Raw genomic sequence first — 72,089 nt, forward strand, 5'->3', positions numbered from 1 at the left:
CTTCCTGGTTGCAAAGCACCTTCCTAAGGAGGACATACATCAATGTGCAAAATGAACCCAATTTTTAAAATATAATTTTAAGGGGGGAGGCTGTTATATTAAAACTCACAACAAAGAAGACAACCCGAACTAGAGACTAGCAATTGTCTCAGGCTTGTTTGCAATTATATAATCTGCATATTTTCCCTGATTCCAGGCATTCTATTCCTCTTGTACTTCTGTAAGCCTAGAATGGTGGGAAATAATAAAATATTATGCACAACCCACACCCAGCATCAGAAGCTTGCTGCTCTCTATGGGGAGTTTCAACCTAGGTCAGCTTCACCCCACTGTTCTTAGATTCATCTTTCTTCTGCTGGAAAAAGGCAAATTCTTGGTCCTGCCACTCAAAATCTCAAAGAGAAAATATTTAGTCTAATTTTTCTAGTGTGTTTCCTTGATGTCAATCAGGTGTCTGAAACACTAGTGATTGTTTTTACCTCATACTGTGAAGTGAGGTAGCATTTTAATTAGGAAAAAAAAATTGTGCTCACAAGTGATAGTCACAGCTTTTGTCACTGAGCTCAAAATGGATGGAAACCAAGAAGGCATGATTTGTATATCAACGATCGAGACCTTCAAACCTTTGTTTGGAGTTTCACTGGTTAAAAAGGGCTTGCCAACAGTTGCATTATAACTGCTCATGGTCAAAGATAATGTCGAAATATAATTCTAAAATGGTTAGTGACTTTGACATTCTATTTTCACTTTAGGAGGATTTTTACCTGATTGAAGACAGTGGCTGAACAGAAAACAAAACAAAACAAAACAAAATGGGGGCTCAGGTAACTCAGAAGACTGGCAGGTAGATAATAGGGGTCAAGAGAGGTGAACAAGGTATCCTATCCAAGGAAGTGTGTTGGAGGAAGAGGGGCTGGAGAATGGAATTGTGCTTTGGACACAGGTAGAAGCTCTTCTATATGTTTTGTGTCCAATCCCTGAGCTCCATGAAGCAGGCCCATGAATGAGAACAGCAGTCCTGATTGAAGCAGGAGCAAATATGTTAAGCTTCCTGCATATATTTTTATCCTGGACACTTCCCCCAGAGATGTCATGGGCTTTGCTTTCAAGTTAAACTCCCCTTCTTCAGACTTGAGGAAAAATGTGATTCTGGCTCCTTGGCAGACCTATCATTACATTCATTTTCATAGAGCCTTGGGTTAGCAATAGGGGGTTCTTTCCTTTTGAGCTGACCCCAGCGTTGATAGGTGCTGTTTGTGAGAGAATAAGGGGGATTTATCCAAGTGGACAAGGTGGGATGGGGAGTTGGCTCAGAAATGGATTTGGGTAGGTCTTCTACAGGTATCACAGTCTTGTGGAATCAATTGATAAATCAGGCAGTTAATGAGAGATTGAAATATTAACATTGCTTGAAATATTACTGCTGAAATATTATTTTAAGCTGTTATCAGTGCTCTAGCATTCTTACCTACTACTAGCTTCTTTCCTTATTTTTTTTTCTCTAGAGAGAGAGTGAGAGCAGTAGTTGGGGGTATTGCAGAGGGAGAGGGAGAGAATCTTAAGCAGGCTCCATGCTCAGCACAGAGCCCAACACAGAGCTTGATCTCATAACTCTGAAATCATGACCTGAACTGAAATCAAGAGTGGGATGCATAAATGACTAATACACCCAGGTCCCCATTTTTTAGCTTCTTTCGACCAGTGGTGCTGCTCAAACCTTAGAATATCAGTAGTGCTTGGAGATTTAGTAGTCCTTTTGACTCAGAAATTCCACCTACAGTCACTCAGTCCTGGAAGGAACCTGAGAATCTGCATTTCTAATGAGCTCCTGCCATTGTGCTGGCTGAGGGCTACACTATTAGTAGCACTGAGTCAGTCACCTGCTAACTGGTTGTTGGGCCCAGGAGTCCGTGTTTTAACAAGCCTCCAGGTGATACAGATGCTCTCACCAAAGTCTGAGAAGAAGTGCTTTAAATCACATGTTCTCAACCTTAGCTAAACATTGGACCTACCTGATGAATTCCTTAAAGGAGGCCAATGCCTGGTCCCACCCAGCTGGTTCTGTTGAGATTGGATTGGGTAATAACCTGACATGGGGATCAGTTGCAGAACCTTAATGTGATTCTAATGGGCAACAAGGTTGAAAACCATTTCTCAGACCATGCCCTCCCTTCTAGGTTGTAAACGTAGACGGTCTGCAATTTGTTCATTTCAGTGTGTTGCTATGGAAAGGAAGAGATGTATAAAAATTCTAGCAACTGAAAGGAAAAAAGTTTTGCTAGCTTTGTGTGAAGCCAATCCCAGCTTACCTTATATGCTGTAGGGAGTGAGTAAGAAGGGCTCAATTCAAAAGTACTGGAAGTGAGTCAGCCGGAAGAGGTAGAAATTTGGGCAGAAGAGCAAGTTCTATAAATCTGTAGAAGTGAAATCCATTTAGTTACCTCCAAAGGGCCAAATGTGCTATTTAAAATGCTCCAATAGAGCATTCGATTTCACAGCTGTCTGTAGCTTTGAGGCCAAATTATCCTTCCCTAAAGTTAGGAAGCAGAAGTAGGAGTGCTACGCAAAGCCACATGTACTACTGAGATATTAATTAAGCCCAAAAGACTTTACGGACTCCTGTCCAGTCCTCCTAAGTGCGTTCTCCTTTGCCAACTGATGCAAACAGATTTTTCTTGACCTTCTTCACACTTGATCCAGATCTCTAAGGCTGGGTATTATTAACATAAAGGGATGTCAACATTTTAAATTCCAGAGAATAGGTTCCTTCAAAGCAAACCTATATCCTTTTGTTGTTACCCAGGATTTTGAGGTTTATTTCTGTGTTTATTAAACATAAACTGTCTCTTCTAGGAATGTGTTAAACAAAAAATAAGCAAGATTCCTTCTATTTGGGAAATCCAGTTTGAAATTTAGGCAGCAAGCATGGGTACTATGCCAAATTTTAACACTGAATGGAGGATCAGAGGAACTTCATTCTGGTTTTCATCTTATCATATGACCTTGAGAATGTCTTTGAACTCTTCTGAGCCTCAGTTTCTTTACTGTCGAATGGCAATGACATCTCATGTTCCCTTTTGACTTTAATCATTTAAAAGGGTCTTAGGAAATGGGAATCTGGAAAATTCCATGTGATCAAAGTCAACTGCAAATCTGTTACGTTAGTTTTCAGACTTTCAACTGAAACACTAAGGAGATTGTTGCATGTGTGCAGTGACGTAGCTTCAGCTTCAGTGCCATCTCCTCCTTCCGTGATTTCCTGCCGTGTTTTGGCTGTTGTTTTTATTGATATGATTTAAGAAACATAGAAAGCAGGCCATAGTCTTCAACTCATTTCTCTTAGGGTAATAGAAGATAAACTATTTTTCCTGTGATCTGCTTCCAAATCATTCTCACCAGCTGTGCATGTCCTGTTTGGTGAAAGTTATCAGTTGAACTTTTCCCTTCTGTTAGTCTGTACTTAGTCATTCTTCTGAAGGGAAGTTCCATTTACTTTGTTGGTTCCAGGAAAATGCAGCTATGTCAAGGTCTTGTTCTACTTCTTCCTAATTGGAACAGTGGGGGAGGGAGGATGAGCTTCTCTGATTTGCTGGTAAACTGACAAATATTCTCAGAAACCCTGCTCTAGTCCTCCTGAGTAGAGTTATTTTTGCCAAAAGATACAAATAACATCCCTCTTGACTTTGTAACCATTATACTCAGGCTGAAGTTGGGACCGTATTAACATAAAAGGATGTCAAAACTTAAATCACAGTGAAGCATAGATCCAGCCAAACCAAGCACTGGCAATGACAGACTTTAATAGCAACTAAACTAGTACTATGTGGTTGTGTGGGAAGAGTTGCCAATTTTGCCTAAAAATGTATCAAAAGAAAGAAAGGAAAGCAGGGGACAGGCATTGTTCTGGAATTCAAGAGCCCTGGACTTGAGGCTTGATCATTAGTTAACCAGTTATGAGAACTTGAAACAATTTTTTAGTTGCTCCAGATGTGAAATGGGTATAAATCAGTGTATCTTGAACTTTAAAGTGCATTTGAATCTCCTGAGATGTTGGTAAAAAGCAGACTCTGATTCAGTAGGCTTAGGATCCCTCACTTCTAATGTATCCAAGATGATGCCAATGCTCTGAATCTGAGACCACACTCTAGGAAGTGGCCAGTTAATTCTCCTTGAGTTACATGCAAGCTCTGGAAGTATATAAGTAAATAAATAGCTCTTAAACCATTTTGAAGAATCCTATTAAGAATGATGCTGAAGTCCAGATTCCACAAATCATTATATGAATGTGTCATAGTACCTGAGTCGATTCTCTACATTTCATACCCTCATTCACAGGAAAAAGTATCATTCACAGAAGTAAGAGTTTTTGAGGTAATGATCCTTCTGCTTTTCACAAAATATTATTCCCTGCCTATTGGATATCTTCTGCTCTCCCTCCAAAATAACTCAGAAGAAACTTATAGTGAGTCTTGGAAGCTTATTGATTTTGTATGTTAGCCCAGGAATTATGCTTTTTAAGGTTTTTGTGAAATTTATGAAACAAAAGCGATGGGTCTATTGATGTTTTAATTGCCAAACCAGTTATTTTTTTTTTTTTGCTGCTTCTGTTGTAGCATGTGTTTCTAGTTTTTATCCTGAGACTGAATCTATATTCTAGCTAGTGATACAGAATATTAACCGATATTTGCATTCTCCTAATTAGAAATGCTCCATTGACATTCTAACATGAGTTATGTGGACAAATCAAGAAACCTTTGTAGTGTGTCTGATGTGTGTGGGTTAGTTTGCACCCCCCCAAGACACGTTCATAAAATTAAAAAATATGATGGTGAGAATATAAGCATGGGTATGAATGAATTTGGCTTTCCACTGTTTTGTTGTTGTTGTTGTTTTGTTTTGTTTAAACTGGATAGTCTAGCAAGGTTTTAGTGTGTTCCAGCTTTCAGTCAGAAATGTTGTCAGTTAGGACAAGATGCAGCCTACTGGCAGTAGCATCAAAGACAAGCTGCTATTTCTCCTGGGGAAGCCATTTCTGAACTTCATTACCAAAGACTAACATCAGCAGCAAAGTCAAAGATGCAACTTCTTTGCACTATATGCATGAGACACATTCACTTTGATGAAATGGGAAGAGGTGAACTGTGCACAGCTTAGCTTCTATTTTGCATCAGGGGACAAAAAAAGTATGGGGGAGAGTTTCATTTGCAATGAACATCAATGCCTTTCTGGTTCTTTTCTCTTTGAAAAAAATATCTGCTTAGAATAGAAACTTACTGAAGATATATATATAAAAAAACCACCTAACCTCAATGGGGAAAATACAAAAAAATGTTTAGTGTCTTTATTGTCTTCAAATATTATATCATAGTAATCCTCTAAAACTGGAGCTCACATAAATTGTTATATGGTGCCAAATTAATGACAAAGGCAATGTATTCAGAATCATAACACACTGAGTTGAAATCTGACATTGAATCACTTTTCTGCACTGTTAATTTGGATATTCACCAAGGCCCCTACTAGCCCTGCAAATCCTTGATCAATTTTCCAATGATATTTTGGTTTTCTCATGTTTACTTACAAGCTCAAGTTATGTTCACTGATCTTCTTTACTCATCTTTTTATATTTAATGTTTTTCATGACTTGGCCATTTCCCTTTAAAAAGCCCACACAGAGTTACCTATTTGATGTTTGGGCTTTAAAACTCTAATAAAGCTCCAGTGGTCCAGGAGACAGAAGAGAGACTTGAGGAGAGCCTATCTGTCGATAGGCTAAGGCAGTGTTTATCTGCTCCTTCTATCTTGTATTTTGGTGGGTTTGTCTTGTCAAGGAGCTGTAAACTTTGGAGATGAGCTTCAAATTGACCACAGGTAATTGTTTTCTAGGAGCCACTTTTAAATGATTATCCACTGGCTCAGGGAAGTGCTGATGGGAAAAATGAAGTCCAGTGGTATGCTGGGGCAGATGAGACTTCTAAGGCCTTATAATATCAATTGTGTGGGTCTCTGCCCAACTTTTGGCTACAATGAGAATATTTATACCATAGAAATCAGCAAAATGCTACAAACTGGGTTATTTGTTAGAGCCATTTGTTAAGCATTTATGAGCATTACAACTGGATGCTACACATATACAAATACACATAAAAACACACATACCAACAACACCTACATTCGGAATTTGTGAATGTCTTTGTCAAAGCAAAAAGTTGGACTAGAACTTCCCTCTCCCAAATGCCCTTCGATTTTCCCCAATTCACAATGTCCATACAGTTAATCTTTTAAAAATGTGTATAATGTATCATTACTTCATACAATTGTTAAAAGACTACAAATTCATAATACATTTATTCAAATGGATTATGAATGGAAGGAAGGAAAAAATTTCCATGTTTGTATAACCCAAATTATTACAATTAACAATATTATTAGTTTATTACTGTTAGTATAATATTTTCTATATATAGTCCTGTGAAAAGGAAACAATTCCCTTTATCATTACTCTATGATTTAGGTTTCTTCTCAGTTCTCCACTATGATAAATAATACCGTAATGAACAGCTTGATATGATTTAGACAGTAGAAAAAGGCTATAGGATGGAAATATGGAGTGTTATATTTTTGGACCCCATACCCCCTGAATTGTTGGCAAGTTGGAGGAGAAGATGGCGTGAACAGTTTAATCTTGGCCAAGGAAAATTCAGCTGTCTGTTGAGCAGTTTGGAGAACCTGGAGATTTATGGAAGTCCTATAAAATGCTAACTGAATGGCATGTGTGGGTGTGTTGAGATTTGATGCCAGGTGGTTTTGAGAAGAGCTTGCCAAGGCTTAAATCAACCTTATCATCAGGATCAGAGCAGATGCCAGCTATTTCTCTTATGCCCCAATTCTGGACCTGATTGAGGACACCTGTTAGGAATATTTGTCACCTGATGCATATCGAGGCAAGCAGCACATCATAGAGAGTTTGGTAACAGGAAAGGTAGAACCTTTAGTTGTTGGGTGAGGCTGAAAGCTTCTGTTTACCGTTGCTTGCCAAATCTACCTCCAGCTTGCTGGGCGGACAAGTTCCTGAACCTACCAACAGGGAGGCCTACCAAGCCAACTAATCTGGTACACTGTGTTCTCTGATAGCTGTGGCATGAATATATTTGTGTATATCTCCACCTGCTCTGATCACTCAAGTGGAGATTCTGTTGTTGAATGCATCTGGTTTTGAATTTATTGAATTCTTCATTTAATTTGATGCACAAAACATTTAGGGTGCAATAGGTCACTACAAGGCAGAATGCAATGGTTATGTCTCCATTTTGTGAGACTGATTAGTATAATTGAAGAGATAAGACATATTAAAATACTGAAAAAATAAACCCCTTACAACAATATAAGGAGTTATTACATGGGTTACCACTAAGATGGGGGGCAGGGAAAAAAGGATAAATCTGAGTAAGAGATGTGAACAGTGACTTCAGGGGGATAGTAGCATGACTAATGTTTCAGCTTGTGAACACAGAATAAAGGAATTCTAGGGAGAGACAGTTTTGTGGACAAACAAGAAGCTACTAACAATTGCTCATAATTATATTGTGCTTTTTGATAAAGGGCTTTCATGTATTTTATTACATTTAATTAAGGTAGAAGTAGAAAACACCCTGAATTGGCTGAGCATAGACTTGAGGGATAGTGGTGGAAGTGTTTCTATGACAGTCCGTTGTTGCTAGACTATATAGGATGTCTTAATCTGGATTCCTCCAAGAGCCAATCCTAAAATGAAGATTTTAGGTAGTTTATTTGAAAAAATAATCCCAGGAATCAGGATGCAGGTGAGGCAGGAAAGGGGGAACATGCAGATTACCACTAGGGCCAGGACAGAATGAAGTAAGGGAAGCACTTACCTCAGATATAGAATTTAAGAAGTGCCAAACACCTAGTAATTAAAACAGAACAATATTTTAATGAAAAAAATTAAAATATAAAAATTAACTACAAAAAACTTGGATAAAATTTATCAAAATTAAAACAATTTTTTAAAAGTTTATTTATTTTAGAGAGAGAGAAAGAGAGTAGAGTGGGGAGGGGTAAAGGGAGAGGGAGAGAGAGAATATCCAGCAGACTCTCTGCAGAGTAGGGAGCCCTATACTGGGCTCCATCTCATGACCCTGGGATCATGACTTGAGCTGATGTCAAGAGTCAGAGTCTTAACCCACTGAGGCACCTAGGAACTCTGGAAAAAATTATCGAAATTTTATTTTATTTCATTTTATTTTTAAGGATTTTATTTATTCATGAGAGTCACAGAAAGGGATGCAGAGACACAGGCAGAGGGAGAAGCAGGCTCTCTGAAGGGAGCCTGATGCAGGACTCAATCCCCGGATCCTGGGATCACGACCTGAGCCACAGGCAGATGCTCAACCACTGAGCCACCCAGGCATCCCTAAAAATTATCAAAATTATAAATAAAGACAAGTCCTGATAATGCTGTATGGAACCATAATGGAGTCTGGGGCAAAAGGATAAATATGTAAAAATACATTTTTATGTATTTTTAAAATAGCGAATTTTCTTAAGAACATTAACTGAAAAGTATATTGGAAAACTGAAAAGTAGGTGTATTAAAATTCACACAATTACTTTAAATTTAAACATTTTGTTTACATCAAAAACAAATTTTATTATGATTTTACTTTACTGTTAGTGGAAATAAACTTATCAAAAATATTTCCATGAAACAAAAAAACACTTAAAAATTGTAGATAGGAGCATACATACTTCTTTTGCCTCAGTCTCTAGTATGGCTCCATATGGCACTGGTTACCACTGTGGGCTTGATCCCCCCTTGTGAGTCTTTAATAATTGCCCTCCTGAGGAGTTAGAAGGCTGAGATATTTGTCCACCAACTCCTGGCCCTCAATGTCCAGAGGCTCTTTCTGTGGGTGCTAATTCTCTGGCACTCCCAGCATACACCTGGGGTAGATCAAGACCCATGGGAAAGACACTATCACCGAGAGCTATAAAGGGCTTTCATAAGCATTCAAGGACCATAGGCTTTTATAGTGTAAGCCCTATAATAGTGAGAGATGAGAAGATGTTGAACAATTATCAGACCTCTACTTTAGAAATATGTGTTTTCTTAAAATTAAAAACAATCTTTTTGGAGTGGGAAAGGGAGGGGCAGAAGGAGAGGGAGAGAGAGAGAATCTTAAGCAGGCTCCATGCCCAGTGTCCAGCACAGAGTTCAATGCAGGGCTTGGTCTCACAACCCTGAGATTGTGACCTGAGCCAAAATCAAGAGTCAGATGCTTAACCAACTAGAAATATGTTTTTGGATTCACTGTGTATAGTGTGTTGGTAATGAGAGAAGCAGGAAGGCCAATTCAGAGGCAACTGCAATAGTTTGGTTGGCAGATAATATGTGGCTGAGCTAGGAGCATGTCTGTGGGGTCAGAAAGAAAAGAGGCAAGAAGAAAAGTTTCAGAACTTGAAACACTGGGTCCTGACCAGCAAATGGATGTGTCAGGGGAAAAAAGAAGTGAGGGTGTGCAGGTGAGGCTATGGTTTCCCATTCCCATTGTGACTGAGATAATGGTGATTCTGTTTACACAGTTGATAGCTTGAGATAAAGAGCAAACTTGAGAAGAAGAGAGATCTGGATTCGAACATGTTTGGGCTACAAGGATCCAAGGTGGACTTACATATCCATGAACACAAATGATGATTCGGTGGGCCAGGAAATTGCAAGACTCTTTTTGCCTGAATTGATGTTCATGGAAGAACAAGGCATTTGAGGAGAGTGTTTGGGGGACAGAGGGTAGGGGAAGGAGGAAGATGGTAGATCAAGGCTTCTTCAAGTGTACTCTGTGATCCATGAGCTGCTGGTTACCTAACCATAAGATAAACACCGCAAATGTAACATGTGGGAAACTTCATAGCCATTTGACACTGCTGAGGGATTTAAGAGGTGTTTCACTTTTCTAGTAATTCATTTTTATTGTGTTTTGCAGTAATATCAGACAGTGATAGATTGAGATTAAAAATTAAAAAAATAAACAAAACCAACAATTCCTGGGTCCTACTTCTGATGTAATTGGGAAGCACTAATATAAGACAGCATGGTAACTGCCCAGCCTAGACTTATGGAGAAGAGCCACAGAAGAGGCATTCTAAGCAATGTGAGGCACATGAAATGCTGTTTGGGGGTTTTGATGACAAAGCAGAGTTGAAGAGAGACACCCTCACAATGAAAGGCCTAATAGGTGCAAGGCATCTTGGCTTCTGAGAGATGGTGTTAGAGGAGGTTCTCACAGACAGTTTTGGGGGAACTCAATGCTCAGAGCAGGCATTGGCAGCCCCAGCACAGGAGTAGTGGTGTAGAACCACAAGAAGTCTGTTTCTACTACATATGAGCTATGGTTGAAGTCAACAAACCAAATAACTAGAATGATGAAGGAAGCAGCTTCCAAGAGAGTCTGCATGGTGATTGTGGGGGCTACAAAATGAGCTTTATCTTACTTAATGGTGTTAATTACTTTTTTAAAAACACAAATGCTGAGCTCTTTCTATATGGCAAATACTGTTCCTGGGTGCTAGGGATACTGCCATGAGGGAGATGAATGGAGCCCCTGAGAGAGACAGACAAGGGGCATAACATAAACAGAAGTGCAGGAGAACATGCCCTTGAAGGAGCCTGATTTCTCTCCCCTAAGTGTAGTTGGAAGTCACAGGGTTTTGGAAAGTAAAATGCTGTGGTTTCTGTCTTTAATGGTTTATCATCAGCTACCATGAGAAATGGAGGCAAAGGCAGATTGGAAGCAGGGAGGTGAGACAGGAGGCGAGTGTATGGGTTTAGGGGAGTACGGATGGTGGTTTGGTGGTTATAGTTTATGGGTGGTTATAGTTAATGGGTGTAAGTTGTCTCATGTTAACTATTGGCCTTTGGGAATAGTTGTGTTATTGTGCTCATGGGGCATTCAAATTGTGCTATCTTTTAGGCATTTGGAGCTGCTTGTTTAGGGCCAGGAGAACACTAGTGTAAAATCACAAAATTTGGGAAAAAATTGCTTAATTTGGGAACTGTCTCCATCGAGGTGCTGGTTAGAGCTAGGACTCAGGGACAAGAGTAGAGGGTAAAGCGCAGAATCACAAAGAAGCCTGTTGTGGGTTGAACTGTGTCCCCTTCTAAAATAAATGTTGAAGTCCTAGCCTCCAGTGCCTCAGAACAAGACATTATTTATACATAAGTCCATTGCAGATGTGATTAGCTAAGGTGAGGTCATACTGGAGTGAGGTGAGCTCTTATTCCAATATGACTGGTGACTTTATAAGAAGAAGAAACATGTGGACATAGACACACAAAGGGAGAACACCATGTGATGACAGAGGCAGAGACTGGAGTGATCTAGTTGGTGGCCAAGGAACTCCAAGGGTCAGTGGGTACTGCCAAATGCTAGGAAGAGGTAAGGAAAGGTTCTACCCTTGGTCTACCCGTGGTCTCAGGAGAAGTAGGGCCCTGTTGACACTTTGAATACAGGCTTCCCACTTCCAGAAAAGAGAGAGAAATAAATTTCTGTTGTCTTCAGCAACTGGGTCTATGGTACTTCACTCTGGGAGCCTTAGGAAGCTAACGAAAAGATTTACTTTACGAGTCAGTGGAGAGAGAATGAATAAGAACAAGAAGGACTGGTGAAAAATGAAGAAAAAGAAGCTGGAATATTAAATATTGCAGCCCACAAAAATGGAACATTCTAAGACACAAGGGATATGTTCATAAGGGTAGATGAAAAGGGTGGAGCCAAGGCTATGTTCATTGTCTACCTTACAGAGGGCAGGAGAGGGCAGTGGGTGGATGGAGGACAGGCAAGAATGGGGAGCCACTCAGGAAAGTCTCTTTACTGAGACATTTAGGGACAGGAAAAAAAAAAGAGACAGGATGGATATATTATAAAGTAATGGTCAAAAGTGCATTTTTTATTTCTTTGTTTTCTTTATTTTTCCCTTCCCTTCCCTTGCCTTCCCTTGCCTTCCCTTGCCTTCCCTTCCCTTCCCTTACTTTCCCTTCCCTCCCCCCCCCCCTTTTTAGGATAATAAAGGCTTGAACTTGTTGGCTGAGGGCAAATTTATAATGAATAAAACCATAGATAGAAAAATATAAGTGATAAATGACAGAGGCTCTTATAAAACAGGATGAGATAGGATCAACACTAAAGATGTGGAGTGGTTTTAGAGATAAGGCAACTTTGATGGGTAAGAAACCTGGCCTGGTGTTGGGGAGTGGATGGGGGTGAGCCCCAATCCTCCACCAGCCATCTTGGCTTTAGCCAATTACTTAGCTTCTCTGAACCTCAGGCAATCTGTAAAATATAGAGATTAAATGAGATAATGCCATGTCAAATTTATTATGTTTTCTGGCACATGTTGAATTTTTAATAGATTTTAATTTGTATATAAAATTGAGATAATATCTCAAATTGTTGTATATTTTGATATCTTTATTTGTATCTATCTCAAAACAGAGCTTGGTAAATAGAAGGTGCTCAAAAAATTACATTTCTTTCTTACTCTCATCCTTTTATTTTGAGACAAGAAGAGGAAGAGATAATTGGGTATAAATACAGATAAATTCTGAAGTAAGAAAGAAGCTAGGGAGAACAGTGGTTAGATGACTTATCTTCGGTCATGAAGTAGGAATTCAGGTTTCCCACTGAAAAATAAACTGTTACGAGTGAAAAATATTTAGGTCAAACACATGGAATGAAATGGAGAAAAATAAAATCACTACAGAACAATCTAGAGAACCTGTGGAGGCAGAATGACACATATCCATGGGGCATAGATAGAGCTGAATTTATTGGGGGTAGACATCTTCTAGGATGACCCACAGTGATCCACACCTCCTGGCATTCACACTGGCATAATCTCTACATTGTGTGTGGGCTGGGCTCACATATTGACTCCTATCTAGCAAATGAAATACAGAATAAGTGATGCGGTATCACTTCTGAGATTAGGTTATAGAAAGACTGTGGCTTCTATGTGGAATATACACATAATAGAATATTGCTCTGCCATCAAAAAGAAAAAGATCTTGCCATTTGCAACATGAATGGGTCTAAAGGGTACAATGCTAAGTGAAATAAATCAGTCAGAGAAAGAAATACATTATTTCACTCATGTGGAATTTAAGAAATAATTGACAGAGAGACAAAAAGTAGACTCTTAAATACAAAGAACAAACTGGTGGTTGGTGGAAGGGAGATGGGTGGGGATGGGTGAAATAGGTGAAGGGGATGAAGAATACCCTTAACCATGATCATCACTGAGTAATGTATAGAATTGTTGAATCACTGCTACATGAAACTAATATAATATGTACATTAATTATATTGGAATTAAAAAAAAAGAAAAAAGGACATGCCTTCTGTCTTGGCTTACTCTCTCTTTCATCATTTGCCCTGAAAGGAATCCAGGTGCCATATTGTAAGGCAGCCCTGTGGAGATGCACAGATGTGGTAGAAGCGTTCTCTAAGATGAGATGCAGCCCCCGTTGATGGTCTGACTGCACCCTCAGGAGATACTTCGAACCACAGGCACTCAGCTAAGCTACACCCAGATTCCTGACACACAGAAAAGGTAAGATAACATTTGTTGTTTTGAGCAGCTAGGTTTTGAGGTAATTGTTTTTCCTCATTAGATAACTAATATGCACCATTCATTAGTGGGCTGAAATAGAGATATCTTACAAAAATATTTTCCTGGGATTAGGGGTAAGGAAATGGGGACAGAGAGAGGACAACTCCTCCAATGTCATTCAGAAACATAGTGCTTTTTCCTGTATGACTCATCACCTCTTTTATGGTGAAGGGCATTTCTGTAGTAAGGGGGCATTGGTCCTTACTGACATTGTGAAGAATGAGGTTGCTGCTGTCAGATTTCACCCCGCATCTAGGTAAAACCCCCATGATCTACTGAGTGTAATAATCTCAGAGGTCCTGAGGCTGCTGTCCACAGTAAGGGCATCTCATGCTCTGCCACTGGTGGGGACTGCTTCCAGCCTGATGCATCTCCTAGCTGGAGATTTGTTTCCAGATACACATTTTTCTAATTCATTCGTGACTGTAATGTAGGAATCTTTTGGAAATTACACACTGGGATTAAGAGAGAAGGTGTATTTGAAGTCAGTTCATGACTCACCTCTTGCAGAAATAGTCTTCACTGGGGCTGAAGCCCACAAGAGTGTGGACCTTTACTCTGGGATTCTCAAAGACTAGAAAGTATACATTGCATAAACCAGATAAACATGTAGGAAATAGAAGGAAAGGCAAAGTTTTACCTTTACTCTCTCTTCAGTTTGTTTCCAGCTGGGCTTGAATACTAAACTGACCTAGATAGATTAACAGGAGAAAAGCATACATTTTTATTTAATATGAGTTTTACCTAACACTAGGGCCTTCATTAGGAATGGAGAACCAAAGAAATGGTGAGAACTTTAGGTTTTTCTATTAAGTTGAACAAAAAACTCAATTATGAAAAAGTAAACTATGTGGGGAAACTAAAGGAAGGTAAGAATGATTTTAACAAGGTCTTTTTAAATAGAATTCTCTTGGTCTCACCTCTCATCCTTGATAAGAATGTACTTTCCTTTTGGTAGGGGGAGAGCATCTTTCACATGGGAATGTCAACTTCCACTTTTCAGAAAAAGAAGGAAAGTCAAGAGGATTTTTCTAGTATATGCTATTCTTCAAATGCCTTTCACCCCAAATAGTCAATAGAGTAGAGTAGCATATTTTGGGGTGGCATGTTTGAACTCCTTCAAAATGTTACACATTTTGGAACACCGTGGTGGATCAGTTGGTTAAGCGTCTGCCTTCCATTCAGGTCATAATCCCAGGGTCCTGGGATGGAGCCCCACATAGGGCTCCCTGCTCAGCAGGGAGTCTGCTTCTCCCTCTTCCCTTGTGTCTCCCCCTGTTCCTGCCCTCTTTCTTTCAAATAAATAAATAAATAAACAAACAAACAAACAAATAAATAAATATTTTAAAAAATATTGCATATATTGATAAATAATGAATGTGTTGTGGGGTTTGATTTACTATTGGTCTGGCCTGGTGTAAATGTCTATACTGACAGTCATACCAAAGACATAACCCTCTCCCATCTCCATACTTGGCCTTACCTTTCATTTAGGGTCTTGTAGGTGTTATAGAATTCTGAAAAGGGTATTTCCCACATGGAGTAAGTTGAATATTGATTTAGCAAAGTTTCAGGAGCCATTTGCAAATCCAGCTGCTATTGAAGACAGGTCTTCAGTGGGTAATAACTGGAAGAACAATGAGCATATTTCCCTATCAGAGGAAACACACAGTACTTACTGTAATGTATTGGGCTGTTTGCGGAATTTGACTTGTATCCCACACAGACCACAAGGAGGCCACTCAAGAGAGGCTGGGCCATCTCTGGATCCTACCTTGCTCCTTGACTGTGTGGGTTCACCATACTCTGTCTGAACCTTCACTCTCCCTAACTTTTTTTTTCTTAAGATTTTATTTATTCATGAAAGACACAAAGGGAGAGAGAGAGATAGACACAGGAACAGAGGTTGAACAGATACAGGCAGAGGGAGAAGTAGGCTCCATGCAGCGAGACTGACATGGGATTCGATTCCAGGTCTCCAGGATCACACCCTGGGCTGAAGGTGGTGCTAAACTGCTGAGCCACCAGGGCTGCCCATCCCTAACTTTTCTTAAGCTCTGAGAAATCCATACTATTTAAGGAGGAAGGAATACTTTTTCCTAAAGATCTGGCCTCTGCTCTAGGTTTATGAAAATAAATAAATAAGTAAACAAGAATTGGATCTTTAAAATTTTTTGCCATTTTTAAGTTCAAGTGTAATTAATGTTATATAGTGTTATAGTAGTTTCAAATGCACGATATGATTCAGCAACTCTATACATTACTAACTGCTTATCATGATATGTGTACTCTCCATCCCCTTCACCTATTTCACCCATCCCGCCCCCACCCCACCTCTCCTCTGGCAACCACCAATCTGTTCTGTGTATTTTCAAGTCTGTTTTATTTTTTGTTTGTTTGTTTGTTTGTCTCTTTTTTTACTTTGTTCATTTGTTTTGTTTCTTCAATTCCACATATGGATGAAGTCATATGGTATCTGTCTTTCTCTGATTGACTTATTCAAATCTTGTATTTATTTTTTATTTTTTTATTTTTTTAGATTTATACATTTCTGCTGTAACGTCCCTTCCCTGGGGGGTCACAAATGCACCATGATTAGCTGACTGGACAGAGGAGAAAACAAGGGGTAGAAAGAATTAGAAGGAAAAAAAAAGCAATAACATGGCTAATTCTTCAAATGTATTATCTCTCCCCATGTGCATAAGTAAGTTTATGGAATCTAGAAGCTGTTTATGATGCAACCATTTCTATGAACAGTAATTTATAAATAATTCATGTAGTGTTGGATCCTTCAGTTGATAAAGTCCTGCAGATTAGCAGTCCCTGGATAGTCACGGGAGTCAAAATATCACCATTTCTGCACTTCTGGTTTCCAGGGTGCCTCTAGGATTTGCTCAGGTTATAATAATAATAATTGCTGCTATTTGTTGAACAGATGCTATGATAGACCCTGTGCTAAGGACTGCATGTTTTTTTAAATCCATAATCAATATGCCCACCTGAACAAGGTGTTACAAATGAAGAAGCTAAAGCTCACAGAAGTTAAGCAAGTTGTTCAAGATCTCCCAGCCAGAAAGTAGCTGAGACGATGTATAAACTCAAGCCGGTCTGGTTCAGAGATCTTGATCTTCCTATTCTACCACTGTATTACATTGTAGGACCTGAGGCAAGAACTTATGTACCAGTAGTTTGTTTGTGAGGTGATCTGAGAAACAAGGACAGAAGGGCAAGTGGGAGTTAAAAAAAATCTCATTAAAGAGTGATTTTGTTGAGCTCACTGCTATGGACCCCTTGGATTTGTTCCTTTTCAGGGCTTTCTCAACTATTTATAGATGTATCTTAGAATTTTCCACCAAAGAACAAACCTCAGAACATATTAATCCATCAGCCCTCATGCCCCTGTGTTTGAGAGCTCTCCCTGGGGCACCATGAGCCCTGTACTTCTAGGCAGTACAGTCATGCCTGAGGAGCAGACTGTTACTTGATTTTAGAACATCAGAGAAACTTCAGAATAGAAAGGGGAAGACTCAGAGGACATACTGAGATGAGACTTGGTGGATATGAAGTAACTCAAAGCCTGTGAGGACCTGCCTGCTGCAGCCACAACTGGGATCAGAGGTAAGGCTGAGAGGGTATGAGCTGGGTCACCTAGCACATCTGATAGAACCATACTCTCCCAGATTCAGCCCTTCCAGGCCACACCAACATGTGATCCTTGAGACGTATTGGCTTTGGAAAGGTGGCAAAGCTTGAACATGCCCAGTCACACCCAAGTGACAAATCACTCCACCAAATTAAGCACAGGGAGGGGGGGCATAGTGAAATACATAGATAAAATTGGTTTTCTTCCTCATTGAAACAGCAGATGGATCAGAGATACCAGAGTTTGTTGTTGCAGTAGTTGTCACTTTCCAATGGGCAATAGGTGGCTGGAAGAATTTGGTTAAAGCATTCTCCTTTTCAAGATATATAATATAAAAAGCAACTTCTGATGACCAGTAGGGTGCTGTTATGGGACAGGATGGAAAAGGATACAGCTTTGAGGCAAGAACTATGAAGGGCTAAAATTTTAGCCACTTGCAAGCTAATGAGATAGCAAGCTAATGAGTTGCACTTTTATGGATGCTGCCAGAATACAGAATATAGATAGTACTTTATTACTGAGGACACAGCAAGCAGCATGAGTAATAGCACATTTGTTTCAGTTCTCCTGACCCTCAAGTCCAACAGGGGTTACACAGATGCCCAAATAGATCTCTGTACGTACAGTAGTTTGAATTATAGGAGAAAACTCTTAAAGAACCTGAATTGCAAATTGGGCAGGTATCCCCTCCTTTGCTCTCAGGAGGCATTATCTAATTTACCCTTAATAGTAAGGATGCCTGCCCTTTCCTCTAGAAGGAGATACTAAAGCTATGTCCCAAGGATGTAAGCAAACCTGTCCTCAACTTCAGAGGAAGACCCTATCTTTGTCTTCCAAGGCTGCTCAGTGTACAAACATCTTTGAAAAGATAAGCTGAAACAAAGAGCATTTGGTGCCTCACTCATAATATGTGTGGAAATACAAAAGACCCATGCATAATTTTCTTTCAGTACTTTGTCTTTCATCAGGTAGCAACAGGGATGACCTTTGGTTGAGCCATACATAGATGTTTTACTGTCTTAGCAAGGCGTATAACTTTGACACAGGGGGCATATTTCTTGACCTCAGGACAGAGGAAAAAGACATGCCTAAAATACTTGGATAAGAAGAAAATGTGAATGGAGAGAAAGAGGAAAGGGAATAAAGAGAAAATAAGAGAGAGAAACTTAGAAAAATGGTAAGTATTTGACAGATTCAGAAAGGCATATGAAGATATAGAAAGCATTGAGTGGGTGGGTGGATGAATGGAGAAATAAAGACAAATACTGGGATGGATATATACATGGGTGATAGGTAAATAATTATATGAATAGAAAGATTGAAGAGTAAGGGAAAGAAAAGAAATGAAAGAGAAACAAGGAATAAGAGAAGGGCAGATAGAAACTCATGATGACTGAGACTGAGTCAGAGAAAGACACAGAGATGGAAAGAGAAGATAGAGAAAGACAAAGAGAGATACATGAAGATATAGAGAACGAAAGAGAAAGAACGTGGTTGGATGGACAGATGGGAGAAAGGGATGAGGAGTGAGAGAAGTGGATAGATGGATGGATAGATAAATAAATGAAAGATAGATAAAGAAAAAGAAGAGGTAATATGATTTGGGGCTCTGTATTCAGATCTACTGTTTTTGGTCTGCCATTATTTAACTGCCTGGCTTTGGGCTAGTTGCTTTCTTCACCTGTCAAATGGGAAAAATATTAATAATTGTATTGACATCATAAGGTTGTTTTTAAGTCTGAATTGAAATATTCCTCATAAATCCTTAGCAAGCTGGTAGTCCTGTGATAATACAGTTACACAGAAAGAAAATGTTACGTCAGCTGAGATGCCCATCCCTATGAATCTAATAGGGTTCAACATTTTCAGCACTCATCTTACATTTTTGTCTCCCATTGGAGCCATAGCCGAGTCTGGCAGATGTGTCAAACCCTGATAAAGCCAGCACTGGCATCCAACATTAAAATAGCAATTTTATGCAGACGGGATCTTCTCATTATGTTATCCTTCTGCAATCCATAATTATTGCTTCTGAATGAATCTGAGGTTGTCTTCATCTCCATGAAATGAGGTCACACTACTTATACAGTAAATTAAAGGCAAATTGAGCAGATGATATGTATAAAATAAGAAACACGCAGTTTTTGGAGCCATTGACACAGTGCTAAATGAGTTGATTTTCCATACAAACCAAGTATTTATATAATTTGGTTCAGCATCCCAACATTCAGATGGAAGCCTACACTCTTTACAGACTTGTTACTCTTTTACTCTTTACAGAGTTAGCATTTATGGTGAGGAATTACTTCTTGAGTCCTTTGATTTCAGTTTTATATCCAAACACATAATGTTTTACAGTTCATTCTTGCTAAAAGAGAGAGAGAGACAGAGAGAGAGAGAGAGAGATATTCTTGCCTAAGTTATTTTGGTATATCACATTATGGTAAAGTATTTCCAAATAAAGCGGCATAAAAAGCACAACCTAAAATGTTTGACTACATCAGAATGCATTACAGACTCTTTATCTGGCTGGCTTCTTTAATTGTTCTTCATGTGCCCAGGCATTTACATTTCAAAGGGGTAGTTATTATAGTTTCTAGAACACACTTAATTCAATTAGTTCCTCACTTTTAATGAGAATAGAATGAATAAAAATTATCCTGATTTAGGAGAAACTATGTATTTTTTTCAAGTACTTTTTTGCCTCTCTATTCTCCTACTCTTGGTCAGTCTTATGAGTAAAAAATTATACAGATGGTGTAATTCAAAGGACAGCATGACAATGGGTGTGAATATGCTTTAAAATACTTTCTTGTTGCTTTTCTATTAAATCTCTATCTAGTCAGAAATTCCACCTTTAGGTAGTGTTTCATTTGGCTTAAATATCTTACCCTTAAAGGTTCCCTTTTATTTCTTTCCAGTTTTATTGAGAAGTAATTGACATACGTCATTGTATAAGTTTAAGGCACATGAAATGATGGCTTGGTTTAAATATATTGTGAAATGATTATTACAATAGGTTCATTATCTCATATACATACAATATATATAAAGAAAAGAAAAAAAAAAGTTCTCCTTGTGATAACTGTTAGGATTTATTCTCTTAACTTTCCTAAATATCATACAGCGGCATTACAGTCATCATGTTGTACATCACATTTCTAGTACTTATTTTTATTAAAACTTGAAGTTTGTATGTGGGATCTCTTTTAAAATGTAAAAGTTTCTGAATAGGAAAGATTAGGTTATATTTTAGGTAAATTCACTTTATTTGGATATTTTCCCTTTTAAACATTCAGATTAATCAAACATTATTGAACTTAACTGTAGTGGTGATTTGAATGGAGTGACATAGTAGAGATGGGAGAGCTGACATTCATTCACTCACCACCAATTGTTTATTGAGCTCTTATTATATATCAGACCCTGTACTATGCACTGCATATACCAAATAGACTTTGTCCTCATGAAACATAAATTACTGAGTGAGGTGACTGGTATTTAAATAATCATAGAATTAGTAACTAAAGATTGCAGTGACCTCAGTGAAGGAGAGTTGCAAGGAGTTTCAATGGCCTGAAATGGTTCTGATGAAGTTTACCAGAAAGCACCTTTTCAAGGGCCATAATGTTATCCAGGACAACAAACTCATGTTTAAAACGTTATGTATTCTTGAATGAGAAGCAGGACAGAGAGCAACTTAATGGGCCAGAGAGCTAAGCATGGAGAATGATGTTTGTTTAGAAACTAGGCTCCAAGTTATGCTTTTTTTTGGCCCAGATAACTGCTTCTGACTCATGCCTGGTGTCTTCCTGCTTCCCCTGTCAGATGTCATCTCTGTTCTTCAGCCCTCTCTGTTCATACCCATGCAGTGCCTGCTAATGTAGCAATATGGGTCTATTGCTTGCCCCTTCCTGGACATTAGGTTCCTTGAGCTCCATATCTAAACTCCATACATCCTCAATAAATGCCAGGTATTTGAATGAATGACAGCAATAACCTCTGAGGAATAGTATTAGTCCTACTTGTCAATAGGAAACAAGGTCAGAGTGCTTAAATGATTTATCTAAAGTCACACATACAATATGTGGCTGTTTTCAGATCTCAACTCAAGTTCCTTTAGAGCAGAAATTTGTTAGAAATTTACTATCTCATAAAACAGGGATTTAGGATGGTATCCCCATGCCATTTGAAATTATTTAAACTCTAAACGTATATCTCATTTGTATATAGTTTTGCAGAAATAAGGTGTAAGTTAGGCTATATAACAAACCCCAAATCTCAGTGTTTTAAGGCAGCAACAGGTTATTTCTCATGCAACTTATACATCGAGCAGGTCAGCAGGAGGTTCTGTTCACTGCTATTGCACATGAAGCAGCTGTCACTCCAAATATTCTGTCTCACTACCAAAGGGCAAAATAGGGGTTTAGAATGTCTTGCAATTAAAGGCTCTAACCTAGAAATGCCACACTGTCACTTTAGTTCATAACTCATCAGTTGGAATAGTCAGGCCCTGTGGTCTCTGTGAGAAGACACAAAGGCAGAATATTTGGTAAGAATTAATGACTCCCACAGATAAAATGATTCATGTTTCTTTTGTGGACATTTATTCATCCTTTTTTATTAGGTGCTTATTATGTGCCAGCATCTGTGGACATAACAGTATATTAGTTGGCTGTTCGTGCACAATAATCGCATCTCAGTGATGAGCAACAAAATGCATTTATTTCTCTATTGTGTATGTGTCAGATGATTAGGGTCAGGCTGATCTAGCTTGGGCTCAGCAGAGCAAGACTCCAGGTTCTATGGGTTGTTTGAGTATACAACATTTAGCCCTTACCTTCTGGGACCAGTATCTACATGAGGCATGTGCCTCTCATTCCAATAGCAGAAGTATAAGAAGGGTAGAACATGCAATGCCTCTAAAACCCCAGGCTTGTATCTACCATACAATGACTTCTGCCTCAATTCCATCGATCAAAGCAAGTATAATGGCTGAACCCAACAACAATGGGGCAGATAAATATAATCACCCTCTCTCGGTATAAACTACAAAGCCCACGAACAAGGGCAAGTTTCAGAAAAAAAAAAAAAAACAGTTATTGGTAACAAGAATGAAATCAATTCAAGTTGTGATTAGCCTGAAATCCTTAATTTTGTTTAGCTTATATCCTGTAGAAAAAGGATCAATAAATAAAATATGTGAAACCTTAGATGGAGATAGCAGCTAAGAAAGAAAGTCAAGCAAGGAAAGGGATTGGGAAGAATAGTGGTGGTAACAGTGATTGACATTCTAGAAAAAAAAGGCCAGAAAGAAAGACCTTACAAAACAAGATGGCAACTGAGTACTTTTCCTAAAGGGAGTGAGAGAGACATCTATGAAGACAGTGGAGGAAAACTAGAGGAAAACAAGCAACTAAAAAGGCTAATGGTGCCCAGGAATGGCCTGGTTGTGTGTATAGGAGTGTGGGGGCAAGAAAGAGGTCATCATGATATTATAGGTGATAGACAATGGTGGCTAGCCAAGGGTCTTGCAGTGGCTGTAATGATAAGTTCCTGAATTGGTTGGATTTTAAAAATATTTTGATACCTAGTCAATTGAGTTTGCTGATAGTTCAGATGTGCAGTATGAGAAAGAGTAGTGTTAAGGATGATAGTGAGGATTTTTGCCCAATTGGCTTGAAGAAAGAAATGCCCATTTTCTGAGATGGGAAGAGTGGTAAAGGTCCCGTAAGAAAAGAAGATTGAGGTTCAGTCTGGGCCTGTTTATGTTTAAGGTACCTGTTAATCATTCAGATAGGGAGGCTAAGCAGGTTATCAGATAGTGAGATAATTACAGGAAAGATACAGGCTGTAGAGATGAATTTTGGAGCCTCTTTTATATGCTCATGTATATATCTGAAGCTACTCAAGGCCATGAGACTGGTTGAAATCACCAAAGAAAGGAGTTCAGATAAAATCGTGACAAAAGCCAAAGCCTGAACACTGGGTGCTTGCAATTTCCAATGCCAAAGAGATGGTGAGGAACCAGCAATAGAGGCTTAGAATATGTGGTTAGAGTATAGGAGAGAAACAATGGGAGTGTAATGCCGTGGACATTAGAGAAGAAATGTTTTTGGGCATCTCAGTGGTTGAGCATCTACCTTTGGCTCAGGTTGTGATCCTGGGGTCTTGGGATCGAGTTCCACATTAGGCTCCCTGCTGCTGGTCCCTCTGCCTATGTCTCTGCCTCTCTCTTTGTGTCTCTCATGAATGAATTTTTAAAAATCATAAAAAAAGAGAAGAAATGTTTTCAAGGAGGAGGGAGTTTTCAACTTTGTCCAAAGCTATTGGTATGTCAATTAAGATAAGGGCAGATAACTGTTAGGTTGAACCACATGCAGACCGCTGATGATCTTGTGAGAACAGATTAGTTGGAACAAGAGAGCAAAAGCTTGGTTGGCATGGGTTTAATAGAGAATGGGACAGGAGAAATTGGTGATGCTGAGTATAGATCATTCTTTTATTTTTTTATTATTTTTTAAAGATTTTATTTATTCATTCATGAGAGAGAGAGAGAGAGAGAGAGAGGCAGAGACACAGGCAGAGGGAGAAGCAGGCTCCATGCAGGGAGCCTGACGTGGGACTTGATCCCGGGTCTCCAGGATCATGCCCTGGGCTTAAGGCAGCACTAAACCGCTGAGCCACCCAGGTTGCCCAGATCATTCTTTTTAAAGAGTTCTGTGAAAAGAGAAAGTAAAAGGTTTTGTTTGTTTGTTTGCTGGAAGACAGGAATGATTAAGGGAAAATCATTTTCTTTATAAATGGGAGAAATATAATCATGTGACTTATAAGAACAAGAAAAAATAACAATACAGAAAAGAGGGAAGCATTGATGAATTGATTGCCTTGAGTGCTGAAAACAAAAGGGTTGGTGCAGAAAGGGGGAGTGTGCTTTGTCTAGGAGCATGGGTCTTTCATCCACATGATCTAGAGGAAAGGCAGAGTAAGTGGGGAGAGAGGTAGGTAGGAGGGAGATGTGTTTGTAGGAGTTAGGTACTTCTATTCTTTCAGTGAAGAGGGAAACATTTGTTCATTGCCCAAAGTCAGTTCTGTTCCAACTCAGGTAGCCCAAATCAAACACTGTCTTAAAGCCATACTGGTGCCAAATAATACACCAACAACCAAATACACAACAACCTGGAAATACTCAACCCAGGAAACAGAGGATGGGCCCCTGTAAAAGTAACCAAAGACATTCATGATGCTTTTGCAACTTGGAACAGCTGGAACTGTGAAAAATCAAATTCCTGGTCTTTCTACAGAAGCTCTTTCACTCCAGAGTTGCCTTTTGCCTCTCATTCCTCTGCTACTAGAGTTTATGGCCCTAAGAAGGTTTATTTGCTTAAGGAAACTTGGCTGGACCTCTAAGGGAAATATGGGTCGTTTTCTGAAACAAGATTGTTGACATTTCCCTTCCTGAGAGTTGCTATAACCTAATCCACTGTGGAAAGTAGTTCTGAAGATCTCCCTCAGTTACTTTCTCTGTAGCCATGTATTGCCTTCATGTGTTATAAATATCAACCTCGTGCCCCATCTCTGCAAATGGTTCAGATGTTACCTCTTTGAGAGGGCCTTTTCCTTATGTTAATTAACTAAAACTTAACAATTAAGTGATATTTTGGGGCACCTATCTTCCCTTCTGTATGATCATATCATTGAGAGCAGAGACTGTCCTATTCTTTGAGGCATTCCACTGAAGGCCCACCTTATACAGAGTAGGCACTTAGTAAATTAATGAATGGATTACTTTTTTTACTTCCCTTCAGGCATAATTAAAATTCAGTTAAGAAAGGACTGCATGAGCAAAGTGTTAAAGGTTAACAGCAAATCTGTTTAGAACAATAGCAAATGTTAACTAATTATTAAAAGACATCTTTTAATTTAAAAGTCTAGTTTTTAATTATTTTTATAACAGTTTATGTTTAATTTTACCTGTCTCACCCCTGGCTGCAGATGACAGATTTCTATTTTAATTATGCAGCCAGTGATTACTACAAATGTGTTGAGACCCATTATTATTTTTTTTTCTTCTCTCTTGGAGTTGGAAGTGAGCAGCCGTTGAGTATTATCAAGTTCTCCTGAAAATGGCAGTGATACATGGTCAAATAATTAGTGCCTGCCAAATGACTGAGACTCACATGCCTCTCCACAGTCTTGGTGTATAAGGAATACTAAATAGAGGAAAAAGTCTCAGGGCAGATACATGTGAGTGTGATCATCCTGGCTTTGATTATCTTTATTCGCTGCCTGTGCCTATCTTGCAAAAGCTAATTCACTCTCAGTAGCAGCTGAGTTTTGTGGCTCAACAAAGTACCCCTTTGGTTAGTGGCTTAAACAACAATTTTGCTAGCACATGATTCTTCCCGTCAGTGATTTGGGCTGGGCTCAGCTCACTGGTTCTTCTGGACTTGGCTAGAATCACTTATTTGTCTGTGGTCAGCACCCAGGTTGGTTAGGGTTGGGTATTTCAAAATGACCTTCACTGGGATAGCCCATTTTTACTCTACATGTCTCTTATCCTTGTCAGGGCAGGGTTCCAGGAAAGAGTAGAAGCATAATACCCTTTTAAGGCCAAGACTCAGAACTGACATGCTGTCACTTCTGTAACATTCCATTGACTAAAATAAGTCTCAAAACCAGTGATATTCAGAGAGTAGGAAAATGGATTCCACATCTTAATGGGAAGATCTGGAAAAATCATATCTAGGCAAAGGGCCCAGATACAGGGGGGTCATTTTTGAAATCTATACCATCTGAAATATAACCTGTTTTAAAATATACATGAGCAAAATAAGCCCATTAGTTGAGTCTCCTGGTGATGAGAACTCAAAAGTGCTGGGGATTCTGTACTGGAGTCAGAAGTAGGGCCTAGTTGTGCTATGCAGCCAATGTACTGCTTCTTGAAGATGGGCGATAGACTCTGGCTGCTGAAATGAGAGCTCTTTCTGCTGAAGTTCATTATCAGTTTGAAAGCAATATAAAGGCTCTAGTAAGGAAACCCAACATGGTCATTGTGTGCCTCAAAAAAATCTTGAGTGGATCCATGTATGTCTTTGTACACCAGCATTTATTTTTCCATCTGAACATGTGATAACCCAAATCATTACTGCCTTGAATGATCTAGCTAACTTGACCATGGTCCTAACTACTGTGCTGGATGACAGCTAAGGTGCTAAGAAAAATGTTAAAGGTTTGCCCATTTTTAGAGGGGTCTCTTGATGTTCCAAACACTTAAAAGGCCAAAGGCATAAAGCTCTGATGGTGGAAAGACATGCAGGATGGCCCATGCTTTTCAACCAAGTACTCCAGCAAGCTCCTGGGTAGTTCTGCTGCTTTTAACCTAAACATTAAACTGTCTTTTATTGTCAACCATAAATGTGTATGGGCAGAGCACTGTATAAGGCACTCCTCACTTACATTAAATAGAGGGTAATATTTGGGATAATGGCAGTGTGGTGTCCAGTGCCAATGTTACCTTAGTAGCATCCTGTTTAGATGTTGTAAACTTGGCTAGGTTTCTTTCTGCCCAAATTTCCTTGATTCCTGTCATGTTTACAAGCTACATTCCCTGTCCTTCCCAGCAATTTCTGGAGTTACTTACTAATAAAAATCCCTCTTGCTAACAATCCTCTTTGCTAATAAACCCCTATTCTGCTAAATTAAGCAGAATCACTTTTTTTTTACATTGAAATATAGCTGATTACACACAATGTTACATTACTTAAGGTGTGCAACATAGTGATTTGACAAGTCTGTATGTTATTCTATGCTTACCACAAGTGTAGCTACCATACAACACTACACAAAACCATTGACTATATTCCCTATGCCGTGCCTTTAACCCCATGACTTATCCATTAAATAACTGGAAACCTGTATCTCCCACTCCTCCTCACCCATTTTGTCCATGCTCTACCCCTGCAACCAGAATCATTTTGAAAACATTTTTAATTGCTTGCAATTTAGAATGTTATTGATTGATTTTAAAATGTTTTCCTTTAATTCTCTTTTGGGTTTTCTTAATTCCCAGTCAAAATATTTATTTTAGGGGGATTAAATTGGTAATTAAAGCCACACTGACATGGGTTTATAATGATTTTTTTTAATGCAGGTAAATGCAAAGCAGTGGTGCCCTACCCAGATCCATTTTAGTAGGCAGATGTGCCTATCTCCAGACTGTATGTATGGATTGCTAACTGTCTCATAGCTTCCCTCCCCAACCCTCATGCTCCAACTGGACAATTACTCTCAGTATTCAGGGCCACTAATGCTTTTCTCTTCTCCCAACCCCCAGGAAGCACCTTAAAGCCAATGATGAACTGATATAGAGACAGAAAGGCCAACTCACATATTCAAGGAGGCACAGCTCAATAGTATTTCAGAGCCACTCATGGATCAGGCCATATCCTTGCTCAGCTCCTTCCCTTGCCCTATTAGGCTTCCCTGATTCCTCTCCCCTTAGAAGCCTTTTCTCTATGAACCACATGCATTTGAATCCTTGGCTCAGGCTCCGCTTCTAGGAAAGCCAGAGTAAGACTGCAGATTGAGATCTCAGAGAGAAGTATATTAGTCATGGAGTCTAAGTGCAGTATCAATTAACCTCAAATGTCAGTAGCTTAAAATGATAGCAAATTATTTCTGGCTCACTTCAGTCTATTGTGGTTTGTTTTGTTTTGTTGTTTTGGTCATCGAGCATTCAGAGATCCAGGCTCCTTCTATCTTGTGGCTTCTCTGTTTTCTAGGTCCTTACCATGAGCTCTACTGTGGTTGATGGGGGGAGACAGTGAGGCTTGCACTAAGGCCAGTTTCTGGAAGTGGTGACCTCACCTCCACTCACATTCCATAAACAAGCATATGTGCAAGGGAGACTCTCAAATGTAGTGTAGCTCTGGGCCCAGGCAAGAGAGGAGCTTAAAAATAGGACAGGTGGTATAGGGAAGCAAAGCTAGGAAGCTGTAATATTTGAAAACACCACTTGGCTATAGTTCAGATGGCCATATTGACCAAATGCTCTCTGGAGAGTGAAAGGATATAGTTTTAATAATTATAACAGGTTTTCAGGGGTAAAATGGGGCTGTTTCAAGCAAACAGGAATGTAGAGTCATCTCAGCTATAGATGACTCACAAGCAATTAAGAAATGGCTGATTCACACCATGTGGGTAATAAAAATATTTTAAATTTCTCCTTCTTGGGCCACAATCCAAAAAACTGGGCAAAAGGGAAAGAAAATCAGGGGGTGGAATTTATAACCTTCACAGGTAGTAACAGCTACATCCCTCCCCAGCACCTCAGAATATTCAGGTTCTCAAGTGTCCAAGTTCTTGGATGCCCTCACCCCCATCCAAGGCTCTTTCTTGCTTTCTCTTCTCTAGTCATTCTTCCACAGTGGCAGGAAGCCAACATTAATTCTTTCTATGTGGCCTTTACCAGCTCCCTCTGGCTGAAAGAACTAAGGGTATATAGTAGGTCTCTGAGGCCTGCCTGCTATAAACATTCTCTGATGCTGGAAGACTAAGACACTCAGAATAAGAGAGAATATGGTCATACCTTTAGAAATTGGTGTGATTTTATGATTTATAATAAAATATATATATTCCTTCTTTGTCCCCTTTTCTGGCACACAGCTCCTAAAACCCTTGGAATTTCATATAAGAAGAGAAAGATGTCTCTTTTCATGCTAATGAAGTGATTTTTAGACTCCCCCCCCCCCCCCCACCTAGGAATGAGGGCTGGTTGCCAGAAGAACCAAATTTATGATTAGAAGGTCAGAACTTTCAGCCTTATCCCCCAACCTTCAGGGAGGTTGGATTAATTGCCAATGGTTGGTGGTTTATGCCATCATGCCTGCATAATAAATCCTCCATAAAACTCTAAAAGGACTGAATTCATAGAGCTTCTGGAGTTGATGAACAGACGGAGATTTGGAAAGAGTGTCTGCTTGGAGAGGGTAAGGAAGCTCTGTCCCCTTGCCCTAAAACTTGCCCTATGCATCTCTTCCATCTGAGTTGTATCCCTTTATAATAAACCAATAATAATCTATAGTAATCTATAATAATCTCCTGGGTAAATTATCTCTCTGAGTTCTGAGTTTTGTTTGCCACTCTAACAAATTAATCAAACCCAAGGAGGTAGTCACTGGAACCTCCCATCTATAGCTGCTTGGTCAAAAGCACAGGTAATGACATGGACTAGCTACTGTTGTCTGGAATGCGGTGGGTGACAGTCTTAAAGGACTGAGCCCTTAACTTGTAGAATTCGATGTTGTCTCTAAGTAGGTAGTATCAAAATTTAGTTGAATTTTAGGAGACCCAGCTGGTGTCCAAGAATTGCTCGTTGGTGGGAAAACCCTACCCCATACATTGGAAACTGGTGATCACAACCCATTTAGCTGGAAATATGGGAATGGGAAGGAACAGTTGGTGGTCCTTCCCATTGTGAGTGATTATTGATGGCCAAAGGGAGTGATGGTGGTAGATCACAGTACAGATGTGCTCAGGGTCAACCAGGCACTAACTGCTTCTAGCCTAGCTCACATGAGGGAGGACCCTGCCTAACAACATGAGGATGAATAAGGTGGTCAGAAGGGCCTTGTGGCCTCCATAATTTCCATCAGCATACTCCTTTTTATTGATCTATATGGTGGTATTATGATACGCCCATCCAGTTCCCCTCTTGAGGGCAATACTCCCACCCCTAGCTGTCAGAAATTTCAGCTGTTGGCTGCTCACAATAAGGGTCATCCCTGGAGATTGCCTGTGGTCTCAGAGGACTGCCTTGCCTAAGGCAGCACAGGGAGTGACTGACTAACGACACAAAGGCCTGACTCCTTTGACTCAACGGGGGCAACCAACATCATCCTGGCTCCAGAGCTTCTCATAGGGTCATCAGGGCCTCTGTTGTAATGGCATCGGGGGCCAGACTTTCTCCATGTCCAGTCCCACCTTTCCCACAACCATAGAGGTATCTCCTGAGAAACCAAGCCCTAAAAAATCCTTTGTGTCCAACTCTGAGTCAGAGACTGTTTCCAGGGGATGAGAATGAAGACAGTCTGAGACATAAAATCTAAATAAACTGTCTGTGGCAGGAAAATGGACTTTCAAGGCAAATGCTAAAGCTCCCATGGCTAGTCCCCAACTGTTCTTCATTGGGGAGAGATCTGGAGGGAGGACCAGCAGGAGCCATGAGCAGCCCCCCACGGCTCTTATCTGCTGCTACTCTACTCTTATATTTCCTCCCCCCTTTGCCTTCTGTTAATGCTAATTCAAGGTCTTAAAATAGATTTTTTCTTCTTTGCCTATAATACACTTCATCATTTTCTTCTCTCACAAGTTTTGATCTTCTCTGCCTAGTGGGTTTTCTTATGTTTAAAGAAAAAGTCAGGACAGCCCCGGTGGTGCAGCAGTTTGACGCTGCCTGCAGCCCAGTGTGTGATCCTGGAAACCTGGGATCGAGTCCCACATCAGGCTCCCTGCATGGAGCCTGCTTCTCCCTCTGCCTGTGTCTCTGCCTCTCTATCTCTGTGTCTCTCATGAATAAATAAAATCTTAAAAAAAAATAAAGGAAAAGTCAGAAGTGTGTGTATTTGTGTGTGTGAGTGTGTGTGTGTGTGTGTGTGTGTGTGTATTATATAGCAGATTTCATGGCTTTTTGGCAGTTGGAACTCAGAGTACCAGGTAGACAAAATCTGTGATATGGTCAGGTCAGGTTGTAAGGCTCTCACCTTAAGAATTATGTAGGTACTTCTGTGGCCCAGGTATCCCTAGGCTATGGCCTGGACTCTGAATCCACATGCATCTTCTTTCAAGCACTGCATTATTCTTTAAGGTTCTAGAGTCCTGGGGCCCTGGCCATCAATGGAGGGCCTATATTCTATCCACAGATTGCTAGGGACACAAAATCCACAGGCAGTTTTTCCTTGGGGCTATTCTTCCAACCACACAAGTTCACTGAGGTAGGACTTGAGAGAGTGATTCCTGTGACAAGAATATAAAGTGGCTGACTCACAGACACGATGAGTCAAAGCCCCCACAGTGTGGAGGTGCAAGACATACACTCGCACACCATTTTCTGTCCTTCACAGTCTGTGGCACAACTGTCTATTTTATGGTTTCAATCTTTTTGTTAAAGGTCTATTTCTGGAATCATACATTTAATGTCTTCATTCCAAGTGCACTTCATGTTACACCTGAGTGGTGTCTCAGGACAAGTGCACAGGCATTGACTTCTTATGTGACCCTGACTCTCTGAAACTTTGTTGCCCCACCCTGCCCCTGGAACACTCAGGAAATGAAGTTCTGAACCTCCATGCCCATAGATTCTGTGCATTTGTCACATTGGCATAATCCCTGTATCTCTCATCCTGTGGCTGGTTATAAGCAGGCTGGTTTGCCCTTATCTTGCTTGTGTGTAGCATACTATTCTCTCTCCAGCTCCTAGGAGAAATTTAGTCATGCTAAATACATTGAAGGTGTAGATTCATTGTCTCATGGGAGAGAGAAGACAGGCCCACTGTCTTCTTGGCTTTATTCTTGTCTCAATCTCTCTTAGAGTTTCTTATGGCTCTGTGTCCCTTCTAAAAACCCCTGCTTCCAAATGTGATCCTAGGGGCGTGATCTCAGCCCTTTGCTGTCACTGCTGCTTTGAGAGAAAATAATCTTGCTTTCTTCCTACCCCTCCGAATTTTAAGAGGCTTTATCTTTATGTCTGGTCATTGTCTTCAATTAACCATGGCTTCTAAAGCTCTGCCTTCAAGTTCTCCTGCCCCATGAACACAGTGTCTGTATCAAGCACAAAGAGTTTTAAAACAATAATGAGCACAGGTGAACACCAATTTCAAGGAATTTCCACCAAAGAATGGGCCCCTCTAGGACAAGTTATCTTTCTTATTGATGTTTATGCCTTCATCACCTGGCCGAGTTCTAGCACAAGGTGGCCACTCACTGAGTTGATTGAATTAAAAACACTATCGCAGGGGATCCCTGGGTGGCTCAGCGGTTTGGCGCCTGCCTTTGAGGCCCGGGATCGAGTCCCGCGTCGGGCTCCTGGCATGGAGCCTGCTTCTCCTTCCTCCTGTGTCTCTGCCTCTCTCTCTCTCTCTCTCATAAATAAATAAATAAATAAATAAATCTTAAAAACAACAACAACAAAAAACACTATCGGAAGACCGGGTGGCTCAGCGGTTTAGTGCCGCCACCTTCCGCCCAGGGCATGATCCTGGAGACCCGAGATCGAGTCCCACGTCAGTCTTGCTGCATGGAGCCTGCTTGCCTCTCTCTCTCTCTGTGTCTCTCATGAATAAATAAATAAAATCTTAAAAAAAACCACTATCGGGGATTATTTCATAAAGCAAAGTATCTTCCTTAATGGGGATGATAAGTTCTACGTCAATGTTATTATAAATATGTTTTTAGTATTTGGGGATTTTCCTAAGTTGATCAGATGAAATGGACTTCATTACTCAGAGGGAAGTATAAACCTGGTTCTTTTCCATATGGAGGTTGGTTGTGAATATCTCTCTGGAAAAAAAGGAGTTTTGCTTGGGAAGCAACAGTAGGTCAGGGGCAAAAATCTTCTCTCGTGTCCCAAACAAAATTGTGGGAGGTACACTCTGAGCTCTGGGCAGCAAGCCAACATTCTCATGCCTCCTGATGCTTGAAAACTATGCTCTGATTTTTATTTTTATTTTGTTTCCAGTGCCAATGCTCCTGGGTCAATATGTTAATTTGAAAACTAGTTGCATATATTTGCATGTTGTATATATTCTTGACTCCATAGAGGCAGAATTAAAATTAAATAGAGTTTTTTGCCCTTCTACTAGCCTAGTATGGTTTTAAAATTCTACAAAAAAAAATTCCATTTTCCTTCATTTTTCTCACTCTTTCAAACTGCAGAAAAGATAATGGGGTTTAGCAATTATCAGCTTAATCTAGTAAAAGAAGCTTTGACTTTCTTGACATGAATTATTTAATCTACAGTGGCAAGATAATTTTCATTGGTTCTTGACCTATAGTCTATAGACCCAAATTGGGTAGTTAGGAGGAGAGTTCATGCACTTGTAAGGAAAAATGTAAAACATTTTTATTTCACTAAAATTTAGCATTCTCTTCAATTCTGTATATATGCTGTCAATTCCAATAGTATCAACATCTGGTTCTTTGGCTTCAATAGAAATCACAATTATTTTCATATCACAATAGAACTGTTCCACATATCTTAAAATGTCATTTACTCTAATCACTGCTTTTAAATTATATAATTCAACATTCCACTAGTTCTTGTTATTTAATATGCCAATAAAGAAGCACAAATATTGCTATTCACAAATTTATGGATTTTTAATTTTTAGTAAGTTTCAGTATAATTCAGTTTTTACTTTGTTACCCTTGTGCATTTCACCTTCTGCATTGAAAAATATTAACCTGAGGAAGGGTCCATCAGCTTATCAGACTGCAAACAGGATCCAAGAGACAGAAAATGCTAAGGGCATGAGATTTACCTATTTATTTGTTAACATCCCAGCTTGTGTGTAGGTATCTTGATTAGCCACAATCCAAGGCTTCTTATCTGCCTCTCCTGAAGACGACCCTCCTGGGAACATTGGTTATTTGCTGAGCATTCCCTTTTCCAATATACCTGATGAAACTAGAAATTCAGCAGACTATTTCTTTTTTTTTAATAAATTAATTTTTATTGGTGTTCAATTTACCAACATACAGAAAAACACCCAGTGCTCATCCCGTCAAGTGTCCCCCTCACCCATTCCCTCCCACCCCCGCCCTCCTCCCCTTCCACCACCCCTAGTTCGTTTCCCAGAGTTAGGAGTCTTTATGTTCTGTCTCCCTTCCTGATATTTCCCACACATTTCTTCTCCCTTCCCTTCTATTGCCTTTCACTATTATTTATATTCCCCAAATGAATGAGAACATACAATGTTTGTCCTTCTCCGATTGACTTACTGCACTCAGCATAATACCCTCCAGTTCCATCCACGTTGAAGCAAATGGTGGGTATTTGTCATTTCTAATGGCTGAGTAATATTCCATTGTATACATAGACCACAGCTTCTTTATCCATTCATCTTTCGATGGACACCGAGGCTCCTTCCACAGTTTGGCTATTGTGGACATTGCTGATAGAAACATCGGGGTGCAAGTGTCCCAGCATTTCATTGCATCTGAATCTTTGGGGTAAATCCCCAACAGTGCAATTGCTGGGTCGTAGGGCAGGTCTATTTTTAACTCTGAGGAACCTCCATACAGTTTTCCAGAGTGGCTGCACCAGTTCACATTCCCACCAACAGTGTAAGAGGGTTCCCTTTTCTCTGCATCCTCTCCAACATTTGTGGTTTTCTGTCTTGTTAATTTTCCCCATTCTCACTGGTGTGAGGTGGGATCTCATTGTGGTTTTGATTTGTATTTCCCTGATGGCAAGTGATGCGGAGCATTTTCTCATGTGCATGTTGGCCATGTCCATGTCTTCCTCTGTGAGATTTCTCTTCATGTCTTTTGCCCATTTCATGATTGGATTGTTTGTTTCTTTGATGTTGACTTTAAGAAGTTCTTTATAGATTTTGGAAACTAGCCCTTTATCTGATATGTCATTTGCAAATCTCTTCTCCCATTCTGTAGGTTGTCTTTTAGTTTTGTTGACTGTATCCTTTGCTGTGCAAAAGCTTCTTATCTTGATGAACTCCCAATAGTTCATTTTTGCTTTTGTTTCTTTTGCCTCTGTGGATGTATCTTGCAAGAAGTTACTGTGGCCAAGTTCAAAAAGGGTGTTGCCTGTGTTCTCCTCTAGGATTTTGATGGAATCTTGTCTCACATTTAGATCTTTCATCCATTTTGAGTTTATCTTTGTGTATGGTGAAAGAGAGTGGTCTAGTTTCATTCTTCTGCATGTGGCAGTCCAATTTTCCCAGCACCATTTATTGAAGAGACTGTCTTTCTTCCAGTGGATAGTCCTCCTTTATTGAATATTAGTTGGCCATACAGTTCAGGGTCCACTTCTGGGTTCTCTATTCTGTTCCATTGATCTATGTGTCTGTTTTTGTGCCAGTACCACACTGTCTTGATGACCACAGCTTTGTAGTACAACCTGAAATCTGGCATTGTGATGCCCCCAGCTATGGTTTTCTTTTTTAAAATTCCCCTGGCTATTCGGGGTCTTCTCTGATTCCACACAAATCTTAAAATAATTTGTTCTAACTCTCTGAAGAAAGTCCATGGTATTTGTATAGGGATTGCATTAAATATGTAAATTGCCCTGGGTAACATTGACATTTTCACAATATTAATTCTGCCAATTCATGAGCATGGAATATTTTTCCATCTCTTTGTGTCTTCCTCAATTTCTTTCAGAAGTGTTCTATAGTTTTTAGGGTATAGATCGTTTACCTCTTTGGTTAGGTTTATTGCTAGGTATCTTATGCTTTTGGGTGCAATTGTAAATGGGATTGACTCCTTAATTTCTCTTTCTTCAGTCTCATTGTTAGTGTATAGAAATGCCATTGATTTCTGGGCATTGATTTTGTATCCTGCCACGCTACCAAATTGCTGTATGAGTTCTAGCAATCTTGGGGTGGAGGCTTTTGGGTTTTCTATGTAGAGTATCATGTCATCGGCGAAGAGGGAGAGTTTGACTTCTTCTTTGCCAATTTGAATGCCTTTAATGTCTTTTCGTTGTCTGATTGCTGAGGTGAGGACTTCCAGTACTATGTTGAATAGCAGTGGTGAGAGTGGACATCCCTGTCTTGTTCCTAATCTTAGGGGAAAGGCTCCCAGTGCTTCCCCATTGAGAATGATATTTGCTGTGGGCTTGTCATAGATGGCTTTTAAGATGTTGAGGAAAGTTCCCTCTATCCCAACACTCTGAAGGGTTTTGATCAGGAATGGATGCTGTATTTTGTCAAATGCTTTCTCTTCATCTAATGAGAGGATCATACGGTTCTTGGTTTTTCTCTTGCTGATATGATGAATCACATTGATTGTTTTACGAGTGTTGAACCAGCCTTGCGTCCCGGGGATAAATCCTACTTGGTCATGGTGAATAATTTTCTTAATGTACTGTTGGATCCTATTGGCTAGTATCTTGTTGAGAATTTTTGCATCCATGTTCATCAGGGATATTGGTCGGTAATTCTCCTTTTTGGTGGGATCTTTGTCTGGTTTCGGAATTAAGGTGATGCTGGCCTCATAGAACGAATTTGGAAGTATCGTTCTATCTCTTTCTATCTTTCCAAGCAGCTTTAGTAGAATAGGTATGGTTTCTTCTTTAAACGTTTGATAGAATTCCCCTGGGAAGCCATCTGGCCCTGGACTCTTGTGTCTTGGGAGGTTTTTGATGACTGCATCAATTTCCTCCCTGGTTATTGGCCTGTTCAGGTTTTCTATTTCTTCCTGCTCCAGTTTTGGTAGTTTCTGGCTTTCCAGGAATGCGTCCATTTCTTCTAGATTGCCTAATTTATTGGCGTATAGCTGTTCATAATATGTTTTTAAAATCGTTTGTATTTCCTTGGTGTTGGTAGTGATCTCTCCTTTCTCATTCATGATTTTATTAATTTGAGTCTTCTGTCTCTTCTTTTTTAATAAGGCTGGCTAATGGTTTATCTATCTTATTAATTCTTTCAAAGAACCAACTCGTGGTTCTGTTGATCTGTTCCACAGTTCTTTTGGTCTCGATTTCATTGAGTTCTGCTCGAATTTTAATTAACTCTCTTCTTTTGCTGGGGGTGGGGTCTATTTGCTGCTTTTTCTCTAGCTCCTATGTGTAAGGTGAGCTTTTGTATTTGAGTTCTTTCCCGTTTTTGAATGGATGCTTGTATTGCGATGTATTTCCCCCTCAGGACTGCTTTTGCTGCATCCCAAAGATTTTGAACGGTTGTATCTTCATTCTCATTAGTTTCTATGAATCTTTTTAATTCTTCCTTAATTTCCTGGTTGACCTTTTCATCTTTTAGCAGGATGGTCCTTAACCTCCACGTGTTTGTGGTCCTTCCAAACTTCTTGTTGTGATTAAGTTCTAATTTCAAGGCATTATGGTCTGAGAATATACAGGGGACTATCCCGATCTTTTGGTATCGGTTCAGACCCGATTTGTGACCCAGTATGTGGTCTATTCTGGAGAAAGTTCCATGTGCACTTGAGAAGAATGTGTATTCAGTTGAGTTTGGATGTAAAGTTCTGTAGATATCTGTGAAATCCATCTGGTCCAGTGTATCATTTAAAGCTCTCATTTCTTTGGAGATGTTGTGCTTAGAAGACCTATCGAGGGTAGAAAGAGCTAGATTGAAGTCACCAAGTATAAGTGTATTATTATCAAAGTATTTTTTCAGTTTGGTTATTAATTGGTTTAAATATTTGGGAGCTCCCACATTCGGGGCATATATATTGAGGACTGTTAAGTCCTCTTGTTGGATAGATCCTTTGAGTATGAGATAGTGTCCCTCTTCATCTCTCACTATAGTCTTCAGGGTAAATTTTAATTTATCTGATATGAGGATGGCTACCCCTGCTTTCTTTTGAGGACCATTTGAATGGTAAATGGTTCTCCAACCTTTTATTTTCAGGTTGTAGGTGTCCTTCTCAGCAGACTATTTCTGAAGAGAGGAAAGCTCATTTGGGCATGGCCTGATACTCTGAAAAAAGTCATTATGTTTTAGGATAAGGGTGATATTTTAAAAATATATGTAACCTAAAGTCTGATCACTCTGTAGGCTTTTTAAAAAGGCAGCTCTCCAATTAAGCCCCTATCAATCCCAAATTTTTAGGACAGATTCTAAATATAGAATCACTTTTTCACTTCCATTAGAAGGATGGAAGTCACTTTAAATAGCATATCATCTACTGATAAAACATAAATTGGAATCATTCTGGATCTACTGTGTTTGCTCCATGCTGGGACCAAGCTGAGGTCAAGGAGCATTAGTGGCACATTGCAGTTTAGAGGGAGCCTTGTCTTGCTTAGAGAGAGTATCTAATAAATAGGAGGGTTCTAACACACCAAATTAGCTTGATTCTTTAGTGAAAGTTAAATGTGATTGTATTCTTCCTATTTCAGTCTGAAGTCCATTTTATTTCTGTCATTGTTCAGTCAAATTTTAGTTTTCATAGGATTTTTTGAGGGGGAAAACACTGAAATACTTCTCTCACATCCCCAGTTTGGAGTGATAAATGGTTTCCCTTGCCGTGAGAATACAGATGCTGTCATTGGACTCCAACACACCAGCTGCCAGCTCGATTTCTGGTTCTCCTGCAGCTCTGCCTGTGTCACCTCAAACTGACTGCCTGGGTGGCTGAGTCATCACAGCGCCAGAGAGCCAAATCCAGTAAAAATCAGCCTCTGGCCCTTCAGGATTTACCCGACATATTTTGGGAGGCAGTCCAGTGCCAAATGTGGGCCTTAGGCACAACCATTAAGTAGGCCACATCTGGAATTAAAAACTTGACTTTAGCTTTTTAAAGTTCCCTGAATCTTTTAGCTTCCCCCTTCCTCAAGCATTCCATGCCTCCATGCTGCTATTGCCCTTGCCAATAGCTGGTATTCTTGTTCACAGTATAGTGTTAGCACAGAAATGGGCCCTTCATCAGGGGATGGCTATCAACTGGAAGAAGCAAATATTTTAAAGGTATACAATTCTTAAAGTGAATTGCTACTGGTGAAACCTGGAAGGCCTCCTTGCTTGTCTTCCCTTCAGTTGACTTTGAGTTTCAGAAAGAAGATTATTTTGGGTGGGCTTGGCCTAATCAGATGAGTTCATAAGAGAGGGTTTATGGATAGAAGAAGTACCTAGAAGGAAGCAAACCTCTATGTTGTGGACAGAACCATACATAGGGAAGAACATCTCGCAGCCTTGAGGAACTGAAAGTTTCAGACTTATAAGTGGCAAGGGGCTAAATTATGCCAATACCCTGAATGAGCTTAGAAGAGAAGCTAAACTCCAGACAAGAACCCCAGCTCAGTCAATGGTTTGATTTCAGTCTTGTGAGACCGTGAGCAGAGGTTCTAGCTAAACTGTGCTTTGGCTCCTGATCCACAGAAACAGGGAAACAATAAATGGTAGTGTTTGAGGCACTAAGTTGGCAGTAATATTTTTTTGCACAGAAATAGAAAACTAATAAAGTGGGACTCCAGAGATTCCTAACTTTTGTGTGTCATTGATCCCATGGGAAGTCTGGTGAAGCCTACAGACTTTTGCTTAGAATTAATTTTTAAATACTTACAATAAAATGCATGGGCTTATAAAAGAAACAACTTTTATTAAAATAGGGTAATAAAAATGTTTTAAAAATCTAGGTTAGAGTAACATATGCATTTATTTGTTAATGCATTAAATGATAAGATCTAGTGGTGGATCTAAGAACTACTATAATATTAAAGAATAATTAGTACAAGCCTATTTCAAGATATCTCCAGAAACAGTAACACAATACAAAATTACCTGCTATTTCTATGAGTGTCAAGGTGTCAAGACTGCTAGTGCTCTTATGGTTGGTTGCTTTCATTCACAGTTTAAGAGAATACTAAGTTTCAGTTACTAGTTAAGCATTTTCCCCCAATCCCAGTGTATGGACCCCTGCATTCCATCTGAGTAAAGAACCCTAGAGGAGAAAGTTCTTGGGCTTCTCCCAACTTTCATATTCTGTGAGCTTGCTTCACTTTTATGAGCACTCCCCAGAGGGTTCCATCACCGACACTGGACCCTTGCTCAGCCCCTCAGAAGGGCCACTCTCTTGTTTCTTGCTAGCTCATGTTTCTTTTTCTTTAATTACATGGGCCACTTGATTTGCATGTGATTCTTGTCTTCTGGGTGACACAGAATTAACTTTAACAGAACACAGACACAGCAAGATAAACTCTGGGCTTCTGAATGTCAGTGTTACAAATGCCCTCCTGGGGTGCGAGGGCCCAAACTCATAAGTGAAATGGCAAAGCCAGACTTCCATGCTGGGCTCCTCCTTTAGTTGACAGCTGCCTATCCCAGCTCCCTTCTCTTTTCTGCAGACCCAGTGTGGGCCAGAATGTGTGGTTATGAAAATTTGCTTTCCACCACCCACTGTTCTCTACACTGTCAGAGTTATAAATGGATGTTCTCTGCTCTTGGCTGTGATGTAAATCAATGTAATGCATGCTTCCCAATTATTTCTTTACTTCTTTCTTTACTCTTTCATTTTCTAAAAAATTACAAGCTTGCGTAGCTTTAAAATTTAAAGAGTACTTAAGAGCTTATGATGCATTCCCTCCCTCTCTTGTCCCAACTCCTGTTTTTATTTTCTTTTCCTCTGTTGGTTACTTTCTTAACTTTACATAACATATCTATTATTTCTTGATTTATTTACTTTACATGAAGTCTGTTGACTCACTGTTATGAAAGATGAGGGTTTAATTCACTTTCATTCCCATTTCCCATGGATGGTAGTTTTATTGTTTTAGCTCTATTGCTTGCCTTTATTATACCTCTATTTATATCAACTTTAGCACCACATCTGCCTACTTTTCCTTCTTTTCTGTGTTTTATCTTCTTTCAAATATATGTTTACTTCAGATTATCAAGCTTAGCATTATTTACTTCATCTTAAGCCAAAGTTGCCTTATATAACTTTCTCTACTTAATTTTAAAAGTGGGAAATCAGCAAAGAGCTTTAATCAAATTTGACTATCAAAATATTGTTCTCTGTAAGGCCAAGTGTTGGCTAGGACTATGGGCCTAATAAAATGATCTCCTAGACCACTTGAAGAAGGAAGTGCCAATTGTGAAGGTCAAACAATTCATATTGTTTATACCATCAAGTGATTAAACTCATGTCTAAATTTTGGTTAACACTTTGATGAACATTATATGCAGAGGACTTTTTTGTTTGTTTTAGGTCTTTTTCTCAGTTACCTCTACTGTTTTTTTCCATCTTCTTGACAAAAGAATGCCATGACTTCAGTCCCTAATTCTGTGGACCCTCCCTGTGGGTGGAATTCCAGCATAAACGTATTTCAAATCAATGTACTTCTAAATAACGACAGAATTGAACCAGATTGATTTGAGAGTAAAGGGCAACATTGCAAGTATAAATCCTACCTAAGATGTATTATTTACAAGCTCTAGAAATAAGGAGTCCAGTGGACTGATTCCTTCAGAAGCATATCTAAACTTTTCCATCCAGGTATTTTGGGTGGGGCTCTATCTTCAGTCATAGTGGTAGAACACGGGACTCAGACCTAGCCTATCAGCATAATGCCACTTAGGAAGCAGGTCTAAGTGACAATTCTTGGTCCCACTGCAAAGGTTTCACAGTATTTTAAAATAAATTATTTGGATCAAATATCAATAGTGTTTAGTCTGTAGAATCTAATAGCTCAGGATCTCCATTGAACTCAGTGCTACAATGATCCATTCCTCAGATGATTCCCGTTTCTTCAGAGTTCCATTTGGTAAGAAAACGTCTAGAAACTGAATCCATGCTCTCAGTTCATAAGTGAATTAGTGGGTTTATTTCCTAAACCCAATTACTTTCTGTTGCTGATGTAAAGACCTACTGTTCAGATCTGAACACCACTGTCTATTTTGTAAATGATCCCCAGGCTGAAGTGAAACAGAACCGTTAATGTATTTTTGATGAATATTAAAAATTCATGAAAAAGTATGATAAATATTCAAAGGAGCCTGGTTTTGGTTTCCTTGCCTTAAAGTTATTCTCTCTCGTAGCCTCTCCCCCTTTGCTCTACAAAGAGTATCATAAAACTCTGCATCTTTCTACATTATGGAAAGTCAATTTGATAAGAATATTGTGATGTCTGTAACCTGTCAGGGGTAAATTGAGTAGAAAATTATGCAGTAGCCTGGTAAAACCAAATGTTAATATGGAAATTCTCATTAAAAGCCCTAAGAAGCTACAGATGTTTGAGTAAATTCTACTGATTGCTTTGACCTGACCTTTTTAAACTGCCCTCTTACCCAATGTGCTGAAACCCTTCAACTGATCTCACCTGCATGTTATCAGTTTCAGACCAGGAGGCTTTTGCAGAATCGTTGGCTATGGCATTCACTCATTTTCTCCCCACCTCCCTCTCGCTTAGTCTCCTTCCTGCCAACAACAGCTCTCTGTACAGGGCTGTGAGCAGGAAAATGCAGCAAGTTTCTCCTTCAATAAATAGGGCATCCCATTCAGGTCACTCATGCAGCTCATTTGAAATAAATTGAATCAACTTAGGCCTATTAGCAGCTTGTCCTTGAACTAAGATAACCCAGGATGTCCAGCTACCACTCAGAGAAGGAATCATGAGGATGACAAAATTTGCTGAGGGCTCCAAGGCCAATTTTTGTGGAACTTTACTTGAGTAGGGCTGGGGAAGGGACCTGCTTTGGCTCCAAATGAAGTAGCATGTTAACTATTAATAGTATGCTATGCCCTTGGAGAAAAGCCTCTGAAAATTAGAACATTTGAGAATGTTTTTCAACCAAGTTTTATTTTTATAAAATTGAATGAGATACCATGAATGAGGTTAGGAGATGGTGCTCATCCCAGGAGACTGGGAATGCCCAGTCCCTTCCCAGAGAAGCTCTTGTCATAGGACTTTTTCCTCAACAGCATCAGCAAATCAGTGAACCAGCAAGCCTAATTCATATACAGGAGTTACCCAAGGAGTAGCATGAAGATTGTCTTCCTAAAGAAGGGCTTAAATTTGATTAAAGCAAATTCTCTCTGAACTTCCCTTCTTTGTTCCCTAATTTGTTCCTATAATTTCCTATCCTGCAACTTTAAAGGTGGTCAGAGTCTCCATTTATTTAATTATGACTTTTCCTTTGTTATTATTGTGGTTCAGCAGTATAGCAAGTTCTTCTCCTGTCTGGGCACATGGGATGATCTCATGTTCCTGCCCCTTCAAGTGAGGCATGACCATGAGACTTGTTTGGCCAATAAAATGTGAGTGGAAATGCTATGTGTGATTTCTAGGCTGTCTAGTTCTTGATACTTGATTCTTGAACTCTTGCTCTCTCCCACACCCGTGATCATGGAGGGAGAGGTTGGCAAGGAGGGGCCATGGGATTGATGCAGCCTGAAACAGTAGTCCTGATCATGGCCAAGTTAGGATGAGTGGGAAATAACTGTATTGGGCTAAGCCAGTAAAAATTGGGACTACTTTTACTGGAGCATAATGTAGCCTATCCTTTATGAAACAGACTCCATTTTTAAACTGTCCTGAATGAAGCCCTTTAGAGCCACTGCTCCTTTATTTTCAGGGCATTTGTCTTGATTATTCTTGATGGAAGCTCTTAGCTATTTTGTGCAATAGACTGCCACATGAGAAGTTGTGAGCTGGGGGGTCCAGATGTTGATCTGCCAGCAGCAGACAAGTGTATGCTTCATGAGGTCCTCTAATTAATGGAGAGGAGCCTTATGGTATAATCAAAATCAGGCTTAGCACAGGGCTCTCTTGGGATCTCTGCCTATGATTGTAGAAAGAAAAGAATATCTGGTTTAATTGACATTTATTAATTGCTCTTGGCTATTCATATTAACTCACCTCCACACTGATAATGGCTTACAGGGATAACCTTGATAGGAGTAGTTGATTCATAAAGGCCTGAGTGTGATATCAGCTTCAGAAATACAGATCTCCTCTCAGAAATGAGGCTCCAAAGGACAAACATTGAGTTTAGTTTCCTCTAAGTCCAAATGAACACTATCCACCTGAATGTAGTAACATAACCCCTCTTTTATGACTCAGACTTGATTCTTACCTATTTCTTAAGTTCATCAAAAGAGGGAAATTATTTGCATAATTCCTATACTTTTTTAAAATTTAAATTCAATTTAATTAACAAGTAGTGTATTATTAGTTTCAGAGCTAGAATTTAGTGATTCATCAACTGCATACAACATCCAGTACTCATTCCATCAAGTGCCCTTCTTAATATTCCCATCCTCCTACCCACTTCCCTTCAGCAACCCTCAATTTGTTTCCTATAGCTAAGAGTTTCTTGTCATAGGAGTTTTCTTTTATTTTTCCTTCCCTCCCCACCATGTTCATCTGTTTTTGTCTCTTAAATTACACATATGAGTGAAAGCATATGATATTTGTCTTTCTCTGACTTATTTTGCTAAGCATAATACCCTCTAGTTTTAATTTCTTGAAAAATGGGAATACATTAAATAAAGAATCCCTGTTTTAGTAGGCTTCAACATTTAATATTTAAAAGACTGTATTACCAGAAACCCTTTCCAAATTGACAGGCTTGGGGAAGGAGTTGTGTTTTGTGTGGTGTTTCATATGTTACTTGGTAGAATAAAGAAGTTTTAAAATGTAGTTACCATATTTCATGTGATCCTCCACTATGGAAGATCCATTAATAATAAATATCATACTGAGTTTATGTTTTTCTCCTATAGCCAGGAAATCTTTACTTTTCTTTGAAGTCCCCCAAAGCATGATGTTCCTGAGTTAAGTTGCTATTGGGTTGAGGATTGGAAAGGATAACAAAACTGAAATATTTTCTTAATTTATCATGGAGGCTAGGCAAGTGATTGCAAAGTTTCTATCAGCACTCTTTACTGTTGATAAATAGGAAAATGTCTGAGCTGGACAGGGGCTCTAGTCTCACTAATTTTATGAAGTCCTTACAGAGGACTTACAGTGCACATGTTCATTTACTCCTTCTTTGTTCACTTCCTCCTCCTTGGTTTCAATTCCTTTGGAAAAAATGACAGCCTCAAAAAAGTGCAGTCCACTTAATTTGTACCTTGTTTAAAACAATTACTGAACTGACTTGGCCTACTCTAATAGCTCTATTTTGTACATATGACTTCTGATACATGCAGTTCTTTCAAAACTTCTCTTATTCCTTGTATTCTCCAAATGGACTTCATTTGATCTGTACTTTTCCTCAGGAGCATGAGAAGCTTTCTTAAGGTTGCTGGTCTCTCCTTAACCTATTGAATCTTCTTATGCCTAAGGGTTATTAGGTTAAAAAATGTTTGAATATCAGAAATGTTATGATTCAAGCTTTATTTGCTGTGGCTAGAGATTAATGAAGAATTGTATTCTTTTTTTTGTAGAAAGCATCTTTATTTTTTATTTTGTTTTCTGTGAAGATTTTATTGAAATTCAAGTTAGCTAACATATAGTGTAGTGTTAGTTTCAGGGGTAGAATTTAGTGATTCATCACTTGTATGTAACACCCAGTATTCATCACAAGTACCTTTTTTTTTTTATTTTTTTTTATTTTTTATTTATTTATTTATTTTTTCACAAGTACCTTTTTAATGCCCATCACCGATTTGTTCCAACTCCTACCTCACTTCCTGTTCAGCAATCCTCAGTTTGTTCCCTGTAGGTGAGAGTCCCTTGTGGTTCGCCTCCCTCACTGTTTTTATCTTATTTTATTTTTCCTTTCCCTCTCCTATGTTAATCTGTTTTGTTTCTTAAATTCCACATGAGTGAAATCATATTGTGTCCTTCTCTAAATATTTTGCTTAGCATTTTACACTCAAATTCCATGTCATTGAAAATGGCAAGATTTCATTTTTTTTAAAGATTTATTTATTTAAAGAGAGAGAGAGCAAAGGTGAGTGGAGGGAGGGACAGAGGGAAAGATTCTTTTAGCAGACTCCTGGCTGAACGTGGCACCCACCACAGAGCTCAATCCCATGACCCATGAAATCATGACCTGATCTGAAACCAAGAGTCAGTTGCTCAACAAACTGAGCCACTCAGGAACCACAAGATTTCATTCTTTTTGGTGGATGAGTAATATTCCAATATATACATATACCACATCTTTATCCATTCATCAGTCAATGGACATTTGGTCTCTTTTCACATTTTGGCTATTGTGGATAGTGCTATAAACATTGGGGTGCATGTACTTCTTCAAATCACTCTATTTGTATCCTTTGGAAAATACCTAGTAATGCAATTGCTGGGCCATAAGGTAATTCTATTTTTAACTATTGAGGAAATTCCATACTGTTTTCTAGAATGTCTGCACCAATTTACATTTCTACCAACAGTGTAAGAGGGTTCCCCTTTCTCTGCATCCTCATCAACATCTTTCATTTTCTGAGTTGTTAATTTTAGCCATTCTGACCAGAGTGAGGTCTATCTCATTGTGGTTTTGATTTGTATTTCCCTGATAGTAATGTTAAGCATTTTTTCAAGTGTCTGTTATCCACTTGTATATCTTCTTTAAAAAAAAAAAGATTTATTTATTTATTCATGAGAATACACAGAGAGGAGAGAGAGAGAGGCAGAGACACAGGTAGAGGGAGAAGGAGAAGCAGGCTCCATGCAGGAAGCTCGATGTGGGACTCGATCCCGAGTCTCCATCCCCTCCTGGGCTGCAGGCAGCACTAAACCACAGAACCACCTGGGCTGCCCTACTTTTATGTCTTCTTTTGTGAAATGTCTATTCATGTCTTCTGCCCATTTCTTAACTGGATTTTTATTTTTTGGATGTTGAGTTTGATAAATTCTTTGTAGATTTCGAATCTACAAAGAGGTTGTTGTCTATGTTCTCCTCTAGGATTTTGACGGATTCTTGTCTCACATTCACATCTTTCATCTGTTTTGAATTTGTTTTGGTGTATGGTGTAAGAAAGTGGTTTAGTTCCATTCTTCTGCATGTTGCTATCCATTTTTCCTAGAGTGCTTGTTGAATAGACTGTCTTTTTTCCATTGGATTTTCTTTCCTGTGTTGTCAAAAATTAGTTGACCATATAGCTCTGGGTTTATTCCTGGGTTCTCTATTCTGTTCCATTGATCCATGTCTTAATGATTTGTAATCATTAACTTTGTAATGCAGTTTGAAGTCCAGAATTGTGATGCCTCCAGTTTTGGTTTTCTTTTTCAACATTCCTTCGGCTTTTCAGGGTCTTCTCTGGTTCCATACAAATTTTAGAGTTGTTTGTTCTAGCTCTGTAAAAAATGCTCGTGTTATTTTGATAGAGTTTGCATTGAATGTGTAGATTGCTTTGGGCAATATAGACATTTTTAAAAATGTTTTTTCTTCTAATCCATGAGCATGGAATGTTTTTCCATTTCTTTGTGTCCTCTTTCATTTCTTTCATAAGTATTCTATAGTTTTTGGAGTATAGATCTTTTACCTCTTCAGTTAGGTTTATTTCTAGGTATCTTACCATTTTTGGTGCAATTTTATTTTATTTATTTTTTTGAGATTTTATTTATTTATTCATGAGAGACACAGAGAGAGAGAGAGAGGGAGAGAGAGAGAGAGGCAGAGACACAGGCAGAGAGAGAAGCAGGCCCCATGCAGGGAGCCCGATGTCGGACTCGATCCATGCAGGTCTCCAGGATCATGCCCCCGGCCAAAGGCAGGCGCTCAACCACTGAGCCACCTAGGTGTCCCATTTGATGCAATTTTAAATGGGATCCATTCCTTCATTTCTCTTTTTGCTGCTTTGTTATTGGTATATAGAAATGCAACAGACTTCCGTTAAATTATTTTATATCTTCTGACTTTACTGAATTCCTGTATCAGTCCTAGTAATTTTTTGGTGGGGTCTTTCAGGTTTTCTACAGAGTATCATCCTCTGCAGGTTGTGAGAGTTGGACTTCTTCTTTGCTGATTTGAATACACTTTATTTCTTTTTGTTGTCTGGTTGCTGAGGCTAGGACTTCTAATATTTTGTTGAACAACAGTGGTGAGAGTGGACATCCCTGTCATGTTCCTGACCTTGGGGGAAAAGCTCTTAGTTTTTCCCCATTAAGGATGATATTAGCTGTGGGTTTCTTATATTTGGCTTTTATGATGTTGAGGTATGTTTCTTCTATCCCTAGTTTCCTGAGGGTTTTTATCAAGAAAAGATGCTATATTTAGTCAAATGCTTTTTCTGTGTCTATTTAGAAGATATATGATTCTTATCCTTTCTTTTATGAATGTAGTGTATCACATTGATTGACTTGCAGATATTGAATCATCCCTACAGCCCAGGAATAAATCCTACTTGGTCGTGGTAAATTATCCTTTTAATGTATTGTTGGATTGGATTAGCTAGTATCTCGTTTAGAACTTTTACATCCATGCTCATCAGGGCTATTGGTCTGTAATTCTACTGTTTAGTGGGGTTTTTGTCTAATTTCGTAATCAAGGTAACTCAGAATGAGTTTGGAAAGTTTTCCTTCCATTTCTATTTTTTGGAACAGTTTCAAAAGAGTAGGTATTAATTTTTTTTTAAATGTTTGTAGAATTCCCCTGGGAAACCATCTGGCCCTGGACTCTTTGTTGGGAGATTTTTGATTACTGACTCAATTTCTTTACTAGTTATGGGCCTAGTCTGATTTTCTATTTCTTTCTGATTCATTTTTGGTAGTTTATATGTTTTTGAAAATCTTCCATTTCTTCTAGATTGCCTAATGTGTTGGGCTATAACTGTTCATAATATTCTCTTATAATTATTTGTATTTCTGTGCTGTTGATTATACCCTCTCCTCTTTCATTCATGATTTTATTTGGGTCCTTTCCCTTTTCATTTTGATAAGTCTGGCTAGGGGGTTATTAATGTTGTTAATTCTTTCACAGAACCAGCTTCTAGCTTTGTTGATCTGTCATACAGTTATTTTTTAAATTTCTATATCATTTATTTCTGCTTTAATCTTTATTATTACCTTTATTCTGTTGCCTTTAGGCTTTGTTTGCTGTTCTTTTTTCCAGCTCCTTTAAATAACGTTTGCTTATTTGAGGCTTTTCTTGCTTCGTAAGGAAGGTCTGTATTGCTATATATTTCCCTCTTAGGATGGCCTTCGATGAATCCCAAACATTTTGGACTCATCATGTTTTCATTTTCATTTGCTTCCATGTATTTTTAAAGTTATTCTTTAATTTCCTCGTTTACCCATTCGTTCTTTAATAGGATGTTCTTTAACCTCCATGTATATTTGGTCTTTCCAAATATTTTCTTGTGATTGACTTCAAGTTTCATAGCATTGTGGTCTAAAAATATGCTGGATATGATCTCAGTCTTTTTGTAGTGGTTGAGGCCTGATTTGTGACCCAATATCTGATCTATTCTAGAGAATGTTGGATGCACACTCAAAAAGAATATGCATTCTGTTGCTTTAGGATGAAATGCTCCGATTGTGTCTGTTAAGCCCATCTGGTCCACTGTGTCATTCAAAGCCATTGTTTCCTTGTTGATCTTCTACTTAGATGGTCTTTCCATTCTGTGAGTGGGGTCTTAAAGCCCCCACTATTATTATACTATTACCAATGAGTTTCTTTAAGTTTCTTATTAATTTATTTATATATTTGGCTGCTCCCAAGTTAGGGGCATAAGTATTTATAACTGTTAGATTTTCTTGTTGGATAGACACCTTTATTATGATATTATTCCAGTTTTCAACTCTTATTACAGCCTTTGGTTTAAAATCTAGTTTCTCTGATATAAGTATGGCTACTCTCACTTTCTTTTGAGGTCCAGTAGGATGATAAATAGTTCTTCACTCCCTCACTTTCAGTCTGGAGGTGTCTTTGGGTCTAAAATGAATCTCTTAGTATAAGTAGCATATCAATGGGTCTTATTTTTTTAATCCATTCTGATACCTTATGGCTTTCAATTGGAGCACTGAGTCCATTTATATTCAGAGTAATTATTGATAGATATGAATTTGGTGTCATATTACCTGTGGAGTCACTGTTCCTGTATATTATCTCTATTTCTTTCTATTCTTTGTTGCTTTTGGTTTCTCTTTCCCACTCAAAGAGTCCCATTTAAGATTTCTTGCAGATCTGGTTTAGTATTCATGAACTCTTTTAAGTTTTTGCTTGTCTTGGAAACTCTTTATTTCTCCTTCTATTCTGAACTACCTTGTTGGATAGAGTATTCTTGGCCACATATTTTTCCCATTTAACATGTTAAATATTTTCTGTCACTTGCTTTTGGCCTGCCAAGTTTCAATGGACAGATCTGCTGCTAATCTTATGTATTTACTCTTGTAGGTAAAGGACCTTCTGTCCCTAGCTGTTTTCTCTCTTTATCTTTGTATTTTGCAAGTTTCTCTGTGATATGTTGTGGTATTGACTTGTTTTTATTGGTTTTGAGGGGAGTTCTCTGTGCCTCTTAGACTTTAGTGCTTGTTTCCCTTCCCAGGTTAGGGAAGTTCTAAGCTATAATTTGCTCAAGTTCCCTAGGTCTACCTGCACCATCTAATAGTTTTGTTTCCCTCTTTTCAACTACATTATTTTCTATAATTTTATCTTCTATATTACTATTCTCTCCTTTCCTTCTTCAATCCTTGTTTTGATTATATCTAGTCAGTTTTGCATCTCAGTTATAGCATTTTTTATTGTGGCCTGAGTAGTTTTTAGGTCTTTTATCTCTGTAGCAATGGCTTCTCTGGTGTCTTCTATCCTTTTTTGATGCCTGGCTCATAGTCTTATGGCTGTTGCTCTAAATTCTTATTCTGATATATTGCTTATATCTATTTTGAGCAAGTCCCTGGCTGTGATTTCTTCTTGACCTTTCTTTAGGGGAGAATACCTCCATCTTGCCATTTTGGCTAAGGTTCTGTCTTTTATTTATGAGTATTGTGAAAGAGTGTTAGGTTTCCCGCACCTGAGAATAATACTATATTAAAAAGGGGTCATACACTGCCCAGGGCCTGGTGCTTCAGGAAATGTTTCTGTTGTATGCTGTGTGCACTCTGCTGTTGCATTTTGGCTGCTCTTTCCCACTGGTCAGTCCTCTGCAGAGTTCCTCCTTGCTTACTGTGGGAAGTTTTTGGACCTATAACTAAGAGTGTTTGATTTATTTGTTAAAAATTTCTGGGGGAAAAAAAAAGAAAAGAAAAATATTTTTTTAAAAAAGCCTGATACAAAAAAGAGGAAAAGAATGGAAAAAAAACTCCAGACAATCAAAAAACTATAAGCTTGATTCCAAAGAAAAAGAAGAAAAAGAGAATCCTGACCCAAAGAGAGAGAGAGAGAGAGAAAAGGAAATGAAAAAAACTAACAAACAAAAAATTCTATAAACCTAATTCCAAAGAAAAAGAAGAAAAAAAGGTAAAGCCTAGTCCTATTTCCACCAGAACTGCAGGTGATGCTTTGAAACACTCTAGGATTAGTAGACTTGATGCATATGGGGTGCTGCCTGTGCTCCTTCAGAAGTTGTGTACTTCCCAAACCCCAGAGTTTGAGCTCCACACACTGTTTGCACAAAACTTGTGACACTCAGTATTCCTGACTCCTTCAGGCTGTGGTCCAGAGAAGTTTTCTTCTTGTGTGAACCTGACATGCACTCTATCAACCACCCACCTCTTTCTCTCCCTGTGGAAAAGGCTACTTCCCCTTTGAGGCATCTTTGTTTTTCTCTCACCCATTTCAATTCCATGCACCTTGCATATGCCACTGTCTCCCTCCACATGTGGAGATCCTTTTCCCAGTCCTCAGATTGATTTCCTGGGTGTTCCAAGTGATCTGACATCTTTACATCTATGTTCTAGGGATGAGGAAAGCCCAAGATCCTCCTACTTCTCACCATCTTAACTCCTCCCACCCCCCACATTTGTGAAGAATTTAAAGAACTGCCTAACAAGTGTAAACAACCTGCTCTTTGTCATCTAATTTTCTTTCTCTTCCAAAGGAAATGGATGAGAGATAGAGAGAAATATCATGAAAATAGTCAGCATAAGTGGTGTGACATTCCTATACATTGTGGATTGTTCATCCCACCACGGTCCTGCTCCAGGCTGGGGAGCAAGAGAAAGAAGAGCAAAGGAAAAGAAGAGATGCTAATTTCCATTTAAGGTCCAGCAGCCTCAGGCATTACCTTTATTCTGATGGGCCTCCATCTCCTCGTAATGAAATCAGAATAAGTTCTTCATACTTTAAAGAGTTCTCTTGAGATAAAATAGAATAACATAGAAGCATATTATACTTTGCACCTCAAAGAAGCACAGCACATCTTAGACATCTGTAAAGACCTTTGTGAAGTAAATGTAAAACTTTCCTCACAACCCTCCCTCCAGAATCTAAATAGAAAATACAAAACAAACCATCATAAAACCTCAGAGTTCTTTAGGTCTCCTTTGACCATATATCCACAAAGAGAGACCATTTAAGAGAGAACAAATCAAGGGGAAGAAGAAGTGAGGATGCCTACCTACTCTCCTTGCCTATTCTACTGCAAGACTTTTAATTGTGTTAGCTTATTTAATTCTCTCACACCTTCCCATTTTAGAGAGGAGGAGACTACGGCCAACAGAGATAGATAGTTTGCCCCAAATAGAAGAGCTGTTAAGTGGCAGAGGAATAGCATCAAAGGCAAGCTGATTGGCTCCAAAGTTGTACTCCTTCCAAAATGATACACAACTGTCCACATGGATCCAGGCAAGCAGTGGATTTTCTGGGAACCAGGAAAGCAAAGGGTTTGGTGGGGGTGGTTTGGGGGGCAGGAACTCACCTGTCCACAGCTTCTATGACAATATATTCTGCTCCCTAGCATGTTAGTGAAGCCACATCCCTGATGTCCTCCAGAAAAGATTGAGTAGTGGTGGGAGTGTATGAGGTGGGAGTATTGTCTATCAATATCCTATCATTATCCTGTCCCACTTGAATAAGCAGGTTTCAGTGGGAGAGAACCTAAACAGCATATACGCCCTTTAGAGAGAAGCATCATTTGCAAATGCCCCCAAAATGAAGACATATTATGCCCTAGGGAAGAGAGCCAGGCTTGGGTGGTCAGGTAGCTCTGCCACTTTTGTGAGACATTAGACATCTGAAAATGGGGATGATCATAGGATTTTTGTAAATCAGTAAGTCTTTTCTTTCTTTTTTTTTCTTGGTCTCAGGGCCTATTTCACACTTAGGAATTCCTAGGAGCTTATTAGGACACCATAGGAGCTTTTGCTTTGTGTCAGATGGTGCTATCAATATTAATCACATTGGAAATTAAAACCAAGACATCCAAATGCTTACTAATTTATTTTAAAATTATTGTATTACATATTAACATAAATAACATGTATTTCTTAAGAACAGTAACTACAGGTAAAAGAAAACTTAGAGGACTGGCATTGTTTTATAACTTTGTAAATCTCTTTAATGTCTGGCTTCATATAAAATAGCGAGATTCTCCTATCTGTTTATGCATTCCATCTGCTGTGATACATTGTTTTGGTTGAAATGTTTAAAGAAAACCCAGCCCCAAACAGATTTGTAATTGGAAAAGTATGGACCTTATGGATTCCCTGAAAGGTGGACTCCATGAGTTCTGGTAGTATGCTTTGAGAATAACTGTTTTAAAGGTTTAAATAGTGAACGAATACAAAAGATTTTCTAAAGTGCCAAGACCCAGAGCAAATAGATGCTCAGTAAGTTATACAAGAAAATGCAATCCCCAAGCTTCAATGTACCTACATATTGATGTCTAAGATAAATGTTCCAAAACAGTGAATTTCTCCCTCTCTAGCTAGCTAGCGAGATATAGATATAATGAGAGAGAGAGAGAGAGAGAGAGATCATAGCCACACAAGTTGATAGGGGCATACATACATGCAAAAGTACATACACACAAATGAAGCTTGAAATTCTCTTAACCTCTCTTAAATCAAAATATTGCTATCATTTCTAAAGTTATTTTAAGAGGATCCCTGGGTGGCTCAGCGGTTTAGTGTCTGCCTTTGGCCCAGGGCATGATCCTGGAGTCCCAGGATTAAGTCCCGTATCAGGCTTCCTGCATGGAGCCCGCTTCTCTCTTTGCCTGCGTCTCTGCCTCTCTCTCTCTCTCTCTCTCTCTCTCTCTGTCTGTCTCTCATGAATAAATAAAATCTTTTTAAAAAGTTATTTTAATAATATTCTTTTGCCTCCTTCTCCTCTTACCTTCCACCATTCTTTCTTTTAATTAGGAAAAATATATTTTATTGGTGTGACCAATGTGGTACCAGTGACAGGCAATGTCAGGTACCAGCACCTATCTCTGTCATGGATTCCCTTCCTCTCTCCTGAAAGTTCATGACCCAATCTCAGAAATAAGAAGAATTTCAAACATGTTCACCAGGGCAAAGTGGAAATTATTTACCTTGAGGGCCTTTTATCAGGAATGGGGAATCTATAAGAAGGGATTCCCTTAGATAGGATTCTTAATGTCAACCCCAAACACAGAAAATTATTTGAGTGGTAATTTTTTCAATTTGCTAAAAGATGGTCCTTCTAAAACACTACTCTAGATTCACAGGGGGGGGAATGAATAGGTATATGCTACACTAATATTAAGCACTAAACTCTCTCTCAGAACCACATGGAAAATGGCTCCAGGACTTCCACTGGGTACCTGTGCCATCAGCATCTCCTTGACATTGTCCATGAGGTCCTCAGAGTTTGAAGTGTGAAAGTGTTCCATGAAATATTTTGTAGAAGATGTGATTCCTGATTTGTTGTTATTTGATTTTGTTTTAATTCTTTCTTGACTTTTAAGACTTTTTTAAGAAAACCAGTATTTCATTGATACAATTTGTTTTCTTTTTTTTAATAATAAATTTATTTTTTATTGGTGTTCAATTTGCCAACATACAGAATAACACCCAGTGCTCATCCCGTCAAGTGCCCCCCTCAGTGCCCATCACCCATTCACCCCCACCCCCGCCCCCTCCCCTTCCACCACCCCTAGTTCATTTCCCAGAGTTAGGAGTCTTTATGTTCTGTCTCCCTTTTTGATATTTCCCACACATTTCTTCTCCCTTCCCTTCTATTCCCTTTCACTATTATTTATATTCCCCAAATGAATGAGACCATATAATTTTTGTCCTTCTCCGATTGACTCATTTCACTCAGCATAATACCCTCCAGTTCCATCCACGTTGAAGCAAATGGTGGGTATTTGTCGTTTCTAATGGCTGAGGAATATTCCATTGTATACATAAACCACATCTTCTTTATCCATTCATCTTTCGATGGACACCGAGGCTCCTTCCACAGTTTGGCTATTGTGGACATTGATGCTAGAAACATCGGGGTGCAGGTGTCCCGGCGTTTCACTGCATCTGTATCTTTGGGGTAAACCCCCAGCAGTGTAATTGCTGGGTCGTAGGGCAGATCTATTTTTAACTCTTTGAGGAACCTCCACACAGTTTTCCAAAGTGGCTGCATCATTTCACATTCCCACCAACAGTGTAAGAGGGTTCCCTTTTTTCCGCATCCTCTCCAACATTTGTGGTTTTCTGTCTTGTTAATTTTCCCAATTCTCACTGGTGTGAGGTGGTATCTCATTGTGGTTTTGATTTGTATTTCCCTGATGGCAAGTGATGCAGAGCATTTTCTCATGTGCATGTTGGCTGTGTCTATGTCTTCCTCTGTGAGATTTCTCTTCATGTCTTTTGCCCATTTCATGATTGGATTGTTTGTTTCTTTGCTGTTGAGTTTAATAAGTTCTTTATAGATTTTGGAAACTAGCCCTTTATCTGATACATCATTTGCAAATATCTTCTCCCATTCTGTAGGTTGTCTTTTAGTTTTGTTGACTGTATCCTTTGCTGTGCAAAAGCTTCTTATCTTGATGAACTCCCAATAGTTCATTTTTGCTTTTGTTTCTTTTGTCTTTGTGGATGTATCTTGCAAGAAGTTTCTGTGGCTGAGTTCAGAAAGGGTGTTGCCTGTGTTGTCCTCTAGGATTTTGATGGAATCTTGTCTCACATTTAGATCTTTCATCCATTTTGAGTTTATCTTTGTGTATGGTGAAAGAGAATGGTCTAGTTTCATTCTTCTGCATGTGGATGTCCAATTTTCCCAGCACCATTTATTGAAGAGACTGTCTTTCTTCCAGTGGATAGTCTTTCCTCCTTTATCGAATATTAGTTGACCATAAGTTCAGGGTCCACTTCTGGATTCTATAATCTGTTCCATTGATCTATGTGTCTGTTTTTGTACCAGTACCACACTGTCTTGATGACCACAGCTTTGTAGTACAACCTGAAATCTGGCATTGTGATGCCCCCAGCTATGGTTTTCTTTTTTCATTTTTAAAAAAAATCTAGGTAAACTTTACATACAGTAAACACCACTATTTTTCATTGTAGAGTTCTGCGTTTTGACAAATGCTAGAGTTGTATAATGATGACCATAATCAAGATACAGAACAGTCCCAGTCCCTCAAATGTTCCTCATGCTTTTTATGACTAATTCTTGCCTCTATCTGCTGCCTCTAGGAAACACTGACCTTTTATTCCCTATTTCTATAGCTTTTGCTTTTTTTAAAAAAAATTTTATCTTTGTCTTTTAAAAGATGTGATGTTAATGGAGTTATAGTCTTTTTGAGTTGGCTTCTTCATGTAGCATAACGGACTTTAGATTTATCCTTAATTTGGGGTATATCAATGGCTGGCTCCTTTTTTGTTAGGGGCACTATTCCCCTGAATGGATGTTCCACATCCATTCCCCAATGCCGGAACATTCCAGGTACTTCCAGTTTGGGACAATTATAGATAAAGTTCCTATAAACATTCGCATATGTTTTGTGAGTGTGCATGTAAACTTACATATTCATTTCACTTTGACTGCTGGGTCACATGGAAAATGTATAGTTAATATTATAAGACTGCCAAACTATTTTGATTCTGACTATCGATGGATAAAAATTTTAGTTGCTATAGTCCCTCCCTAGCACTTTGGCAATGTTACCCCCAACCCATTGTAATAGGTATGTTCATACTCATGCATTCATATTTTTGAGGCTTCCATTTCTCTACTCTTAAAAAAAAGCCACAAAAGAAGGAATATTAAAATAAGTTAGATGTACAAAATCACTATAGAAGCAATAGAATAACTGGAATAATGGAAAAATATCAAAGACCTAAAATTCTCAACATGTAAGCACAGGACTTTAAATGGGATAATATTTAGCTAAATATTATCTTTTAAATCTAAAATTTTATAATAATTCAACATCATAGAGCTAGTAACTCAAACACTAGAGGTCACATTAAAATTAACAAACAAGTATAAAGTTGATCCCCTCTCTAAGTGTCCTTCTGATGCTACATAAACTTCATTAAGTTCATATTAGTTTCTTTAAAGTGTTGAATGGCCAGTAATTCAAAACAACTGAAGTTTTAATAATTACTGTATGTTTTATAGTTCTTTAATCAAATTATCAAGTTTTAAATTGGGATTTCTATTTTCTCTTTTAAAAACAGCTTTATTGAGATGTAATTTATATACCATAAAACTCACCTATTTAAAGCATATAAGTCACTGGTTTTAGTAAAGTTGCAGAATTGTGATTATAACATGATCTAATTTTTCTAACTATTTGCCTTTCAAAACAGCAAAGACTTATTATATTGTAATGTATGATTCTTTATTTTTGAATATGTGTATCATTACATACATTCTAAAAATGTCCAGTGATAAGAAATTCAGAGCAACAGGGGTTAATTTTTTCCAGAAATAAATCTTTCAATGATTAATGTTAATATTCTTTTGCAGCTAAATTGATGAATCATTTCAACCTAAAATATACTGATAAAATTTTATTTAGGACTTGAAAGGTATGAAGCTTATTTTTAATAACACAGTAATTGTGTTGAAATTAAGTTAATTAAAAACTCTTCTTTGAAGTAAGCAAATTTAAAAACAATGATTGGAAAAGCAAAACTTCATTAGGTTTAAGAAAAGCTTAATTTATTTTTCTTTTCACTATTTTTCATCTTGTACGTCATGTTTTTTCAAATAACATCATCGTCTTAAAGTCTTTAGGTCAAGTTTTCTTTTGTTTGTACATTTGTATCCAGGTCAGTTTCCATTGAAGATATTAACATATATTATCTGTGCATATCTGGGGGGAAGTATTTTAAAATGTTAATTAAATGGATTTAGTAAGTAATCTAAAGATCACCTAACATGGATACATATGAGGTCATATTAATATAAACAGCCACATTTTGTGAACTAGTGTTTCCCCACTTAAATTATGGCAGAGTATTATCCCCCTTTCTCTAAGTATTGGGTTCATAGAATGGGTCTTGGCCCTGAAATGAAGTGCTGACTTCTGATCAATATCCTCCAATGACATGAATCCACCCTAACCTGCTTACAGCCTGTGGACTGGTTCAGTAAATCATCCTCCCTTCCTGGGTTCAAGTCTCCTTCTTGGGCTTCAATGTTTTGCAAAGTTTATTATCTGTACTTTTATCCAGAGCTTCTTCCTCCCCTGGGTTCTCACACATACCAGGGTCACTCTGTGGCCCTTCAGCACCTCTCTTGGGTCCAGCTAGACACTGTCTCATCATCCTTAGCAAGAATTCCCTTAAGGCCTTGACAACTCCATCTGTCTTCAAGACTCTGCTGTACCTCTTTCCATTCCTCTATCCCACCTTCCAGACCACTGCCCTATTGAAACACAATAGCCCACTGGTCATAGATGCTACTGTAGGTACTGGAAGGACAGAGCTTCCCTCTTGTCCAGATACTTTGAGATGAGCTAGAAAAGATTTTGGGTAACAGTCGCATAAACACCAGCTGGCTGTAACCAAGATTTGGTGGAATGTCAGCTGTAGAGTTCGACATCTGTATATCTTTGCCCTGGTCTAACACTTTAATATTGAATGGTATTTGGCATAATCCCTGAGTTGGCAAATGGGTTATCTGCTGCACCAGGGAGACCTGGCTATACAGAGACACTTGGGCTTTTGCCATCCCATTAAATCTTTTTGAGATACCTAAAAGTATTTTAATATGGAATGTGTCATGGGATATGGGATCCTGCCAATTTGATAATTGAATGGGGGGAGCTGATGTTTATTTTAACAAAACCAAATCCCTTCTTGACAAGTCTATTTTTTCCCATTATGAGAGAAGACTTGCATTATGAGACACCCTTCAAAAACAGGCTATCACCCACTCATTTCTGATTCATGCCTCCAGCTGGTGTTCCGCCCTCTCATACATCCCTGGCACTGTCACTACCCAGTGGGGAAAGATAGAACTGCCACAACAACTTCACATCTGAGTTCTCTCTGATGTCTTTTTTTTTTTTTTTAACAACTGGTAGGTTTGCACAGCACCCTGATTATTTGGTATTGGTATTCAAAAGTCATAGCAACAATGGAAAGAAAGATCTGTGGCCAAAGTTGTGGAAGAAGACATTTTTCTACATGTCTTCCTCTCTTTTGTGTAGAGGAAATTTATAGGGTAAGAGAATTCCAAAAAGAATATATATTCAAACTATTTTTAAAGTAACATTTATAAATTCATTTCAATTTAATTTATTCCTCTTACTTTGGCTTTTAAGCAATGGCATCAGTAGAGTGTCAGTAAACAGCCCCATAGATTGCCGCCCTAGACACTTGGAACCATCATTCACTTAACAAATGTATATATGAGTGTCAGACTCTGTCCTAGGTGCTGGGGAAACTCAGTAGTGAACAATACAGATGAGGTTCCATTCTCAGGCAATCAAACAAATGATAAATATATAATCCAATAAATCCAAACAAGAAAATATCAGATAGGTCCAAATGCTATGAAAGCCCAAACTTTAAAAGCAGCTCCCCGGAGAGTGTCTCAAGTTAAATCCAAGTGTTCAGTGGGCAGTGTATTGCAGAATATAACTTTATATTCCATCAGCAAAGACCTGGGAGAAACGTCAGAGAGGATATATGCAAGGCATGGTCTGATTCCCTAAGGAAAAGAGTTTCCATCACTTTCTTGGTGTCTCATCCTGTCTTTCCACATCTTTCCCCTCACCTGGCAGCTGAATAGATACTACAGGAATGGTACCCAATTACAGGGAGAGTGGGGTGGAGGGTGGGAGTAACCATAGCGGCTGAGAGATCCCATGCATACAGGCTCACCACATTTTACAAGTATGTTTTAGCTAGCTTAAAAATGATGAAAAAAAACTTTCCTTCAGAAAATGTGACAATTGGAAGAAGGTTGCTTGTTTGTAATCATCAAAGCTTTTCAACTCCAGGGTGAGGAAAAAGTCATTTCTGGTGCATTTATAAATAGGATAATCCAATCCTGAAAAAGTTACTCTTTTATTTACCTACTCTGCTAATATTTCTCCACTGTGGTGGGCTCTTCCCCTCCCATGGTCAACTGAGGGGAAGTAAATTCCTATGGTTTTCCTTACTTTTCTCATTTTACACATTTCCTGCCTATAACATGTTCTGCGGGTGTGTCCTCAAGCCAGTTAATTACCTGCACTTTGCACCTTTTGTGTGGCCTCCATTATTGAGGGTCATTCCAAGTTTGATATGCTCTTCCATTTTCACCCAAAGCAATTAGTAAAAAAGTTGTTAATCAGGGGAACACCTGCAGTCACATTTCACTTGATCTTGTTGGCATTAGTCACTGTGCCATTGTGGTGGATTGAATGATTTCTCCAGAAGATATATCCAGGTCCTAACCCACAGAACTGTGACTGTGATCATATCTTTAAAAAAAGTCTTTGCAGAGAAATTAAACTCAGTATCTCAAGATAAAATAATCTTGGGCCCTAAACCCAATGAAAAATATCCTTATGAGACACAAGGAGAAGAGGAAGAGGCTATAGAGGCAACAGAAGCAGAGGCTGGAGTGATGTGGCCATGAGCACAGGAATGTCACAGCTTCCAGAAGCTGAAAGAGGCAAGTAATGGAATCTCCCTTAGAGCCTTTGCAGACAACTTGATTTTGAACTTCTGGCCTTCAGAACTGTGAGATACATTTCTGTGATTTTTAGCCATCAGATTTGTGCTAATTTGTTATGGCAGCCCTAGGAAACTAATACAGTCAATCTAGGTTGTAAATTCCATAAAAGCAGGACCTAAGCAATGGCCTGGAGCGTGTGTCCCATATGCAGAGAGGACCAAATTGATATTATTTAATCAGGCAAGTTTAAGAATAGGGCTAAATTATAAAAGTGTCTATTGCAGAAATATCCCTATTTTAGCATTCATGTGGCATCTCAAGCAAAGTAGGGACAGCCATATTTCTCTGTTAGAAGAAAAGAACTTAAGTTTTTGGGGTGCTGTTCAGTTAGATGACATAACACCCTGATGAGGGCCTGACAGCAAACCAAGAAATTAAATAAGACCAGTTTACACCTACATTCTTCTTGCAGATGTTCCTTCTTTATTCATAGAGATGTCCTTATATACACAAAACTCAATTTCTCACCCCAGTGCTTAGTTCACCTCAGACTGTTGAATCAGCACAGGGATGCTGTGTGGATTCGCTATTCCCTTCATGCTGAAAAGAAAGTGACCTTGGAACTCTTGCACTTGAGCCACCATAAATTTCCTGCATTGCCAGAGAATAGCACAGGCCAACTGCAGGGAGAGGTTGTTTTATTTCTTCAAATACTGATGAAGGGCTGTTGTCTTGTGGTAATTCAGCTTAAGATTTGCCAGAAAAAAAGATCCCCTCTCACTCCTCAGTAATAAAACTGGGTGGCTGAGAAAATGCAAAGACACTGAAAGGAACATTCATCAATGTATAGATGCTGCTATTTCATGAAAACAAAATATGCCAAGCCCGTGACACTAAGTCATAAGGAGCTGTTTGATCTTGCTCTCCTCATTTTGAGCACCATGTCCAGAATGGGCAATGTTCTTACTGTAAAGCTGCATCCTATCAACTGCTATACACAGTCCTATGCCATAAAATGAGAGTTTCTGCTTCCTCTGTCATTCTCTCTGGAGCACTATTCATTCCAATTTTGGGCTCTTACAGAACCCTAAAGCTTCTCTGATATTTAGAAAGGCAGCACACCATGAGATTGGATAGATGGCATAATTTGAGAATTACGTTCGGAGGCACAGAACCCAACTCCATCCAGTAAGCCAGGCTGTGGTGGAAGGCAGCTAGCTGCAAAGTAGATTTTGAAATATGCTCCAGGAAAGCCTCCATGAGTATGATTTATTTCAAATGCTTATTATAATCCATACCCTTAGAATACATTGGTGAAGAAAATAGCACAGATGAATAATTCTACTACATTCTGATGTTTAGGTCTTATTGGAAAGAAATTCTCCTTAAAGCTAGTGGAACTAGACTACAGTTGGCAGAATGACTCGGAGATAGTTCAGGATTGAATGCAAATTTTATACTTTCTGAGCAGAACCAGCCATGGAAGTCTAGAAATTTTGGACAGGAAGTCTCATACTCAATAACATTTTTAAAAGTTTATTCATTTTATGACTATGAATAGTGAACCCACTGTTTGCCTAAAGTATGTATATGCTGTGAAAGATAAAGAAAAGTATAATACATGTTTCATCTTCCACACTGTGCAAGCTACTAGAGAATAACAGGCATACTTTTCTGAAAAGTTAAAAAAAAATACAAGAGGAATCACAAAATAGTGCATAGTCAATGGACTAATGAATCAAACATATAATAAATTATGTGTTTGTAGATGAGAACAATATGACCAGATGATTTGGTAGAGTGGAAAGACCATGGGTCTTCCTTCAGGCAAGCTGGGTTCAAACTCCTTTTTGTTTTGCCTCTTCCTAGTTATGGGTTTTGGCCAGTAAGTTAACAACCTCTGTGAGCCTCAATTTCATCAGGATGTCTTTATTGGATGAAAAGTGTTTGGAAAATGAGACAGAGTAAATGTAACACTTCTCACATAATGGGTGTTCAAATGTGTTGTTGCTTCCTTATTACTGCTTCTTCTCTCTTCTGACCCATGCTTTCCCAAGAAGGGATGCTTTGGATCAGATTTTCATAAAGTGTTTCACAGTCCTTGGGATAGAATTTGTGAGACTTCTAGATGTTGTGAGTAGGGGGTGCTGACAAAGAATTAAAAGGTGCTAAAAGAGGGTTCCCATTATCCAGGAGGTCCAAAAATTTCCTTAAGTTTCTGCCATTTCATAGAGCTAGTGGCATTCATAACCAGACTCCAAACTGAGGCCTCAGAAATGATCTTACATGGAAAATTTCCTCCCTGGAATTCAGGTCTCATCTCCTTGGTTATGTTAATTGTGTTTGGGTATTAAGTTAGATACAAACTTCTAGGTCCCCAGGGGAACAATGGAAACAGCAGATTATATAATTTTCATTGGCTGATAAAAAGGACATGTAGAGTCTTTTTGGAGATTAAATTCCAAGACTTAAAAGGTGTAGTCATAAAAAAATGAGAATGCATGTATAAGTTGCATTCTAAAGTGTGCTTTATCTTCTTGCTTCCCATGTGTGGTTTCCAGCTCTTCTAGCAATGTTTGGGGGTGAAGTAGAAAAATACACACCTGGTGGATATGACCTTTAGGGCATTATGACTCAGGAGGAAACCTGGTAAGATCCAGATGTGTATACCTAAGAATGGAAATAAATGTGAACAACATTAGCATTTGTCAGAGGAGAATGGAGAGAAAACAGGGTAAAGAAATCTGTCTAGAGTAGCTTTCATTAAGAAAATCTTCAGAAACTCAAAGTATAGGCAGCAATGGAAATTTAGAGATTGGGATAAGGCCAAAGCCAATGGCCCAGACCAGATGCCTACATTTCAGATGATTTTTGTAACACAATAGGTTGAGCCAAGCCAATGGTTGAATTCCAGGTGAATAGAAGGAAATTTTGCTCCATTGTTACAGCCAGCCAATGATATAGCTGAATTCATCCACAAAGAATTTTCTTCAATAACCAAAGAAAGTGATAACAATAATTCTTGTGTTAGATAGGAAATAGAGAAGACCCAATAGGAGACTGGCTCATGCTAGAATCTCTTTCTATCATATAAATTATTTTGCAGTTTAAGGAGTAATGTTTTAGAGAAGTCACATGGTGGTCAGATTTCTACAAGAAGCACAAATACGTGAAAAAAGCCTCAAAGGCAGAATCATTGAGTGATGATGCTTCCTCACTGTTCCATTGAGTAGAAATGATGAAAAATCATGCAGTGGAGAAAAATGGTAAGCTTTCCTCTCTTAGCAGTCTTGCTGGTTAACTTTCCCATGGATACATTGACTGCCAGTTAACTATGAGGAGAAATAAAACCAATAAGTTATTTATTTTTCTTTTGGTTCTCATTTGTGAGAGGCCGAAATATTCAAAATGAGCTGGTCCTCCTTTAAGGCAGTTCTTTACCTTCATTGTCCATTAGAACCACCTAGAAAGCTTTTAAAAAATCCACCGCCTGGGTCAATCCTATTCTCTGGCATCGGTGTTAGGAAATCTGTCTAGGTGATTCCAGTGAGTAAACATGCCTGGAAATAGTATGGCTATTCCTATTTGTAACATCAGTAACGAGGAATGAGGCTGACTGAAGAATCATGAATCATGGTCATTAAGAAGTGGAGTCTGTTTCCCTCTTCTTGAATCTGGGCTGCCTCTGTATATTTTGGTAAATAGAAGTACGGTGATGAGTCTCAGAGCTTCCGTATAGTTTCTGCCTTCATCCTTTTGCAATATTCTCTTTGCCTGCAAAGAACCTTGGGGTAGACTATTAGAACATGAATGATCACATAGAGAGATGCCCAATTACTAGGCAGCACCAACCTCCAGCCATGTGAGTAGGGTCATCGTGCCCCATTTAACCCCAGTAGCCCCTTCTAACTGAGCCTGATCAAATTGTCTGTCAGCTTTGCCCCCTTTCTTCCTTTTCCACAAGAAAACTAGTTACCATGTTGTGAGAATGCTGAAGCAGCCAATGGGAAGTTCTGTATGATGAGAATCTGAGTTATCTTGCCAACAGCTATGTATGTGCACCATGTTGGGAGCAAATCCTCCAGCTTCAGTCAAGCTTTCAAATCAACAGAGCCCCTACCAAGATTCTGATGGCAACTTTATGAGAGATCTAAGCAAAACACACCCAAGCTAAGCTGCTCCCAAATTCTGGCCCACAGAAACTGAGGAAAGTCAATGGTTTTCATTTTGAGTCATTAAGTCTTAGAGCCATTTGTTATGCAGCAATAAATAACGAATGCAAGGACCTTTATTTCTGGATGGATTGCACCTGAGAAAATAGACCTAATGTGTCAAGTTAAAGCATGTAAGGGGAAGGAGAATAATTCAACATCTAGAATTAAAGTTCATGGTCTAAGGTCAACGGCATGGTGGTGAACTAGATTAACAGTGCTTTGTAGCCTGGGGAAATGGAAAATGGTATACCTACGAGGAGTGCCAGGTGGTTATCGCAGCAAATGTTAATCCTGTCTATGAACAGAATTCAGTCCTGCCAGAGGTGAAAATCTGCCAGTAGATAGGGATTTAGGGGCTCTGGTCATATAGATTGGAAAACTGCAGGTTGATAGACTGACCATTATACACATCTCCAGGGAACTAAGAAACCACTTAGTTTAAAGGAAATAACACAGGAACTCATGTTAAGAGGTGGTAAAAAGTGATTTATCATTTTTGGGCCAAATACTAGCTAAGTCCCAAACTTAGAAAAGAAGGAGAATTGAGAGAATGAGGAGAAATGTTATGCAACAGGATCAGAATGAAAAAAAAAAAGTCATAAATGAGGAGAACATTTGAAAATAGTACATTTTTTTAAAGCAAATAAGTTAGGAGGTTTTGTCCCTCTCTCTTTTTTTTTTTATTTTTTATTTTTTTATATTTATTAACTTTTATTGGTGTTTAATTTACCAACATACAGAAAAACACCCAGTGCTCATCCCGTCAAGTGTCCACCTCAGTGCCCGTCACCCATTCCCCTCCAACACCCGCCCTCCTCCCCTTCCACCACCCCTAGTTCGTTTCCCCGAGTTAGGAGTCTTTATGTTCTGTCTCCCTTCCTGATATTTCCCAACATTTCTTTTCCCTTCCTTTATATTCCCTTTCACTATTATTCATATTCCCCAAATGAATGAGAACATACACTGTTTGTCCTTCTCCGATTGACTTATTTCACTCAGCATAATACCCTCCAGTTCCATCCACGTTGAAGCAAATGGTGGGTATTTGTCGTTTCTAATTGCTGAGTAATATTCCATTGTATACATAGACCACATCTTCTTTATCCATTCATCTTTCGATGGACACCGAGGCTCCTTCCACAGTTTGGCTATTGTGGCCATTGCTGATAGAAACATCGGGGTGCAGGTGTCCCGACGTTTCATTGCATCTGAATCTTTGGGGTAAATCCCCAACAGTGCAATTGCTGGGTCGTAGGGCAGGTCTATTTTTAACTCTTTGAGGAACCTCCACACAGTTTTCCAGAGTGGCTGCACCAGTTCACATTCCCACCAACAGTGTAAGAGGGTTCCCTTTTCTCCGCATCCTCTCCAACATTTGTTGTTTCCTGCCTTGTTAATTTTCCCCATTCTCACTGGTGTGAGGTGGTATCTCATTGTGGTTTTGATTTGTATTTCCCTGATGGCAAGTGATGCAGAGCATTTTCTCATGTGCTTGTTGGCCATGTCCATGTCTTCCTCTGTGAGATTTCTCTTCATGTCTTTTGCCCATTTCATGATTGGATTGTTTGTTTCTTTGGTGTTGAGTTTAATAAGTTCTTTATAGATTTTGGAAACTAGCCCTTTATCTGATATGTCATTTGCAAATATCTTCTCCCATTCTGTAGGTTGTCTTTTAGTTTTGTTGACTGTATCCTTTGCTGTGCAAAAGCTTCTTATCTTGATGAAGTCCCAATAGTTCATTTTTGCTTTTGTTTCTTTTGCCTTCGTGGATGTATCTTGCAAGAAGTTACTGTGGCCGAGTTCAAAAAGGGTGTTGCCTGTGTTCTCCTCTAGGATTTTGATGGAATCTTGTCTCACATTTAGATCTCTCATCCATTTTGAGTTTATCTTTGTGTATGGTGAAAGAGAGTGGTCCAGTTTCATTCTTCTGCATGTGGATGTCCAATTTTCCCAGCACCATTTATTGAAGAGACTGTCTTTCTTCCAATGGATAGTCTTTCCTCCTTTATCGAATATTAGATGACCGTACATTTCAGGGTCCACTTCTGGGTTCTCTATTCTGTTCCATTGATCTATGTGTCTGTTTTTGTGCCAGTACCACACTGTCTTGATGTCCCTCTCTCTTAACAGCTATATCTATAACCAAGCATGCTATAATCTACAATAATACCAGGAAAAACAGGGATAAAATGTGCAGGTACGATGAAAGTGAATAATTTCAAGAAATAATGTTAACATGTAAATTTTAAACAGATTGTCAATTTCTCTGAAACTCTTGCAGAACAGCCCACATACAAGGTAAAATGGAAAACTTCAAAACAGCTCAGCAGCTAAATAGAGGCAGAGGAGTAAAAATAAATAAATATTAAGTTACCCAAATAGAGGCCTATGAGCTATGGAATTTTATTTTGAGGTAAGAGTCTGTGATTTTCTTCACCAGAAGGAGTAATTAATTACTTAGTGCTGAAGGAAAGCAGAGACAAAGGGAAATTGCTGCATTTTTCCACCTTACATTCCAGACATTCAAAATTGCATTGGTCAGGGATACAAAGTTTCAGTTATGCAAGACAGTAAGTTCTAGATACCCAATGTACAGCAATGTGAGTCACTAGAGTTAACAAAACCATATTGTGAACTTGAAATTAATTGAGAATATAGATTTTATGTTCTCCCCACACATACTCAAAAGAAAAGGAAAACAAAAGAAGATGGTATCTATGCAAGGTGATGGTTATGTTAATTAGCCTAATTATTGTGATTATTTCACAAAGTATATACATATCAAAACATCAAATTGTACACCTTACATATGTATAATTTTTATCTGTCCAACCTACCTCAAGAAAGCTGGAAAACAATTGTAACAAATGGCATCCCTATGAAGCAGTCTTCAATAGAAAAATTCCAAGAGGGCATTTTTAAATAAATGGAACCACAATTAAAATAAATGAAAAAATAAATTGAAAATGAAGGGAAGAATGATGAAAACAAAAAGCTGTTACAGGAATATGCATCAAAGGAAGAATTAATCTGGTTAGCAGAAGAATATTTATTTATATTTATACTTCTGAGGAAGCAACACGGTTACTAGTGGAAAAATCAATATTAGACTCCAGGATGTCTGACTTCAAAGTCTATGCTTTTAACCATCATATGATGCTACCAAATAAAACTGAAAAATAAGGAAGAGACAAACACAGAATTTAATGGCTTAAGAAATAAAAATTTGCTATATTTGTCATGTCTATATGTCTATCCAAGAATTGTCTTTTTGAATAAATTGGTTAGGTACATAAAGCACTAACTCATACAAATCAGGGGGAAAAATAAAAAATAAAAAAAAAAAAACATCAGGAGGAAAAGGAAAGTGTAAGCATACTACAAATTAGAAAAACAAGGAACTAGCCAAAAATGAGAAGACTGTATTAGAAAATCATAGAGGAAGAGTTTGTTCAACTATACAAATAAATTGGAAAGCCTGGTAGAAATTGAAAATATGAATTATTACGAATTGACTCAAGATAGATAAAACAACCTTAAATAAACCAGTGGCCATAGGCTAAAGTGAAACAATTGTGAAAGCATTGTATAACAGGCCCCTGTAAACAAATGCCAAGCCCAGATGGCTTCATGAGCTCAATTCTATGAATATTTCAAAGAAATGTATAAATCCAACCTTATTAAAACTGTTTCATAGAATATATAAAGAAGGCATCCAAATATTTTTCCTTTAGTCAGGATAACTTTTATGCCATCCTCTCCCAAAAGGTAAAAAAAATACATAGAATCATAGAATGACAGAGGAAAATCCAGTCTACTGTCAGTAAAAAGCTAAGGAGATCCCTTTAAAATATAGATTGTTCTTGGGAACTACTAAGTGTATATATTGAATCTCATGGATTAATCCTCTAATTTTTTTTTCTTTAAAAAAAACATTTTGATCTTTTTTCTCTGGGCTCAACTTTCTGGTATTATTCTTGAACTTATTCCTCTAGCCTTTGAGCTCATTAATTTCTGCTATTTATTTATTTTTAATTTTCAAGGACTCTATATAGCTTACTGATTTTTCTTTTATATATAGCATTCTATTCCTATTTTCTGGATGTCATGTCTTCCCTTATTTGTGTCAGTATATTAAGTGTAGGGTTTTTTGAGCTCTCTCTCCCTCATTTTATAATTATAGAAACAGACAGGAAACTGATATGTAGGTGAAATCTTACTGGAAGTAAGAGCTAGAGGGGAAGAAAGTCTTTAAGATTTTATTTTATATCCTTTGGTGTATTTGAATCTCTTATAATATGTATATATTACCTTTATAATATTAATAATAATAATAGTAATGAGGAGGAAAAGGAGAAGGGGGGGAGATAAGCCATTAGGTAAGCATCTTGACCTTTGACTATTATATTTATAATGCTTATACAGCACCAAGAAAAGGAATATCCTTAATATCAGCAGAGGCCTGGACAGAGAATTCAGATTTTATCAGGCAACTTAATGTCCCTCTGCATTCTATAGTAGTTCTTCTATGCATAATTTAGAGTCCTTGTAATGAGTTCTACTAACCTTACATTATCTATTGCAGAGTAGGACTTTAATGGTTTTTAATGTGATCTGGACTTTCATTCATCTGTAGTCATGCTACTTGTGTCTTACATTGCAATCTTGAGTCCTTTTAGCCTCCCATGCAGGAATCTAAAGGGTAAACCTCCAATTATCCTCATTTGGTAGTTTCCATTTGACTATTGGACCTCAGAAATCACCTGTTTCCTTGCATAAAATTAAGAGTTTTCTTGGCTAACAGGAGGTGGGAGGCTGTGCTGTCACTCTGTAAGGAGTGTATGGCAAAGCAAGGATACTTGAGCTTATGTGTCCAAGTTGAACAGTTTGGGCCAAGCTCATATGCATCATGTTTGAGGTAATTTGGAGCAGACTACTTCTGGCCTAGGCCAGTCTTCCAAATGTCACTTTGCTTAGGCAGATACTACCAAAAACACAGACTATGTACAGAGGACAGTGGGTAGTCAGGTCCTGAAATTCTACACGCAGCTGAGAGACCGCCAAGGAGGAGGGTCATGGGTGCTGCCAAGAGCTGATTTTTTCACCTGGTTCTGCAAGGAATTTCAGACTCATTACTGTCCCACACTCTTGGCTTCTACTGGCCTGCCAGTTTCCATAGTCCAGGGCTCTATGGGTTCAACACTAATTCTAAAGTGTCCTTCCATCCTACTCCTTTCTGTTTTGTTGTTTTCTGCTGTAGGATCTTTAGGATGTTTCTCCTCTTCATTACTCTCAGGCTTACTTACATTTACCATTGGCAACAAGTAGAAACAATTTGCTATGGTGCCTTTCCAATCACTGCACTCAACCAAAGTTGGTGCTAGCCCTTGAGATCTTTATCTCTGTTCACTGTCCATTCATTCAACAAATGTTGGTTATCTAAATACTATATGCCAGATACCCTTCTAAGCACTAGGGATATTATGGTGAACAAAAGAGATAAGATCCCTGCTATCTTAAAGGAACTATTTTACTAAATGTTCCCTCAGAATCAAAGCTTTTATTTTTGTTTTAAAAGATTTTTTTATTTATTAGAGAGAGAGAGTGAGAGAGAGAGAAAAATTGCTCACAAGCAGGGAGGGCAGAGAGAGAGGGAAAGAGAATCTCAAGGAGACTTCATGTTGAACCTGGAGCCCAATGCGGGTGTCGATCTCAGGACCCCAAGATCAGGAGGTAAGCTGAAGTGAGTGAGACACTTAACTGACTGTGCCACCCAGGTTCTCCCAGAATCAAAGCTTTTAATAGCATACAGTATTTCTTGTTCCCAAAGGAATTATTAAACAGGTGATCTGTAAGCAAGTGCTCAGAGAGTATCCAAGATCTTAAGGAATTAAGTCAAATGATAAAAGATTGGGCATACTAACTGTAATCTATTATAGGAAGTGTGGTGGTGGTGGAGCACTTCTTTAAAAATAATATGTTTCTTGTTAGGCTATTTTATTGTCATAAAGCAACCTGTTACAGCAGAAAGAGCCCAGGATTTGGCATCTATGGTGTGTTCTTGGCAAGTTATTTCACTACTTTCAGCATTGGTTCCCCCTAATCGATACCCCATAAAAAGGGAATTCTAATATCCATTGAGAAGAAGTAGTGAGATAATGCATGTTTAGAAGCCTAGGCTGGCCTGGTACAAAATAAGAGATCAGAATATGGGCGTTCTCTCTGCGGAAAGGGCAAGGGGTGGGCAGAGCCCTTGATTCCAGCAGAGGAGCACCCAGCATCTTGATCCTACAGATCTTGGAGGGCTATGCCCATGCCTTGTGGAAAAAGCAGTTTGGGTAGGCAAGGAAGCTCACTCAGATGCATGGCCTCAAGCTGGGAGCTGGCCACTTCACAGCTAGCTTTCCTGACTCCTGAAGCCCTTCACTGGAATCATTTTCTTATTAAGCTGACTTTTTTTGCCCCCTACCCTGTGTTTAGAATGCAAGTCTGTGCTAACTTCCTGCAGAGCCTTTTTAAAAATTTATTTATTTATTTATTTATTTATTTATTTATTTATTTATTTATTTTTATTGGAGTTCAATTTGCCAACATATAGAATAACACCCAGTGCTCATCCTGTCAAGTGCCCCCTCAGTGCCCGTCACCTAATCACCCGAACCCCTTGCCCACCTCCCTTTCCACTACCCCTTGTTCATTTCCCAGAGTTAATGTCTCTCATGTTCTGTTACCCTCACTGATATTTTCACTCCTTTCCCCTTTATTCCCTTTCACTATTTTTATATCCCCCAAATGAATGAGACCATATAATGTTTGTCTTTCTCTGATTGACTTATTTCACCCAAGATAATACCCCCCAGTTCCATCCACGTCGAAGCAAATGGTGGGTATTTATCGTTTCTAATGGCTGAGTAATATTCCATTGTATACATAGAC

This window comes from Vulpes lagopus, chromosome 18 (genome assembly GCF_018345385.1).
Source record: "Vulpes lagopus strain Blue_001 chromosome 18, ASM1834538v1, whole genome shotgun sequence".
In the NCBI taxonomy this organism is placed as follows: domain Eukaryota; kingdom Metazoa; phylum Chordata; class Mammalia; order Carnivora; family Canidae; genus Vulpes; species Vulpes lagopus.